Consider the following 71,621-nt stretch of genomic DNA (forward strand, 5'->3'; position numbering starts at 1 on the left):
TAATATGCGGATCAGTTAGGCTTGATCTTATCCTTTGTATAGCTGTATTTTGTAACGTAGCATCGATACCGGTTTCCAAACCATGATCTTGAGAGCAAACTTTTCCTTCACGGAGTGCGGCAATTTCTTTAGCCGACACTTGAAGAATTGGATCCTCCTCATTCTCGAGTTCACACATCAACATCATGTCACCTTCATATCCTTGCTGGGCCATGAACGCCTTCTTCTTTGGGGATTCTTGCACTTCCACTTGAAGTGCCCCATGATGCCACAATTTTGACACTTGATCTTGCGCTTGTCAAGCTTCTTCTTCTTCTTCGGAACGCCATCACCGGCGTCCTTCTGACTTTGTTCGTTTGGCACACGATCTTGGCAAGCGTAACTGCTAGAGCCCTCACCTTCTCTCGTTGAGTCCAGCGCCTGCCACTGAGCCCGTGTGAGCATGACAAGCTCATCGTTGCTCCCGTCCCCGAGACTGTACCGCATACGCTCGCCGTGAGCCTTGTAGCGTCCGACGAGATCATCAATGGACAGGGTCGCGAGATCGACGCACTGCTCGATCGTCGTGACAGTTTCCAGGTACCAAGGAGGAGCCTCGCGCAAGAACCGATGGACTACCGAGGCCTCCGTGAGGTTTTCTCTAAGTGCGCGGATCCGATTGACGAGAGTAGCAACCCGTGAAGCGAACGCGTCCACGGACTCATTGTCATCCATGACCAAAGTCTCATAGTTCTTTAAGAGAGTTTGAAGATTGGCTTGTTTGACATGGTTCTGTCCCTCAAACATGAGCTTCAAGGTATCCCACACCTCCTTCGCTGTTTCTTTGGCAATCACGTGTTGAAAGACATCCATCGGAATCACCGAATAAATCGCCGACTTCACCTGTCGATCCTTCCGATGCTCAGCTCCCTCCTTCTTGAAAGCGGCGCCTCCTGGATCAACTGCATCCCACAACACGTTGGCGCGCAGACCACACTCCATCAGGGCCTTTCAGACCCCGAAGTTCTCACGTTCAAATCATGGGTACGACGAACTCGTCGGAGCCGCAAATACTTTAGCCACACCGGTGTACTCCGCCAGCTTCTTGTCCTTCTCCTCGTCTGACATGATCTCCCGTTACTAGAAGATCAACCTTGCTCTAGATACCATTGATGGCCCATACCTAACGCCGAGTACTTTCCGACGAGAGGCAATGACCGACGACGAACGACGATGACGAACGAAGCTCGCTGATGAACTGGATGAGATACATTACGCCGAGATTCGTTGTATATATACGTCGCGATTCGTCAACCTGTACTTTTGGCCTAGCGTATTGGTTTTGCAGTCACACGTACCAAGCAAGCTAGCTCCCTGGAGGATGGATTCCTTAAGCTAGCTAGCCGACGCACGTATGAGAGCAATTCCTGCTGGACGTGCACGTATACTATATGAGCTCTTGCTGATCGAAACTATCCGGTCAAAGCAACGCGAGAAACAGGGCGTCGAGATGATTGCCACGGGAATCGTGTCGCTTCCGTTAATCACTTTGTATTGATCTGAACTCATCATAGGCAGGTTACACACATATAAATAGGACAAGCTAGCAATTAAAGCACTACTCGGATACCAGCTCTTGTCCTACTCGAATACGTGTATATCCATCAGTCGACAAACTCATACATGGATTCCTATTCCTACTTATCACATGCACATTCCGTGCACAGCTTGTGTTTAAGTCTAACAGTCGTGCCTCTAATGCGGGACTCACATGCTTGCCTCTAAACTTTGCTCAAAACACCACAATGTATAAAGATGCTGCAGCCTCTAAGCATTTACCCCAGATGTAATATAATATATTTCTTTCTCTCATAAACTCACCTAGATGAGCTCCGGGGCCACGGAAATGACAAGTAGAACCACTATATTATTTAAATCAAAGAAGAAGCTTGGAGGCAGCCTCTTAGCATGGAGGCGACTCCAACATTTTTTAGCTTAGAGGCTGGATGTGCAGTGTATGGTGCCTGCTTTAAAGTCTTAGAGGCGGTCTTTAGAGGCAGCAAAACACTACATTGTGGATGCCCTGAACTAGCTTCATGTTTTTTTTTTCTGTCTTGGGGATAAGCATCTCCTCTTGTTCTTCTCAGGTTGTTGCACTCGTGTGCCAACCTTGTGTGTACATACTCTTTCTACCTATCAATGAACAATACACAAGCTTTGCGTATTTGTGAAAAAAAAAGAAACGATGTATTCGTTAGTGGTGGACAAATTTAATCAACATGTTTTGTGATTCTGTATTTATGAAAATTTCTACCACTGTATCATAAAAATATACCGGGTGGCAACACGCATCGTGACGAATTAGTAAGCTTTAAAGGATCCTTTTCGTTTTGGAATGAGCGATGGCCTACACGGGTTAACTAGAGCGACATACAAAGATATGGATATAAGGTAACATGCGCGGGATGCGGTAGGTCATTGCATGCATGTGAATTTGAAGTGCGTGTCGACGCGCGGGATCTGGTAGGCGATGGGTAAAATCATCCAAAAATTCCTCGTTTAACCCCCTTTGGCATGTGTTCCTAACAAATTACGCGACATGAAATGAAATTTTCAGAAGGGGGGAGTCAGAGGATAAACTTTTTTTATCGATCTTAGTAACAGGTTTCTGTACATCCTGAGATGGCTCTATTCTATTCCATTTTGACAGCTAAAAGAAAGAAACTATCTCAATTGAGTTGCATATCGGTTGATATTTTAGCTTTTCAAGGACTGTTTTGTGAAACGGAAAATAGTAAGAGTAGATGGGGCACCCTAAGAAAAGAAAAAGAGTAGGTGGGGCGGCAGACAGATAGTCTGAAATTTCCCCTCAGTCCTACTCGTCCTCTCCCGACTCCAAACCCTAGCACCCAATTCGGCGGCCGCAGGCACAACACAAGCGACGATGGCGGCGGTGCTTGTGCGGGAGCTTGGCGAGATGGAGGAGCTCGTGGAGGAGATCCTCATCCGCCTCCCTAAGGACGAGCCTGGTAATCTTCTCCGCTCCTCCCTCGTCTGCAAGCCATGGCGCGGCCTCCTCGCCGGCGACGGCTTCCGTCGCCGCTACGGCGACTTCCACCAAACACCTCCCATGCTTGGCTTCTTCCAAAACTGGCCGGAACCCTGCGCCGAATTATGGCCTACCACGGATTTCCTCGCGCGTGACCTCGACCCCCAGCACCACTATTCCGTGGAAGATTGTCGCCACGGCCGGGTCCTCCTTCGGTACTTGGATGAGGATGCGAATATGGCAAGGCTGGTCGTCTGGGACCCCATCACGGGCAGACAAACGGTGTTTGGCAGCCTCGAAAACGAAATGTCGGCAACGGGAAGCTGGTCTGCCTCGGTGCTCTGTGCTGCGGACAACTGCCGCCACGGTGACTGCCAATCGGGTCCAGTCCGCGTTGTTTTCGTCATCCTTCACCAGGAAGAGCAGGTTGCTACGGCGTCCGTCTACTCATCGGAGACGGCTAGTTGGAGCTCTCCGGCCGTCACCGACATTGGTATGTTTGAGGATGAAGATGAAATCTGTTTCTGCACGCCTAGTGTACTCGCAGGAGACGCGCTCTATTTCCTCCTGTTCCGGGACCAGGATGTTGAAGATTGCAGTATTCTCGAATACAACTTTGGAACCTCTTGTCTGTCAGAGATTCATCATCCGGAAGAGATGGAGGATGCCAGCAACAGTCCTATCCTCATGGTGGGGGAAGACGGCAGGCTGGGGATTGCACACCTCTTCTTTTTCTGCCTCTCCATCTGGTGGAGGGAGGTGGATCCCGATGGAGGTGTGTCCTGGACACAACCGAGAGACATCGACCTCCAGACTATTCTTCCCGCTAGTGATTTCACAGTATCACCAGAGTTGGTTGGCTCCGTCGAGGGTACTGACATCATTTTTGTAACCACAAGTCTCGGCACCTACGAAATTGATCTCAAGTCACTAAGCTTGAAGATGCTCTCAAGCAAGCTGGATCAACATCCACATGTCAGATGGACCCTCTTTCCCTACGTCAGCTTCTACCATCCTCCAGGTATGTACCTTAATTAACATCTTTTTTTATATATAGTTGTGATTTGGGAATAGATGTTAATTACTTGTAATATATTTCAGTCGCAGGTGGCACAAATAAAAATAGTGAATGTGTAATCAGCAGACACTATGATGCTTTCTCAGCATACTGACTGCTTGTTCTTCCATGATTGTTTCTTTCTTCAGCGGCGGCTGGTGGTGTTCTGGCTGAAGCATCAAGTGATGAAGAACCTGGGCATGGCAATGAGGAAGCAGAAGTCTCAAGCATTGAAGAAGTTTAGATTGAAGAGTTGGCGTCTGGAATTGTGGCTGAAGCATCAAGTGAAGCTTGACATAGCAACGAGGAAGCAAAAGTCTCAAGCATTGAAATTCAGTTTGCTGTTTTGGTGCTTGTCTTTCGTTGGTTTTCAAAGTTAATTAGATGGGATACTGGTGTGAGTTTGATGGGTGATGCTAGACTTGTGTTATCATGTCTTGTTAATTCTCTATTTTTGTTAGCCATGCTATGGATGTTTTTGTTGTTCAATGTTCAAACCCTGATTCCATTTAAGCTGGGGAAAGTTGTCTTTTATGTAAAACAAATTGGCTGAAAGTTTTATGCATAATTATACATTTCTCTCCACACAAAGTAGCATATTTAAAATTTTAAATAGTGCTAGCAGCTGCATACTCTTGTGAATGGATCACACAGTAATGTTCTCCCTTTGTATCAAAATAATTGTAGTTGGAGAAAACTAGACTAGTTCTCTCCAAATACAATTATTTAGGAACGGAGGAAGTACTAATGAGCCTCCGAGCTATGATACCATTACAACTGATAGCCAACTTGTCTACTGATGTCGATGTCTTTCCAGCGCAATTTAATCAATAACGGAGTAGGCTGCTTCGTGAACACGATGAATATATACTAGTATGTTCAATGGTTTAAGTTTAAGCTGTTGTTGATTGATCACTTTTTTTGCCCTCTTATTTGTTTTGCATAAAGGATATATGTGTCGAAGAGAAATTCGGTCTTTTAGAGCGAGAAAGTTTGCTACCCTGAAATGCTGTAGACAATATATATGAACAAAATATATGTAATCATCATGGAAGCATAAAGAATGCCTCTACTGAATACCCATTCGTTCTTGCAGGAGTATCTTGCATGGGCTTCTGCGGAACCTATATTACCTTCTTACATCTTATGTGAAAAGCAGACGTAGAAGGGACCATGTTCAAAAACCTCAATCTGGCAAGAACAGATGCCGCCATTTCTTACTTTGTTTTATAAATTACCCCCTCTATAAATCTGATAAGACCAGATCCTATTCGGTTAACTCCCATATCCTATGTTCTCTTAGTTTAAGGGCTACTGAAGCTTGTTTGCATGTTGTGACTTACGGTACGCCTGTTCCTCTCCTAGCTTCTTGGCTCAGTCTAGTGGTTCTCCACTATTGCTGGTGTGCCCTATTTATACTATTGGTCAATGTTTAGATGGATGATACATCTGTTGTTGACTCAAATTTTGCACAAATGAGTAGGACTACCAGGCGGAAGGAATGGCGCCATGCCGCACCCATGTATGAGTCTATTGTTGGCTAAATTGCAACTTAATTTGTTGGTTCCTCGTGTGTATTTGTTGTTATTCAGTTTTACCAAGTAGTGTGAGAAGATTACAAACTGTCGAAAAAAGTACAAATTGCTAGGTCGATTACATTATTTACTCGGATGTTAACTCGGAGGTAAATTGCTAGCACGGCATATATAAGCTAATAAAAAATACATGTTTATTTAGTTAGAGCTACAAACAGACAATAGAAGCAAAACTATTAGCCGCATTTATTTGTGTGTTCAGTTTGTAGGAGGTGTAATATGTAGATTGAAATCTTCAACTTTCTCAAATAGTAGCCTAAGTGTGCACATAGATGAATATCCTCATCTCATACTTGTACTTAATATTAAAAATTGATAAACATCGAACAGAAGCAAAACCATTAGCCTGATATATCTGAGTCTTCACTTTGTAGAAGGTGTGAGCTCATATGTAGACTGAAATCCTCAACTTACTCAAATAGTATCCTAAATGTGCACATAAATGAATAACCACGCCTCATACTCGTACTTGATCTTAGAAAGAGATAAACATGAGATGGCCATAAAAATAGGTGTTCACAAAATATAATTTTTTTAGTTCTTTATATCTTGAGCAAAATCTGCTATTACCAATCAAACACACAAATGCAGATCTTTTGAATAGATCGAAGCATTAATCAAATATAATTACCACACAATCTTCTAATACCGCAAGCACTATTAAGAAAGTTTGCTCATGGACATTCATTGGTGCAATATTTGATAACCATTTTCGATGATAAAACTATTATGTTAGCCAAGCAACCTTTGTATGCTAACTATAAACTATCAGTACTCAGTCCACAAGTGATAAGCATCAAATTCGACATGTGTGCATGCCTTCTTCCTTGCAAAAGCATTGTATTTAAATGTATGTCCTACAAAATTTGAAAAATTGCAGTCTCTGAAACTGACCAAACAATACTTTCACAAAACACATAGGAAGTAGAGTCACATGTCACAGCGAGAAAGAAAATTGCATTTGGTCGAATAGGCGGGAAGAGGTTACCGGAGTTGAAATCGGGGTCGTGATCGCCACGATGTAGCGGAGGCGGTCCGCAAGGTGGAAGTGGTCGAGGCAAGGCGCTGCGGTTGGGGGTCTAGGAGACGACCGAGGTAATTAGGTTGGCGAATGTAGTGGAGGCGGTCGGCAAGGTGGAAACGGTCGAGGCAAGGCGTTGCAACCGGGGAGTCTCGGAGATGACCGAGGTAATTAAGGTTGACGAGGTAGGCAAAATCGGCGACGGTCGACGGAGTTGTGCGGGTAGTGAAGAACGGCGTGGTTGCTGAGTTTGTGCTGTTGAATCCCGTGGATAGGGGAGATGCATTGACACGAGAGCGTGATGGTGAGAACGGATGTGAGGATGCCATGATGCTATGTAGCCCATCCTGGAAATCCACGTTGGCGGCCGTAGGCTCCCGCGGTGGAGTGGGCAAAGTCGGGGCATGCGGTGTTTTGCAGCCATGGAAAGAGGCGGGCGTCGTTCGGCAACCAATGGGGATTCGATGTGTTTGATACATAGGAAGGGTGGTCCTCACCGAGAGAAGGAAGAAGAGAAGAAGACACTATTACACCAGATCGGTGCGTGAGGATGAAGCGATAGGGTGGGACCTGTGCAGTTCTGGAGTCCATGAGAAACATCTTGTCTAGTATAAACCAATTTGAAAAAATTAGTGCGTTATTGCAAAATAATGCCATCTCTAAAATACGTGATTGCAAAACATTACACATTGATTTATTTAGTGAGGCACTGCTCAGAAAGCTATAAGAACGTATTTTCAGTGGTCTGAAAACACTACAAAATCAGGAATAAACTGGGTGAAAAATACCAAACCAAAGGAAAAGGTAGACACACATGTCACTAATGTACACTGATTTATTTAGCGAGGCAATACTCTACATATTATAGCATGCTATTTTGTAAAGATCTAAATGCACTACAAAACTGCAAAGTGGACTACGTTAAAAATCCAAAATTAAATTAGAGAAAAAGTGGACAGATGTGTCGCTCATAGAATAGCTCATTGCTAGCAATCGAAATGCACCAAGCGACTTCTAGACTTTTTAATGGTTTCAACGTTAATTTTAGGGGTCTAATTATTTTTCACGAAAGTTGAGGAAAAATGATCAACATGTGCCAGTTGGAGGAGTAAGGACCCAAAGCACTTGAAACGCACCTGGTGGCTCCTAGCTTAGTAGCTTTTGATTGGGTGGGACTGCACAGTTTTCGAAGTCCATAAGAAACATCTAGTCTAGTATAAACCAATTTGCAAAACATTACACATTAATTTATTCACTGTGGCACTGCTTAGAAAGCTATATGATGCTTTTTCAGTGGTCTAAACACACTACAAAATTAGGGATAAACTGTGAAAAAATCAGAACCAGAGAAAAAGCTGGGCACATGTGTTGCAAATGTACACTGATTTATTTAGCAAGGCAATACCTTACACATTATAGTGTGCTATTTTTAATGATATAAAAGCACTACAAAACTGAAAGTGAACTACGTTAAAAAATATCCTAAATTAAATTAATTAGATAAAAAGTAGACACATGTGTCGCTCATAGAATAGCTCACGTAGCAATCAAACGCACCAAGCGACTTCTAGATTTTTTAATGATGTCAATGTTAATTTTTAGGGAGTAATTATAAAAGTAGAAAAATGGTCAACACGTATTAGTAGGAGGAGTAAGGACCGAAAGTACTTGAAACGCACATGGTGTGTGTGCGTGTTGCCTGTTGCGTGTGTGCGTGTGTGTGTGGGGGAGGGGGTTGGCAGCATGGGATTTAATCTACATATTTTTGCTAGAATTACACATGACATTCTCTCATTCATGTTTATCGTTCTAAACAACTCGATTGATGACCTCTTAAGGTGAGGTACACATACGCACCCCTTCGGCTGGTATGGGGTTGATGACTTGGTCTTGTCCTTGTTAGGTTTATTTCACTATGTGAAATGCTTGCCTATTGGCAAACTCATGCCTTTGGTTGGTACTACGTAAGCTTATCCTCTTGAGGATTTTCTTGAATAGGACATTTCTTAACATATATATGTGGCTCAGATCATTAGCATATTGGAAAAAGTTTGCTGGAATTAATTTAATCTAAAGGCTTAATCAATACTTAATTTAACGATGGGCTTTGACTTACGAGGTTTAACCTAAGGGAGGAGGGAGGGAGAGAGCAGAGTAGTTACTTTCTTGATGCATGTGAGCTAACACCTCGCAAAGAAACATATTCTTACTGAGGGGCTGTGTCGCCGCAGCTCGGCGATGCTCCCCACACCGGCGCAACGGTGCTCAGCGTGACCCGTTGCATCTACGATGATGCTCCATTGCGGTGTCATGCCAGCGTGGCGGTGTTCCAATGCAGCACCAATGATGCGCCATTGAAGCACGAACTCATGCATGACGGGGCTCCAACACAGCACCGGCGAGCTCCAACGATGCTTCAATGGAGCGCGAACATGGCGGTGCTGCAACGCAGCACCGCGGCTGTCACAGCTCGGTAATGCTTCACTGGAGCTGCAGCGCGCAACAACGCGATGCAGTGAATGGCGGCTGCTGCGGCGAGGTGGGTTGGAGCACCATGGTTGTTGCGAACCCGATGGCGTGCTCTTCTCAGCAAAAAGCTTGCCGTCACCGCGTTCGTCGCTGCAGCGCTGCGGTGCCACTTTGCACGATAACACACCTTCGTGGATCCGGAGGGAGAGGGCAGGAAGAGAGAAGAAGGCGCAACCATGGCATGAGGCGAGCGTCGAAGAAATAAATTGGGAAGGGAAATGCGAGGAAGAAAGAACGAGCTGAGGAGGCGTCTCACGCGAAAGAGATAAGGTTGAGTCGCATGGAGGAAAGATGTGGTCTACCCACGGTACGTGTCGCACGAGAAAGCGGCTTGCGAGGGAGAGAAATCATCCGGTTGATTTTAATACTTTTCCTTCTTACTAATATGTTCTACCAGATAAACATTTTTCGGTTTTGCAGTAGTAGGATAGCAATCCGTTTTTTTAGATAGAAAAAACACATGCAGGTATGACAATGTTTCACAAAACAAAAGCAACAGATTGATTCTTATTCCTCTTATGCATTTTATTTCATTTTAGTGTACATATTTTTGTTTTCAAATGTTTTCGGGCAAATCCTATTCGATATCTTATGTGTTGTTAGTTTACAACCATTATTTGATCTATGTTCTAGCTATTAGCTCCTTCAGAACCTTGCATAGTGATAGTGTTATCAGGTTTTGCCCCATACAAATGAGCTGATTATGGGCATGTTGCAGCAAATGTGATATTGGGATCCTAGTAACTAGAAGGAAAGCCGCGAATTGCTGCGCAGTTGTACCTTACCATTGTTGAAACAACTATTTCTACATAGCTCCATCGTACGTGCACACACGTATGGTTCCAAGGTGGCAAAAACCATAGGCATATAAACAAAGAACTTACAGTGTGTATATTATATGAAGCATACGAGACCATTTCATGTCAATAACCCTTGTAACTATCAAAAGCGATAAATATGTAATGCATGGGTATTAGCTAGCAAGGAACCCCAGAATACTAACACATAAATAGTCCGTAATATTGATCTTACGATCTCACGATATCAAATGCTCGCATATGCAAGAAAGCATTGCAAAACATTACACATTAATTTATTCACTGTGGCACTGCTTAGAAAGCTATATGATGCTTTTTTCAGTGGTCTAAACACACTACAAAATTAGGGATAAACTGTGAAAAAAATCAGAACCAGAGAAAAAGCTGGGCACATGTGTTGCAAATGTACACTGATTTATTTAGCAAGGCAATACCTTACACATTATAGTGTGCTATTTTTTAATGATATAAAAGCACTACAAAACTGAAAGTGAACTACGTTAAAAAATATCCTAAATTAAATTAATTAGATAAAAAAGTAGACACATGTGTCGCTCATAGAATAGCTCACGGCTAGCAATCGAAACGCACCAAGCGACTTCTAGACTTTTTAATGATGTCAATGTTAATTTTTAGGGGAGTAATTATAAAAGTAGAAAAATGGTCAACACGTATTAGTAGGAGGAGTAAGGACCGAAAGTACTTGAAACGCACATGGTGTGTGTGCGTGCTTGCCTGTTGCGTGTGTGCGTGTGTGTGTGGGGGGAGGGGGGGGGTTGGCAGCATGGGATTTAATCTACATATTTTTGCTAGAATTACACATGACATTCTCTCATTCATGTTTATCGTTCTAAACAACTCGATTGATGACCTCTTAAGGTGAGGTACACATACGCACCCCTTCGGCTGGTATGGGGTTGATGACTTGGTCTTGTCCTTGTTAGGTTTATTTCACTATGTGAAATGCTTGCCTATTGGCAAACTCATGCCTTTGGTTGGTACTACGTAAGCTTATCCTCTTGAGGATTTTCTTGAATAGGACATTTCTTAACATATATATGTGGCTCAGATCATTAGCATATTGGAAAAAAGTTTGCTGGAATTAATTTAATCTAAAGGCTTAATCAATACTTAATTTAACGATGGGCTTTGACTTACTGAGGTTTAACCTAAGGGGAGGAGGGAGGGAGAGAGACAGAGAGTAGTTACTTTCTTGATGCATGTGAGCTAACACCCTCGCAAAGAAACATATTCTTACTAGGGGGCTGTGTCAGCCGCAGCTCCGGCGATGCTCCGCCACACCGGCGCAACGGTGCTCAGCAGTGACCCGTTGCATCTACGATGATGCTCCATTGCAGTGTCATGCCAGCGTGGCGGTGTTCCAATGCAGCACCAATGATGCGCCATTGAAGCACGAACTCATGCATGACGGGGGCTCCAACGCAGCACCGGCGAGCTCCAACGATGCTTCAATGGAGCGCGAACATGGCGGTGCTGCAACGCAGCACCGACGGCCTGTCACAGCTCAGGTAATGCTTCACTGGAGCTGCAGCGCGCAACAACGACGATGCAGTGAATGGCGACTGCTGCGGCGAGGTGGGTTGGAGCACCATGGTTGTTGCGAACCCCGATGGCGTGTTCTTCTCAGCAAAAAGCTTGCCGTCACCGCGTTCGTCGCTGCAGCGCTGCGGTGCCACTTTGCAACAGTAACACACCTTCGTGGGATCCGGAGGGAGAGGGCAGGAAGAGAGAAGAAGGCGCAACCATGGCATGAGGCAGAGCGTCGAAGAAATAAATTGGGAAGGGGAAATGCGAGGAAGAAAGAACGAGCTGAGGAGGGCGTCTGTCACGCGAAAGAGATAAGGTTGGTCGCATGGAGGGGAAAGATGTGGTCTACCCACAGGTACGTGTCGCACGGAGAAAGCGGCTTGCGAGGGAGAGAAATCATCCGGTTGATTTAATACTTTTCCTTCTTACTAATATGTTCTACCAGATAAACATTTTTCGGTTTTTGCAGTAGTAGGATAGCAATCCGTTTTTTTTTAGATAGAAAAAAACACATGCAGGTATGACAATGTTTCACAAAACAAAAGCAACAGATTGATTCTTATTCCTCTTATGCATTTTAATTTCATTTTAGTGTACATATTTTTGTTTTCAAATGTTTTCTGGGCAAATCCTATTCGATATCTTATGTGTTGTTAGTTTACAACCATTATTTGATCTATGTTCTAGCTATTAGCTCCTTCAGAACCTTGCATAGTGATAGTGTTATCAGGTTTTTGCCCCATACAAATGAGCTGATTATGGGCATGTTGCAGCAAATGTGATATTGGGATCCTAGTAACTAGAAGGAAAGCCGCGAATTGCTGCGCAGTTGTACCTTACCATTGTTGAAACAACTATTTCTACATAGCTCCATCGTACGTGCACACACGTATGGTTCCAAGGTGGCAAAAACCATAGGCATATAAACAAAGAACTTACAGTGTGTATATTATATGAAGCATACGAGACCATTTCATGTCAATAACCCTTGTAACTATCAAAGAGCGATAAATATGTAATGCATGGGTATTAGCTAGCAAGGAACCCCAGAATACTAACACATAAATAGTCCATAATATTGATCTTACGATCTCACGATATCAAATGCTCGCATATGCAAGAAAGCAGATATCTCAGTAGTGCCAACCAAATAAAAAATAAAATGGTTCATTAAACTATATTTACTTTTTAATAAAACAAAGTAAAAGATAGATCAAGTACAAAATTATCCTATATAGTCAGGACTGGAGGGTAAGCAAGAAGCTAAGTACTTGTGATGTAATTTACATCAGACCTGCAGAATTGAAAAATATATCCTAAGACGTGCATATAACCATATGGCTTAGATACACGCTGTACTTAAGCCTGGTGGGCAATCTGAAGATGGCAATCAGAATTCTTGATGATTGAAGCTACCATTCAAAATAAAAATGGACAATCTGAAATTTCCTGTTTGTACTACTACATGTTTGTCAGCAAAGTGAGTGAACACCAGTAGCAGAGCCTGAGAAACATTTAGCAAAAAATCTTTTGTTCGCAAATTTGCCAGAATCCCATCAGTTCTTGTGACATGAAAGCGAAACATAGATGATATGATATCTATGAATAATAATAGATTAACTAATTAATTCGATAAATAATTCTATCCAACAAGCAAGTAAAAATAGGTTACCACTACATCCATTATTTGAGAAATGTCATGCAAATATACCACTTTTAGTATTCTCTCTGGGTTTCACTAAACATTAACAATTGGAATTTTAATAGCCATGAAATCTGGAGATTTTCAAACAAGGACAATGAGGTGACATTATCAGTATTAACTATTAAGTGAGATCTTTGTGGTTGCTAAAAAGCCTAAAATATTTTAGGAATCCTCAAATACAATCCCTTTGACAAGTTAACTAACAATTAATTTTGCAGGTGCGTTTCGCGATGGGTTATAGGGTAAAAACAGGAATCTGTAAGCCTTTGAATTATGTGAGTAGACTAAATATTCCCGTTTACTGCTATTACCCATGAACTCATAACAGACGGAGGTACTGATTAAAGGATGTTCGTTTAAGTTACTGATGGTGTATTCGACTATTCTTATAGATATACGTTAAGATTCTATTTGCAACAAGCTAGGTTCAAAATATCATCTCGATACTGATGAAATATATGTATAGGGATATTAACGCGTGCGTTTGTTTTCTGTTGAGATGTAATATGCGGATCAGTTAGGCTTGATCTTATCCTTTGTATAGCTGTATTTTGTAACGTAGCATCGATACCGGTTTCCAAACCATGATCTTGAGAGCAAACTTTTCCTTCACGGAGTGCGGCAATTTCTTTAGCCGACACTTGAAGAATTGGATCCTCCTCATTCTCGAGTTCACACATCAACATCATGTCACCTTCATATCCTTGCTGGGCCATGAACGCCTTCTTCTTTGGGGATTCTTGCACTTCCACTTGAAGTGCCCCATGATGCCACAATTTTGACACTTGATCTTGCGCTTGTCAAGCTTCTTCTTCTTCTTCGGAACGCCATCACCGGCGTCCTTCTGACTTTGTTCGTTTGGCACACGATCTTGGCAAGCGTAACTGCTAGAGCCCTCACCTTCTCTCGTTGAGTCCAGCGCCTGCCACTGAGCCCGTGTGAGCATGACAAGCTCATCGTTGCTCCCGTCCCCGAGACTGTACCGCATACGCTCGCCGTGAGCCTTGTAGCGTCCGACGAGATCATCAATGGACAGGGTCGCGAGATCGACGCACTGCTCGATCGTCGTGACAGTTTCCAGGTACCAAGGAGGAGCCTCGCGCAAGAACCGATGGACTACCGAGGCCTCCGTGAGGTTTTCTCTAAGTGCGCGGATCCGATTGACGAGAGTAGCAACCCGTGAAGCGAACGCGTCCACGGACTCATTGTCATCCATGACCAAAGTCTCATAGTTCTTTAAGAGAGTTTGAAGATTGGCTTGTTTGACATGGTTCTGTCCCTCAAACATGAGCTTCAAGGTATCCCACACCTCCTTCGCTGTTTCTTTGGCAATCACGTGTTGAAAGACATCCATCGGAATCACCGAATAAATCGCCGACTTCACCTGTCGATCCTTCCGATGCTCAGCTCCCTCCTTCTTGAAAGCGGCGCCTCCTGGATCAACTGCATCCCACAACACGTTGGCGCGCAGACCACACTCCATCAGGGCCTTTCAGACCCCGAAGTTCTCACGTTCAAATCATGGGTACGACGAACTCGTCGGAGCCGCAAATACTTTAGCCACACCGGTGTACTCCGCCAGCTTCTTGTCCTTCTCCTCGTCTGACATGATCTCCCGTTACTAGAAGATCAACCTTGCTCTAGATACCATTGATGGCCCATACCTAACGCCGAGTACTTTCCGACGAGAGGCAATGACCGACGACGAACGACGATGACGAACGAAGCTCGCTGATGAACTCGATGAGATACATTACGCCGAGATTCGTTGTATATATACGTCGCGATTCGTCAACCTGTACTTTTGGCCTAGCGTATTGGTTTTGCAGTCACACGTACCAAGCAAGCTAGCTCCCTGGAGGATGGATTCCTTAAGCTAGCTAGCCGACGCACGTATGAGAGCAATTCCTGCTGGACGTGCACGTATACTATATGAGCTCTTGCTGATCGAAACTATCCGGTCAAAGCAACGCGAGAAACAGGGCGTCGAGATGATTGCCACGGGAATCGTGTCGCTTCCGTTAATCACTTTGTATTGATCTGAACTCATCATAGGCAGGTTACACACATATAAATAGGACAAGCTAGCAATTAAAGCACTACTCGGATACCAGCTCTTGTCCTACTCGAATACGTGTATATCCATCAGTCGACAAACTCATACATGGATTCCTATTCCTACTTATCACATGCACATTCCGTGCACAGCTTGTGTTTAAGTCTAACAGTCGTGCCTCTAATGCGGGACTCACATGCTTGCCTCTAAACTTTGCTCAAAACACCACAATGTATAAAGATGCTGCAGCCTCTAAGCATTTACCCCAGATGTAATATAATATATTTCTTTCTCTCATAAACTCACCTAGATGAGCTCCGGGGCCACGGGAATGACAAGTAGAACCACTATATTATTTAAATCAAAGAAGAAGCTTGGAGGCAGCCTCTTAGCATGGAGGCGACTCCAACATTTTTTAGCTTAGAGGCTGAATGTGCAGTGTATGGTGCCTGCTTTAAAGTCTTAGAGGCGGTCTTTAGAGGCAGCAAAACACTACATTGTGGATGCCCTGAACTAGCTTCATTTTTTTTTTTCTGTCTTGGGGATAAGCATCTCCTCTTGTTCTTCTCAGGTTGTTGCACTCGTGTGCCAACCTTGTGTGTACATACTCTTTCTACCTATCAATGAACAATACACAAGCTTTGCGTATTTGTGAAAAAAAAAGAAACGATGTATTCGTTAGTGGTGGACAAATTTAATCAACATGTTTTGTGATTCTGTATTTATGAAAATTTCTACCACTGTATCATAAAAATATACCGGGTGGCAACACGCATCGTGACGAATTAGTAAGCTTTAAAGGATCCTTTTCGTTTTGGAATGAGCGATGGCCTACACGGGTTAACTAGAGCGACATACAAAGATATGGATATAAGGTAACATGCGCGGGATGCGGTAGGTCATTGCATGCATGTGAATTTGAAGTGCGTGTCGACGCGCGGGATCTGGTAGGCGATGGGTAAAATCATCCAAAAATTCCTCGTTTAACCCCCTTTGGCATGTGTTCCTAACAAATTACGCGACATGAAATGAAATTTTCAGAAGGGGGGAGTCAGAGGATAAACTTTTTTTATCGATCTTAGTAACAGGTTTCTGTACATCCTGAGATGGCTCTATTCTATTCCATTTTGACAGCTAAAAGAAAGAAACTATCTCAATTGAGTTGCATATCGGTTGATATTTTAGCTTTTCAAGGACTGTTTTGTGAAACGGAAAATAGTAAGAGTAGATGGGGCACCCTAAGAAAAGAAAAAGAGTAGGTGGGGCGGCAGACAGATAGTCTGAAATTTCCCCTCAGTCCTACTCGTCCTCTCCCGACTCCAAACCCTAGCACCCAATTCGGCGGCCGCAGGCACAACACAAGCGACGATGGCGGCGGTGCTTGTGCGGGAGCTTGGCGAGATGGAGGAGCTCGTGGAGGAGATCCTCATCCGCCTCCCTAAGGACGAGCCTGGTAATCTTCTCCGCTCCTCCCTCGTCTGCAAGCCATGGCGCGGCCTCCTCGCCGGCGACGGCTTCCGTCGCCGCTACGGCGACTTCCACCAAACACCTCCCATGCTTGGCTTCTTCCAAAACTGGCCGGAACCCTGCGCCGAATTATGGCCTACCACGGATTTCCTCGCGCGTGACCTCGACCCCCAGCACCACTATTCCGTGGAAGATTGTCGCCACGGCCGGGTCCTCCTTCGGTACTTGGATGAGGATGCGAATATGGCAAGGCTGGTCGTCTGGGACCCCATCACGGGCAGACAAACGGTGTTTGGCAGCCTCGAAAACGAAATGTCGGCAACGGGAAGCTGGTCTGCCTCGGTGCTCTGTGCTGCGGACAACTGCCGCCACGGTGACTGCCAATCGGGTCCAGTCCGCGTTGTTTTCGTCATCCTTCACCAGGAAGAGCAGGTTGCTACGGCGTCCGTCTACTCATCGGAGACGGCTAGTTGGAGCTCTCCGGCCGTCACCGACATTGGTATGTTTGAGGATGAAGATGAAATCTGTTTCTGCACGCCTAGTGTACTCGCAGGAGACGCGCTCTATTTCCTCCTGTTCCGGGACCAGGATGTTGAAGATTGCAGTATTCTCGAATACAACTTTGGAACCTCTTGTCTGTCAGAGATTCATCATCCGGAAGAGATGGAGGATGCCAGCAACAGTCCTATCCTCATGGTGGGGGAAGACGGCAGGCTGGGGATTGCACACCTCTTCTTTTTCTGCCTCTCCATCTGGTGGAGGGAGGTGGATCCCGATGGAGGTGTGTCCTGGACACAACCGAGAGACATCGACCTCCAGACTATTCTTCCCGCTAGTGATTTCACAGTATCACCAGAGTTGGTTGGCTCCGTCGAGGGTACTGACATCATTTTTGTAACCACAAGTCTCGGCACCTACGAAATTGATCTCAAGTCACTAAGCTTGAAGATGCTCTCAAGCAAGCTGGATCAACATCCACATGTCAGATGGACCCTCTTTCCCTACGTCAGCTTCTACCATCCTCCAGGTATGTACCTTAATTAACATCTTTTTTTATATATAGTTGTGATTTGGGAATAGATGTTAATTACTTGTAATATATTTCAGTCGCAGGTGGCACAAATAAAAATAGTGAATGTGTAATCAGCAGACACTATGATGCTTTCTCAGCATACTGACTGCTTGTTCTTCCATGATTGTTTCTTTCTTCAGCGGCGGCTGGTGGTGTTCTGGCTGAAGCATCAAGTGATGAAGAACCTGGGCATGGCAATGAGGAAGCAGAAGTCTCAAGCATTGAAGAAGTTTAGATTGAAGAGTTGGCGTCTGGAATTGTGGCTGAAGCATCAAGTGAAGCTTGACATAGCAACGAGGAAGCAAAAGTCTCAAGCATTGAAATTCAGTTTGCTGTTTTGGTGCTTGTCTTTCGTTGGTTTTCAAAGTTAATTAGATGGGATACTGGTGTGAGTTTGATGGGTGATGCTAGACTTGTGTTATCATGTCTTGTTAATTCTCTATTTTTGTTAGCCATGCTATGGATGTTTTTGTTGTTCAATGTTCAAACCCTGATTCCATTTAAGCTGGGGAAAGTTGTCTTTTATGTAAAACAAATTGGCTGAAAGTTTTATGCATAATTATACATTTCTCTCCACACAAAGTAGCATATTTAAAATTTTAAATAGTGCTAGCAGCTGCATACTCTTGTGAATGGATCACACAGTAATGTTCTCCCTTTGTATCAAAATAATTGTAGTTGGAGAAAACTAGACTAGTTCTCTCCAAATACAATTATTTAGGAACGGAGGAAGTACTAATGAGCCTCCGAGCTATGATACCATTACAACTGATAGCCAACTTGTCTACTGATGTCGATGTCTTTCCAGCGCAATTTAATCAATAACGGAGTAGGCTGCTTCGTGAACACGATGAATATATACTAGTATGTTCAATGGTTTAAGTTTAAGCTGTTGTTGATTGATCACTTTTTTTGCCCTCTTATTTGTTTTGCATAAAGGATATATGTGTCGAAGAGAAATTCGGTCTTTTAGAGCGAGAAAGTTTGCTACCCTGAAATGCTGTAGACAATATATATGAACAAAATATATGTAATCATCATGGAAGCATAAAGAATGCCTCTACTGAATACCCATTCGTTCTTGCAGGAGTATCTTGCATGGGCTTCTGCGGAACCTATATTACCTTCTTACATCTTATGTGAAAAGCAGACGTAGAAGGGACCATGTTCAAAAACCTCAATCTGGCAAGAACAGATGCCGCCATTTCTTACTTTGTTTTATAAATTACCCCCTCTATAAATCTGATAAGACCAGATCCTATTCGGTTAACTCCCATATCCTATGTTCTCTTAGTTTAAGGGCTACTGAAGCTTGTTTGCATGTTGTGACTTACGGTACGCCTGTTCCTCTCCTAGCTTCTTGGCTCAGTCTAGTGGTTCTCCACTATTGCTGGTGTGCCCTATTTATACTATTGGTCAATGTTTAGATGGATGATACATCTGTTGTTGACTCAAATTTTGCACAAATGAGTAGGACTACCAGGCGGAAGGAATGGCGCCATGCCGCACCCATGTATGAGTCTATTGTTGGCTAAATTGCAACTTAATTTGTTGGTTCCTCGTGTGTATTTGTTGTTATTCAGTTTTACCAAGTAGTGTGAGAAGATTACAAACTGTCGAAAAAAGTACAAATTGCTAGGTCGATTACATTATTTACTCGGATGTTAACTCGGAGGTAAATTGCTAGCACGGCATATATAAGCTAATAAAAAATACATGTTTATTTAGTTAGAGCTACAAACAGACAATAGAAGCAAAACTATTAGCCGCATTTATTTGTGTGTTCAGTTTGTAGGAGGTGTAATATGTAGATTGAAATCTTCAACTTTCTCAAATAGTAGCCTAAGTGTGCACATAGATGAATATCCTCATCTCATACTTGTACTTAATATTAAAAATTGATAAACATCGAACAGAAGCAAAACCATTAGCCTGATATATCTGAGTCTTCACTTTGTAGAAGGTGTGAGCTCATATGTAGACTGAAATCCTCAACTTACTCAAATAGTATCCTAAATGTGCACATAAATGAATAACCACGCCTCATACTCGTACTTGATCTTAGAAAGAGATAAACATGAGATGGCCATAAAAATAGGTGTTCACAAAATATAATTTTTTTAGTTCTTTATATCTTGAGCAAAATCTGCTATTACCAATCAAACACACAAATGCAGATCTTTTGAATAGATCGAAGCATTAATCAAATATAATTACCACACAATCTTCTAATACCGCAAGCACTATTAAGAAAGTTTGCTCATGGACATTCATTGGTGCAATATTTGATAACCATTTTCGATGATAAAACTATTATGTTAGCCAAGCAACCTTTGTATGCTAACTATAAACTATCAGTACTCAGTCCACAAGTGATAAGCATCAAATTCGACATGTGTGCATGCCTTCTTCCTTGCAAAAGCATTGTATTTAAATGTATGTCCTACAAAATTTGAAAAATTGCAGTCTCTGAAACTGACCAAACAATACTTTCACAAAACACATAGGAAGTAGAGTCACATGTCACAGCGAGAAAGAAAATTGCATTTGGTCGAATAGGCGGGAAGAGGTTACCGGAGTTGAAATCGGGGTCGTGATCGCCACGATGTAGCGGAGGCGGTCCGCAAGGTGGAAGTGGTCGAGGCAAGGCGCTGCGGTTGGGGGTCTAGGAGACGACCGAGGTAATTAGGTTGGCGAATGTAGTGGAGGCGGTCGGCAAGGTGGAAACGGTCGAGGCAAGGCGTTGCAACCGGGGAGTCTCGGAGATGACCGAGGTAATTAAGGTTGACGAGGTAGGCAAAATCGGCGACGGTCGACGGAGTTGTGCCGGGTAGTGAAGAACGACGTGGTTGCTGAGTTTGTGCTGTTGAATCCCGTGGATAGGGGGAGATGCATTGACACAGAGAGCGTGATGGTGAGAACGGATGTGAGGATGCCATGATGCTATGTAGCCCATCCCTGGAAATCCACGTTGGCGGCCGTAGGCTCCCCGCGGTGGAGTGGGCAAAGTCGGGGCATGCGGTGTTTTGCAGCCATGGAAAGAGGCGGGGCGTCGTTCGGCAACCAATGGGGATTCGATGTGTTTGATACATAGGGAAGGGTGGTCCTCACCGAGAGAAGGAAGAAGAGAAGAAGACACTATTACACCAGATCGGTGCGTGAGGATGAAGCGATAGGGTGGGACCTGTGCAGTTTCTGGAGTCCATGAGAAACATCTTGTCTAGTATAAACCAATTTGAAAAAAATTAGTGCGTTATTGCAAAATAATGCCATCTCTAAAATACGTGATTGCAAAACATTACACATTGATTTATTTAGTGAGGCACTGCTCAGAAAGCTATAAGAACGTATTTTCAGTGGTCTGAACACACTACAAAATCAGGAATAAACTGGGTGAAAAATACCAAACCAAAGGAAAAGGTAGACACACATGTCACTAATGTACACTGATTTATTTAGCGAGGCAATACTCTACATATTATAGCATGCTATTTTGTAAAGATCTAAATGCACTACAAAACTGCAAAGTGGACTACGTTAAAAAATCCAAAATTAAATTAGAGAAAAAAGTGGACAGATGTGTCGCTCATAGAATAGCTCATTGCTAGCAATCGAAATGCACCAAGCGACTTCTAGACTTTTTAATGGTTTCAACGTTAATTTTTAGGGGTCTAATTATTTTTCACGAAAGTTGAGGAAAAATGATCAACATGTGCCAGTTGGAGGAGTAAGGACCCAAAGCACTTGAAACGCACCTGGTGGCTCCTAGCTTAGTAGCTTTTGATTGGGTGGGACTGCACAGTTTTCGAAGTCCATAAGAAACATCTAGTCTAGTATAAACCAATTTGCAAAACATTACACATTAATTTATTCACTGTGGCACTGCTTAGAAAGCTATATGATGCTTTTTTCAGTGGTCTAAACACACTACAAAATTAGGGATAAACTGTGAAAAAAATCAGAACCAGAGAAAAAGCTGGGCACATGTGTTGCAAATGTACACTGATTTATTTAGCAAGGCAATACCTTACACATTATAGTGTGCTATTTTTTAATGATATAAAAGCACTACAAAACTGAAAGTGAACTACGTTAAAAAATATCCTAAATTAAATTAATTAGATAAAAAAGTAGACACATGTGTCGCTCATAGAATAGCTCACGGCTAGCAATCGAAACGCACCAAGCGACTTCTAGACTTTTTAATGATGTCAATGTTAATTTTTAGGGGAGTAATTATAAAAGTAGAAAAATGGTCAACACGTATTAGTAGGAGGAGTAAGGACCGAAAGTACTTGAAACGCACATGGTGTGTGTGCGTGTTGCCTGTTGCGTGTGTGCGTGTGTGTGTGGGGGGAGGGGGGGGGGGGGGTTGGCAGCATGGGATTTAATCTACATATTTTTGCTAGAATTACACATGACATTCTCTCATTCATGTTTATCGTTCTAAACAACTCGATTGATGACCTCTTAAGGTGAGGTACACATACGCACCCCTTCGGCTGGTATGGGGTTGATGACTTGGTCTTGTCCTTGTTAGGTTTATTTCACTATGTGAAATGCTTGCCTATTGGCAAACTCATGCCTTTGGTTGGTACTACGTAAGCTTATCCTCTTGAGGATTTTCTTGAATAGGACATTTCTTAACATATATATGTGGCTCAGATCATTAGCATATTGGAAAAAGTTTGCTGGAATTAATTTAATCTAAAGGCTTAATCAATACTTAATTTAACGATGGGCTTTGACTTACTGAGGTTTAACCTAAGGGGAGGAGGGAGGGAGAGAGACAGAGAGTAGTTACTTTCTTGATGCATGTGAGCTAACACCCTCGCAAAGAAACATATTCTTACTAGGGGGCTGTGTCAGCCGCAGCTCCGGCGATGCTCCGCCACACCGGCGCAACGGTGCTCAGCAGTGACCCGTTGCATCTACGATGATGCTCCATTGCAGTGTCATGCCAGCGTGGCGGTGTTCCAATGCAGCACCAATGATGCGCCATTGAAGCACGAACTCATGCATGACGGGGGCTCCAACGCAGCACCGGCGAGCTCCAACGATGCTTCAATGGAGCGCGAACATGGCGGTGCTGCAACGCAGCACCGACGGCCTGTCACAGCTCAGGTAATGCTTCACTGGAGCTGCAGCGCGCAACAACGACGATGCAGTGAATGGCGACTGCTGCGGCGAGGTGGGTTGGAGCACCATGGTTGTTGCGAACCCCGATGGCGTGCTCTTCTCAGCAAAAAGCTTGCCGTCACCGCGTTCGTCGCTGCAGCGCTGCGGTGCCACTTTGCAACAGTAACACACCTTCGTGGGATCCGGAGGGAGAGGGCAGGAAGAGAGAAGAAGGCGCAACCATGGCATGAGGCAGAGCGTCGAAGAAATAAATTGGGAAGGGGAAATGCGAGGAAGAAAGAACGAGCTGAGGAGGGCGTCTGTCACGCGAAAGAGATAAGGTTGGTCGCATGGAGGGGAAAGATGTGGTCTACCCACAGGTACGTGTCGCACGGAGAAAGCGGCTTGCGAGGGAGAGAAATCATCCGGTTGATTTTAATACTTTTCCTTCTTACTAATATGTTCTACCAGATAAACATTTTTCGGTTTTCGCAGTAGTAGGATAGCAATCCGTTTTTTTTAGATAGAAAAAAACACATGCAGGTATGACAATGTTTCACAAAACAAAAGCAACAGATTGATTCTTATTCCTCTTATGCATTTTATTTCATTTTAGTGTACATATTTTTGTTTTCAAATGTTTTCTGGGCAAATCCTATTCGATATCTTATGTGTTGTTAGTTTACAACCATTATTTGATCTATGTTCTAGCTATTAGCTCCTTCAGAACCTTGCATAGTGATAGTGTTATCAGGTTTTTGCCCCATACAAATGAGCTGATTATGGGCATGTTGCAGCAAATGTGATATTGGGATCCTAGTAACTAGAAGGAAAGCCGCGAATTGCTGCGCAGTTGTACCTTACCATTGTTGAAACAACTATTTCTACATAGCTCCATCGTACGTGCACACACGTATGGTTCCAAGGTGGCAAAAACCATAGGCATATAAACAAAGAACTTACAGTGTGTATATTATATGAAGCATACGAGACCATTTCATGTCAATAACCCTTGTAACTATCAAAGAGCGATAAATATGTAATATATGGGTATTAGCTAGCAAGGAACCCCAGAATACTAACACATAAATAGTCCGTAATATTGATCTTACGATCTCACGATATCAAATGCTCGCATATGCAAGAAAGCAGATATCTCAGTAGTGCCAACCAAATAAAAAATAAAATGGTTCATTAAACTATATTTACTTTTTAATAAAACAAAGTAAAAGATAGATCAAGTACAAAATTATCCTATATAGTCAGGACTGGAGGGTAAGCAAGAAGCTAAGTACTTGTGATGTAATTTACATCAGACCTGCAGAATTGAAAAATATATCCTAAGACGTGCATATAACCATATGGCTTAGATACACGCTGTACTTAAGCCTGGTGGGCAATCTGAAGATGGCAATCAGAATTCTTGATGATTGAAGCTACCATTCAAAATAAAAATGGACAATCTGAAATTTCCTGTTTGTACTACTACATGTTTGTCAGCAAAGTGAGTGAACACCAGTAGCAGAGCCTGAGAAACATTTAGCAAAAAATCTTTTGTTCGCAAATTTGCCAGAATCCCATCAGTTCTTGTGACATGAAAGCGAAACATAGATGATATGATATCTATGAATAATAATAGATTAACTAATTAATTCGATAAATAATTCTATCCAACAAGCAAGTAAAAATAGGTTACCACTACATCCATTATTTGAGAAATGTCATGCAAATATACCACTTTTAGTATTCTCTCTGGGTTTCACTAAACATTAACAATTGGAATTTTAATAGCCATGAAATCTGGAGATTTTCAAACAAGGACAATGAGGTGACATTATCAGTATTAACTATTAAGTGAGATCTTTGTGGTTGCTAAAAAGCCTAAAATATTTTAGGAATCCTCAAATACAATCCCTTTGACAAGTTAACTAACAATTAATTTTGCAGGTGCGTTTCGCGATGGGTTATAGGGTAAAAACAGGAATCTGTAAGCCTTTGAATTATGTGAGTAGACTAAATATTCCCGTTTACTGCTATTACCCATGAACTCATAACAGACGGAGGTACTGATTAAAGGATGTTCGTTTAAGTTACTGATGGTGTATTCGACTATTCTTATAGATATACGTTAAGATTCTATTTGCAACAAGCTAGGTTCAAAATATCATCTCGATACTGATGAAATATATGTATAGGGATATTAACGCGTGCGTTTGTTTTCTGTTGAGATGTAATATGCGGATCAGTTAGGCTTGATCTTATCCTTTGTATAGCTGTATTTTGTAACGTAGCATCGATACCGGTTTCCAAACCATGATCTTGAGAGCAAACTTTTCCTTCACGGAGTGCGGCAATTTCTTTAGCCGACACTTGAAGAATTGGATCCTCCTCATTCTCGAGTTCACACATCAACATCATGTCACCTTCATATCCTTGCTGGGCCATGAACGCCTTCTTCTTTGGGGATTCTTGCACTTCCACTTGAAGTGCCCCATGATGCCACAATTTTGACACTTGATCTTGCGCTTGTCAAGCTTCTTCTTCTTCTTCGGAACGCCATCACCGGCGTCCTTCTGACTTTGTTCGTTTGGCACACGATCTTGGCAAGCGTAACTGCTAGAGCCCTCACCTTCTCTCGTTGAGTCCAGCGCCTGCCACTGAGCCCGTGTGAGCATGACAAGCTCATCGTTGCTCCCGTCCCCGAGACTGTACCGCATACGCTCGCCGTGAGCCTTGTAGCGTCCGACGAGATCATCAATGGACAGGGTCGCGAGATCGACGCACTGCTCGATCGTCGTGACAGTTTCCAGGTACCAAGGAGGAGCCTCGCGCAAGAACCGATGGACTACCGAGGCCTCCGTGAGGTTTTCTCTAAGTGCGCGGATCCGATTGACGAGAGTAGCAACCCGTGAAGCGAACGCGTCCACGGACTCATTGTCATCCATGACCAAAGTCTCATAGTTCTTTAAGAGAGTTTGAAGATTGGCTTGTTTGACATGGTTCTGTCCCTCAAACATGAGCTTCAAGGTATCCCACACCTCCTTCGCTGTTTCTTTGGCAATCACGTGTTGAAAGACATCCATCGGAATCACCGAATAAATCGCCGACTTCACCTGTCGATCCTTCCGATGCTCAGCTCCCTCCTTCTTGAAAGCGGCGCCTCCTGGATCAACTGCATCCCACAACACGTTGGCGCGCAGACCACACTCCATCAGGGCCTTTCAGACCCCGAAGTTCTCACGTTCAAATCATGGGTACGACGAACTCGTCGGAGCCGCAAATACTTTAGCCACACCGGTGTACTCCGCCAGCTTCTTGTCCTTCTCCTCGTCTGACATGATCTCCCGTTACTAGAAGATCAACCTTGCTCTAGATACCATTGATGGCCCATACCTAACGCCGAGTACTTTCCGACGAGAGGCAATGACCGACGACGAACGACGATGACGAACGAAGCTCGCTGATGAACTGGATGAGATACATTACGCCGAGATTCGTTGTATATATACGTCGCGATTCGTCAACCTGTACTTTTGGCCTAGCGTATTGGTTTTGCAGTCACACGTACCAAGCAAGCTAGCTCCCTGGAGGATGGATTCCTTAAGCTAGCTAGCCGACGCACGTATGAGAGCAATTCCTGCTGGACGTGCACGTATACTATATGAGCTCTTGCTGATCGAAACTATCCGGTCAAAGCAACGCGAGAAACAGGGCGTCGAGATGATTGCCACGGGAATCGTGTCGCTTCCGTTAATCACTTTGTATTGATCTGAACTCATCATAGGCAGGTTACACACATATAAATAGGACAAGCTAGCAATTAAAGCACTACTCGGATACCAGCTCTTGTCCTACTCGAATACGTGTATATCCATCAGTCGACAAACTCATACATGGATTCCTATTCCTACTTATCACATGCACATTCCGTGCACAGCTTGTGTTTAAGTCTAACAGTCGTGCCTCTAATGCGGGACTCACATGCTTGCCTCTAAACTTTGCTCAAAACACCACAATGTATAAAGATGCTGCAGCCTCTAAGCATTTACCCCAGATGTAATATAATATATTTCTTTCTCTCATAAACTCACCTAGATGAGCTCCGGGGCCACGGAAATGACAAGTAGAACCACTATATTATTTAAATCAAAGAAGAAGCTTGGAGGCAGCCTCTTAGCATGGAGGCGACTCCAACATTTTTTAGCTTAGAGGCTGGATGTGCAGTGTATGGTGCCTGCTTTAAAGTCTTAGAGGCGGTCTTTAGAGGCAGCAAAACACTACATTGTGGATGCCCTGAACTAGCTTCATGTTTTTTTTTTCTGTCTTGGGGATAAGCATCTCCTCTTGTTCTTCTCAGGTTGTTGCACTCGTGTGCCAACCTTGTGTGTACATACTCTTTCTACCTATCAATGAACAATACACAAGCTTTGCGTATTTGTGAAAAAAAAAGAAACGATGTATTCGTTAGTGGTGGACAAATTTAATCAACATGTTTTGTGATTCTGTATTTATGAAAATTTCTACCACTGTATCATAAAAATATACCGGGTGGCAACACGCATCGTGACGAATTAGTAAGCTTTAAAGGATCCTTTTCGTTTTGGAATGAGCGATGGCCTACACGGGTTAACTAGAGCGACATACAAAGATATGGATATAAGGTAACATGCGCGGGATGCGGTAGGTCATTGCATGCATGTGAATTTGAAGTGCGTGTCGACGCGCGGGATCTGGTAGGCGATGGGTAAAATCATCCAAAAATTCCTCGTTTAACCCCCTTTGGCATGTGTTCCTAACAAATTACGCGACATGAAATGAAATTTTCAGAAGGGGGGAGTCAGAGGATAAACTTTTTTTATCGATCTTAGTAACAGGTTTCTGTACATCCTGAGATGGCTCTATTCTATTCCATTTTGACAGCTAAAAGAAAGAAACTATCTCAATTGAGTTGCATATCGGTTGATATTTTAGCTTTTCAAGGACTGTTTTGTGAAACGGAAAATAGTAAGAGTAGATGGGGCACCCTAAGAAAAGAAAAAGAGTAGGTGGGGCGGCAGACAGATAGTCTGAAATTTCCCCTCAGTCCTACTCGTCCTCTCCCGACTCCAAACCCTAGCACCCAATTCGGCGGCCGCAGGCACAACACAAGCGACGATGGCGGCGGTGCTTGTGCGGGAGCTTGGCGAGATGGAGGAGCTCGTGGAGGAGATCCTCATCCGCCTCCCTAAGGACGAGCCTGGTAATCTTCTCCGCTCCTCCCTCGTCTGCAAGCCATGGCGCGGCCTCCTCGCCGGCGACGGCTTCCGTCGCCGCTACGGCGACTTCCACCAAACACCTCCCATGCTTGGCTTCTTCCAAAACTGGCCGGAACCCTGCGCCGAATTATGGCCTACCACGGATTTCCTCGCGCGTGACCTCGACCCCCAGCACCACTATTCCGTGGAAGATTGTCGCCACGGCCGGGTCCTCCTTCGGTACTTGGATGAGGATGCGAATATGGCAAGGCTGGTCGTCTGGGACCCCATCACGGGCAGACAAACGGTGTTTGGCAGCCTCGAAAACGAAATGTCGGCAACGGGAAGCTGGTCTGCCTCGGTGCTCTGTGCTGCGGACAACTGCCGCCACGGTGACTGCCAATCGGGTCCAGTCCGCGTTGTTTTCGTCATCCTTCACCAGGAAGAGCAGGTTGCTACGGCGTCCGTCTACTCATCGGAGACGGCTAGTTGGAGCTCTCCGGCCGTCACCGACATTGGTATGTTTGAGGATGAAGATGAAATCTGTTTCTGCACGCCTAGTGTACTCGCAGGAGACGCGCTCTATTTCCTCCTGTTCCGGGACCAGGATGTTGAAGATTGCAGTATTCTCGAATACAACTTTGGAACCTCTTGTCTGTCAGAGATTCATCATCCGGAAGAGATGGAGGATGCCAGCAACAGTCCTATCCTCATGGTGGGGGAAGACGGCAGGCTGGGGATTGCACACCTCTTCTTTTTCTGCCTCTCCATCTGGTGGAGGGAGGTGGATCCCGATGGAGGTGTGTCCTGGACACAACCGAGAGACATCGACCTCCAGACTATTCTTCCCGCTAGTGATTTCACAGTATCACCAGAGTTGGTTGGCTCCGTCGAGGGTACTGACATCATTTTTGTAACCACAAGTCTCGGCACCTACGAAATTGATCTCAAGTCACTAAGCTTGAAGATGCTCTCAAGCAAGCTGGATCAACATCCACATGTCAGATGGACCCTCTTTCCCTACGTCAGCTTCTACCATCCTCCAGGTATGTACCTTAATTAACATCTTTTTTTATATATAGTTGTGATTTGGGAATAGATGTTAATTACTTGTAATATATTTCAGTCGCAGGTGGCACAAATAAAAATAGTGAATGTGTAATCAGCAGACACTATGATGCTTTCTCAGCATACTGACTGCTTGTTCTTCCATGATTGTTTCTTTCTTCAGCGGCGGCTGGTGGTGTTCTGGCTGAAGCATCAAGTGATGAAGAACCTGGGCATGGCAATGAGGAAGCAGAAGTCTCAAGCATTGAAGAAGTTTAGATTGAAGAGTTGGCGTCTGGAATTGTGGCTGAAGCATCAAGTGAAGCTTGACATAGCAACGAGGAAGCAAAAGTCTCAAGCATTGAAATTCAGTTTGCTGTTTTGGTGCTTGTCTTTCGTTGGTTTTCAAAGTTAATTAGATGGGATACTGGTGTGAGTTTGATGGGTGATGCTAGACTTGTGTTATCATGTCTTGTTAATTCTCTATTTTTGTTAGCCATGCTATGGATGTTTTTGTTGTTCAATGTTCAAACCCTGATTCCATTTAAGCTGGGGAAAGTTGTCTTTTATGTAAAACAAATTGGCTGAAAGTTTTATGCATAATTATACATTTCTCTCCACACAAAGTAGCATATTTAAAATTTTAAATAGTGCTAGCAGCTGCATACTCTTGTGAATGGATCACACAGTAATGTTCTCCCTTTGTATCAAAATAATTGTAGTTGGAGAAAACTAGACTAGTTCTCTCCAAATACAATTATTTAGGAACGGAGGAAGTACTAATGAGCCTCCGAGCTATGATACCATTACAACTGATAGCCAACTTGTCTACTGATGTCGATGTCTTTCCAGCGCAATTTAATCAATAACGGAGTAGGCTGCTTCGTGAACACGATGAATATATACTAGTATGTTCAATGGTTTAAGTTTAAGCTGTTGTTGATTGATCACTTTTTTTGCCCTCTTATTTGTTTTGCATAAAGGATATATGTGTCGAAGAGAAATTCGGTCTTTTAGAGCGAGAAAGTTTGCTACCCTGAAATGCTGTAGACAATATATATGAACAAAATATATGTAATCATCATGGAAGCATAAAGAATGCCTCTACTGAATACCCATTCGTTCTTGCAGGAGTATCTTGCATGGGCTTCTGCGGAACCTATATTACCTTCTTACATCTTATGTGAAAAGCAGACGTAGAAGGGACCATGTTCAAAAACCTCAATCTGGCAAGAACAGATGCCGCCATTTCTTACTTTGTTTTATAAATTACCCCCTCTATAAATCTGATAAGACCAGATCCTATTCGGTTAACTCCCATATCCTATGTTCTCTTAGTTTAAGGGCTACTGAAGCTTGTTTGCATGTTGTGACTTACGGTACGCCTGTTCCTCTCCTAGCTTCTTGGCTCAGTCTAGTGGTTCTCCACTATTGCTGGTGTGCCCTATTTATACTATTGGTCAATGTTTAGATGGATGATACATCTGTTGTTGACTCAAATTTTGCACAAATGAGTAGGACTACCAGGCGGAAGGAATGGCGCCATGCCGCACCCATGTATGAGTCTATTGTTGGCTAAATTGCAACTTAATTTGTTGGTTCCTCGTGTGTATTTGTTGTTATTCAGTTTTACCAAGTAGTGTGAGAAGATTACAAACTGTCGAAAAAAGTACAAATTGCTAGGTCGATTACATTATTTACTCGGATGTTAACTCGGAGGTAAATTGCTAGCACGGCATATATAAGCTAATAAAAAATACATGTTTATTTAGTTAGAGCTACAAACAGACAATAGAAGCAAAACTATTAGCCGCATTTATTTGTGTGTTCAGTTTGTAGGAGGTGTAATATGTAGATTGAAATCTTCAACTTTCTCAAATAGTAGCCTAAGTGTGCACATAGATGAATATCCTCATCTCATACTTGTACTTAATATTAAAAATTGATAAACATCGAACAGAAGCAAAACCATTAGCCTGATATATCTGAGTCTTCACTTTGTAGAAGGTGTGAGCTCATATGTAGACTGAAATCCTCAACTTACTCAAATAGTATCCTAAATGTGCACATAAATGAATAACCACGCCTCATACTCGTACTTGATCTTAGAAAGAGATAAACATGAGATGGCCATAAAAATAGGTGTTCACAAAATATAATTTTTTTAGTTCTTTATATCTTGAGCAAAATCTGCTATTACCAATCAAACACACAAATGCAGATCTTTTGAATAGATCGAAGCATTAATCAAATATAATTACCACACAATCTTCTAATACCGCAAGCACTATTAAGAAAGTTTGCTCATGGACATTCATTGGTGCAATATTTGATAACCATTTTCGATGATAAAACTATTATGTTAGCCAAGCAACCTTTGTATGCTAACTATAAACTATCAGTACTCAGTCCACAAGTGATAAGCATCAAATTCGACATGTGTGCATGCCTTCTTCCTTGCAAAAGCATTGTATTTAAATGTATGTCCTACAAAATTTGAAAAATTGCAGTCTCTGAAACTGACCAAACAATACTTTCACAAAACACATAGGAAGTAGAGTCACATGTCACAGCGAGAAAGAAAATTGCATTTGGTCGAATAGGCGGGAAGAGGTTACCGGAGTTGAAATCGGGGTCGTGATCGCCACGATGTAGCGGAGGCGGTCCGCAAGGTGGAAGTGGTCGAGGCAAGGCGCTGCGGTTGGGGGTCTAGGAGACGACCGAGGTAATTAGGTTGGCGAATGTAGTGGAGGCGGTCGGCAAGGTGGAAACGGTCGAGGCAAGGCGTTGCAACCGGGGAGTCTCGGAGATGACCGAGGTAATTAAGGTTGACGAGGTAGGCAAAATCGGCGACGGTCGACGGAGTTGTGCCGGGTAGTGAAGAACGACGTGGTTGCTGAGTTTGTGCTGTTGAATCCCGTGGATAGGGGGAGATGCATTGACACAGAGAGCGTGATGGTGAGAACGGATGTGAGGATGCCATGATGCTATGTAGCCCATCCCTGGAAATCCACGTTGGCGGCCGTAGGCTCCCCGCGGTGGAGTGGGCAAAGTCGGGGCATGCGGTGTTTTGCAGCCATGGAAAGAGGCGGGGCGTCGTTCGGCAACCAATGGGGATTCGATGTGTTTGATACATAGGGAAGGGTGGTCCTCACCGAGAGAAGGAAGAAGAGAAGAAGACACTATTACACCAGATCGGTGCGTGAGGATGAAGCGATAGGGTGGGACCTGTGCAGTTTCTGGAGTCCATGAGAAACATCTTGTCTAGTATAAACCAATTTGAAAAAAATTAGTGCGTTATTGCAAAATAATGCCATCTCTAAAATACGTGATTGCAAAACATTACACATTGATTTATTTAGTGAGGCACTGCTCAGAAAGCTATAAGAACGTATTTTCAGTGGTCTGAACACACTACAAAATCAGGAATAAACTGGGTGAAAAATACCAAACCAAAGGAAAAGGTAGACACACATGTCACTAATGTACACTGATTTATTTAGCGAGGCAATACTCTACATATTATAGCATGCTATTTTGTAAAGATCTAAATGCACTACAAAACTGCAAAGTGGACTACGTTAAAAAATCCAAAATTAAATTAGAGAAAAAAGTGGACAGATGTGTCGCTCATAGAATAGCTCATTGCTAGCAATCGAAATGCACCAAGCGACTTCTAGACTTTTTAATGGTTTCAACGTTAATTTTTAGGGGTCTAATTATTTTTCACGAAAGTTGAGGAAAAATGATCAACATGTGCCAGTTGGAGGAGTAAGGACCCAAAGCACTTGAAACGCACCTGGTGGCTCCTAGCTTAGTAGCTTTTGATTGGGTGGGACTGCACAGTTTTCGAAGTCCATAAGAAACATCTAGTCTAGTATAAACCAATTTGCAAAACATTACACATTAATTTATTCACTGTGGCACTGCTTAGAAAGCTATATGATGCTTTTTTCAGTGGTCTAAACACACTACAAAATTAGGGATAAACTGTGAAAAAAATCAGAACCAGAGAAAAAGCTGGGCACATGTGTTGCAAATGTACACTGATTTATTTAGCAAGGCAATACCTTACACATTATAGTGTGCTATTTTTTAATGATATAAAAGCACTACAAAACTGAAAGTGAACTACGTTAAAAAATATCCTAAATTAAATTAATTAGATAAAAAAGTAGACACATGTGTCGCTCATAGAATAGCTCACGGCTAGCAATCGAAACGCACCAAGCGACTTCTAGACTTTTTAATGATGTCAATGTTAATTTTTAGGGGAGTAATTATAAAAGTAGAAAAATGGTCAACACGTATTAGTAGGAGGAGTAAGGACCGAAAGTACTTGAAACGCACATGGTGTGTGTGCGTGTTGCCTGTTGCGTGTGTGCGTGTGTGTGTGGGGGGAGGGGGGGGGTTGGCAGCATGGGATTTAATCTACATATTTTTGCTAGAATTACACATGACATTCTCTCATTCATGTTTATCGTTCTAAACAACTCGATTGATGACCTCTTAAGGTGAGGTACACATACGCACCCCTTCGGCTGGTATGGGGTTGATGACTTGGTCTTGTCCTTGTTAGGTTTATTTCACTATGTGAAATGCTTGCCTATTGGCAAACTCATGCCTTTGGTTGGTACTACGTAAGCTTATCCTCTTGAGGATTTTCTTGAATAGGACATTTCTTAACATATATATGTGGCTCAGATCATTAGCATATTGGAAAAAGTTTGCTGGAATTAATTTAATCTAAAGGCTTAATCAATACTTAATTTAACGATGGGCTTTGACTTACTGAGGTTTAACCTAAGGGGAGGAGGGAGGGAGAGAGACAGAGAGTAGTTACTTTCTTGATGCATGTGAGCTAACACCCTCGCAAAGAAACATATTCTTACTAGGGGGCTGTGTCAGCCGCAGCTCCGGCGATGCTCCGCCACACCGGCGCAACGGTGCTCAGCAGTGACCCGTTGCATCTACGATGATGCTCCATTGCAGTGTCATGCCAGCGTGGCGGTGTTCCAATGCAGCACCAATGATGCGCCATTGAAGCACGAACTCATGCATGACGGGGGCTCCAACACAGCACCGGCGAGCTCCAACGATGCTTCAATGGAGCGCGAACATGGCGGTGCTGCAACGCAGCACCGACGGCCTGTCACAGCTCAGGTAATGCTTCACTGGAGCTGCAGCGCGCAACAACGACGATGCAGTGAATGGCGACTGCTGCGGCGAGGTGGGTTGGAGCACCATGGTTGTTGCGAACCCCGATGGCGTGCTCTTCTCAGCAAAAAGCTTGCCGTCACCGCGTTCGTCGCTGCAGCGCTGCGGTGCCACTTTGCAACAGTAACACACCTTCGTGGGATCCGGAGGGAGAGGGCAGGAAGAGAGAAGAAGGCGCAACCATGGCATGAGGCAGAGCGTCGAAGAAATAAATTGGGAAGGGGAAATGCGAGGAAGAAAGAACGAGCTGAGGAGGGCGTCTGTCACGCGAAAGAGATAAGGTTGGTCGCATGGAGGGGAAAGATGTGGTCTACCCACAGGTACGTGTCGCACGGAGAAAGCGGCTTGCGAGGGAGAGAAATCATCCGGTTGATTTTAATACTTTTCCTTCTTACTAATATGTTCTACCAGATAAACATTTTTCGGTTTTTGCAGTAGTAGGATAGCAATCCGTTTTTTTTTAGATAGAAAAAAACACATGCAGGTATGACAATGTTTCACAAAACAAAAGCAACAGATTGATTCTTATTCCTCTTATGCATTTTATTTCATTTTAGTGTACATATTTTTGTTTTCAAATGTTTTCTGGGCAAATCCTATTCGATATCTTATGTGTTGTTAGTTTACAACCATTATTTGATCTATGTTCTAGCTATTAGCTCCTTCAGAACCTTGCATAGTGATAGTGTTATCAGGTTTTTGCCCCATACAAATGAGCTGATTATGGGCATGTTGCAGCAAATGTGATATTGGGATCCTAGTAACTAGAAGGAAAGCCGCGAATTGCTGCGCAGTTGTACCTTACCATTGTTGAAACAACTATTTCTACATAGCTCCATCGTACGTGCACACACGTATGGTTCCAAGGTGGCAAAAACCATAGGCATATAAACAAAGAACTTACAGTGTGTATATTATATGAAGCATACGAGACCATTTCATGTCAATAACCCTTGTAACTATCAAAGAGCGATAAATATGTAATGCATGGGTATTAGCTAGCAAGGAACCCCAGAATACTAACACATAAATAGTCCGTAATATTGATCTTACGATCTCACGATATCAAATGCTCGCATATGCAAGAAAGCAGATATCTCAGTAGTGCCAACCAAATAAAAAATAAAATGGTTCATTAAACTATATTTACTTTTTAATAAAACAAAGTAAAAGATAGATCAAGTACAAAATTATCCTATATAGTCAGGACTGGAGGGTAAGCAAGAAGCTAAGTACTTGTGATGTAATTTACATCAGACCTGCAGAATTGAAAAATATATCCTAAGACGTGCATATAACCATATGGCTTAGATACACGCTGTACTTAAGCCTGGTGGGCAATCTGAAGATGGCAATCAGAATTCTTGATGATTGAAGCTACCATTCAAAATAAAAATGGACAATCTGAAATTTCCTGTTTGTACTACTACATGTTTGTCAGCAAAGTGAGTGAACACCAGTAGCAGAGCCTGAGAAACATTTAGCAAAAAATCTTTTGTTCGCAAATTTGCCAGAATCCCATCAGTTCTTGTGACATGAAAGCGAAACATAGATGATATGATATCTATGAATAATAATAGATTAACTAATTAATTCGATAAATAATTCTATCCAACAAGCAAGTAAAAATAGGTTACCACTACATCCATTATTTGAGAAATGTCATGCAAATATACCACTTTTAGTATTCTCTCTGGGTTTCACTAAACATTAACAATTGGAATTTTAATAGCCATGAAATCTGGAGATTTTCAAACAAGGACAATGAGGTGACATTATCAGTATTAACTATTAAGTGAGATCTTTGTGGTTGCTAAAAAGCCTAAAATATTTTAGGAATCCTCAAATACAATCCCTTTGACAAGTTAACTAACAATTAATTTTGCAGGTGCGTTTCGCGATGGGTTATAGGGTAAAAACAGGAATCTGTAAGCCTTTGAATTATGTGAGTAGACTAAATATTCCCGTTTACTGCTATTACCCATGAACTCATAACAGACGGAGGTACTGATTAAAGGATGTTCGTTTAAGTTACTGATGGTGTATTCGACTATTCTTATAGATATACGTTAAGATTCTATTTGCAACAAGCTAGGTTCAAAATATCATCTCGATACTGATGAAATATATGTATAGGGATATTAACGCGTGCGTTTGTTTTCTGTTGAGATGTAATATGCGGATCAGTTAGGCTTGATCTTATCCTTTGTATAGCTGTATTTTGTAACGTAGCATCGATACCGGTTTCCAAACCATGATCTTGAGAGCAAACTTTTCCTTCACGGAGTGCGGCAATTTCTTTAGCCGACACTTGAAGAATTGGATCCTCCTCATTCTCGAGTTCACACATCAACATCATGTCACCTTCATATCCTTGCTGGGCCATGAACGCCTTCTTCTTTGGGGATTCTTGCACTTCCACTTGAAGTGCCCCATGATGCCACAATTTTGACACTTGATCTTGCGCTTGTCAAGCTTCTTCTTCTTCTTCGGAACGCCATCACCGGCGTCCTTCTGACTTTGTTCGTTTGGCACACGATCTTGGCAAGCGTAACTGCTAGAGCCCTCACCTTCTCTCGTTGAGTCCAGCGCCTGCCACTGAGCCCGTGTGAGCATGACAAGCTCATCGTTGCTCCCGTCCCCGAGACTGTACCGCATACGCTCGCCGTGAGCCTTGTAGCGTCCGACGAGATCATCAATGGACAGGGTCGCGAGATCGACGCACTGCTCGATCGTCGTGACAGTTTCCAGGTACCAAGGAGGAGCCTCGCGCAAGAACCGATGGACTACCGAGGCCTCCGTGAGGTTTTCTCTAAGTGCGCGGATCCGATTGACGAGAGTAGCAACCCGTGAAGCGAACGCGTCCACGGACTCATTGTCATCCATGACCAAAGTCTCATAGTTCTTTAAGAGAGTTTGAAGATTGGCTTGTTTGACATGGTTCTGTCCCTCAAACATGAGCTTCAAGGTATCCCACACCTCCTTCGCTGTTTCTTTGGCAATCACGTGTTGAAAGACATCCATCGGAATCACCGAATAAATCGCCGACTTCACCTGTCGATCCTTCCGATGCTCAGCTCCCTCCTTCTTGAAAGCGGCGCCTCCTGGATCAACTGCATCCCACAACACGTTGGCGCGCAGACCACACTCCATCAGGGCCTTTCAGACCCCGAAGTTCTCACGTTCAAATCATGGGTACGACGAACTCGTCGGAGCCGCAAATACTTTAGCCACACCGGTGTACTCCGCCAGCTTCTTGTCCTTCTCCTCGTCTGACATGATCTCCCGTTACTAGAAGATCAACCTTGCTCTAGATACCATTGATGGCCCATACCTAACGCCGAGTACTTTCCGACGAGAGGCAATGACCGACGACGAACGACGATGACGAACGAAGCTCGCTGATGAACTCGATGAGATACATTACGCCGAGATTCGTTGTATATATACGTCGCGATTCGTCAACCTGTACTTTTGGCCTAGCGTATTGGTTTTGCAGTCACACGTACCAAGCAAGCTAGCTCCCTGGAGGATGGATTCCTTAAGCTAGCTAGCCGACGCACGTATGAGAGCAATTCCTGCTGGACGTGCACGTATACTATATGAGCTCTTGCTGATCGAAACTATCCGGTCAAAGCAACGCGAGAAACAGGGCGTCGAGATGATTGCCACGGGAATCGTGTCGCTTCCGTTAATCACTTTGTATTGATCTGAACTCATCATAGGCAGGTTACACACATATAAATAGGACAAGCTAGCAATTAAAGCACTACTCGGATACCAGCTCTTGTCCTACTCGAATACGTGTATATCCATCAGTCGACAAACTCATACATGGATTCCTATTCCTACTTATCACATGCACATTCCGTGCACAGCTTGTGTTTAAGTCTAACAGTCGTGCCTCTAATGCGGGACTCACATGCTTGCCTCTAAACTTTGCTCAAAACACCACAATGTATAAAGATGCTGCAGCCTCTAAGCATTTACCCCAGATGTAATATAATATATTTCTTTCTCTCATAAACTCACCTAGATGAGCTCCGGGGCCACGGGAATGACAAGTAGAACCACTATATTATTTAAATCAAAGAAGAAGCTTGGAGGCAGCCTCTTAGCATGGAGGCGACTCCAACATTTTTTAGCTTAGAGGCTGGATGTGCAGTGTATGGTGCCTGCTTTAAAGTCTTAGAGGCGGTCTTTAGAGGCAGCAAAACACTACATTGTGGATGCCCTGAACTAGCTTCATGTTTTTTTTTTCTGTCTTGGGGATAAGCATCTCCTCTTGTTCTTCTCAGGTTGTTGCACTCGTGTGCCAACCTTGTGTGTACATACTCTTTCTACCTATCAATGAACAATACACAAGCTTTGCGTATTTGTGAAAAAAAAAGAAACGATGTATTCGTTAGTGGTGGACAAATTTAATCAACATGTTTTGTGATTCTGTATTTATGAAAATTTCTACCACTGTATCATAAAAATATACCGGGTGGCAACACGCATCGTGACGAATTAGTAAGCTTTAAAGGATCCTTTTCGTTTTGGAATGAGCGATGGCCTACACGGGTTAACTAGAGCGACATACAAAGATATGGATATAAGGTAACATGCGCGGGATGCGGTAGGTCATTGCATGCATGTGAATTTGAAGTGCGTGTCGACGCGCGGGATCTGGTAGGCGATGGGTAAAATCATCCAAAAATTCCTCGTTTAACCCCCTTTGGCATGTGTTCCTAACAAATTACGCGACATGAAATGAAATTTTCAGAAGGGGGGAGTCAGAGGATAAACTTTTTTTATCGATCTTAGTAACAGGTTTCTGTACATCCTGAGATGGCTCTATTCTATTCCATTTTGACAGCTAAAAGAAAGAAACTATCTCAATTGAGTTGCATATCGGTTGATATTTTAGCTTTTCAAGGACTGTTTTGTGAAACGGAAAATAGTAAGAGTAGATGGGGCACCCTAAGAAAAGAAAAAGAGTAGGTGGGGCGGCAGACAGATAGTCTGAAATTTCCCCTCAGTCCTACTCGTCCTCTCCCGACTCCAAACCCTAGCACCCAATTCGGCGGCCGCAGGCACAACACAAGCGACGATGGCGGCGGTGCTTGTGCGGGAGCTTGGCGAGATGGAGGAGCTCGTGGAGGAGATCCTCATCCGCCTCCCTAAGGACGAGCCTGGTAATCTTCTCCGCTCCTCCCTCGTCTGCAAGCCATGGCGCGGCCTCCTCGCCGGCGACGGCTTCCGTCGCCGCTACGGCGACTTCCACCAAACACCTCCCATGCTTGGCTTCTTCCAAAACTGGCCGGAACCCTGCGCCGAATTATGGCCTACCACGGATTTCCTCGCGCGTGACCTCGACCCCCAGCACCACTATTCCGTGGAAGATTGTCGCCACGGCCGGGTCCTCCTTCGGTACTTGGATGAGGATGCGAATATGGCAAGGCTGGTCGTCTGGGACCCCATCACGGGCAGATAAACGGTGTTTGGCAGCCTCGAAAACGAAATGTCGGCAACGGGAAGCTGGTCTGCCTCGGTGCTCTGTGCTGCGGACAACTGCCGCCACGGTGACTGCCAATCGGGTCCAGTCCGCGTTGTTTTCGTCATCCTTCACCAGGAAGAGCAGGTTGCTACGGCGTCCGTCTACTCATCGGAGACGGCTAGTTGGAGCTCTCCGGCCGTCACCGACATTGGTATGTTTGAGGATGAAGATGAAATCTGTTTCTGCACGCCTAGTGTACTCGCAGGAGACGCGCTCTATTTCCTCCTGTTCCGGGACCAGGATGTTGAAGATTGCAGTATTCTCGAATACAACTTTGGAACCTCTTGTCTGTCAGAGATTCATCATCCGGAAGAGATGGAGGATGCCAGCAACAGTCCTATCCTCATGGTGGGGGAAGACGGCAGGCTGGGGATTGCACACCTCTTCTTTTTCTGCCTCTCCATCTGGTGGAGGGAGGTGGATCCCGATGGAGGTGTGTCCTGGACACAACCGAGAGACATCGACCTCCAGACTATTCTTCCCGCTAGTGATTTCACAGTATCACCAGAGTTGGTTGGCTCCGTCGAGGGTACTGACATCATTTTTGTAACCACAAGTCTCGGCACCTACGAAATTGATCTCAAGTCACTAAGCTTGAAGATGCTCTCAAGCAAGCTGGATCAACATCCACATGTCAGATGGACCCTCTTTCCCTACGTCAGCTTCTACCATCCTCCAGGTATGTACCTTAATTAACATCTTTTTTTATATATAGTTGTGATTTGGGAATAGATGTTAATTACTTGTAATATATTTCAGTCGCAGGTGGCACAAATAAAAATAGTGAATGTGTAATCAGCAGACACTATGATGCTTTCTCAGCATACTGACTGCTTGTTCTTCCATGATTGTTTCTTTCTTCAGCGGCGGCTGGTGGTGTTCTGGCTGAAGCATCAAGTGATGAAGAACCTGGGCATGGCAATGAGGAAGCAGAAGTCTCAAGCATTGAAGAAGTTTAGATTGAAGAGTTGGCGTCTGGAATTGTGGCTGAAGCATCAAGTGAAGCTTGACATAGCAACGAGGAAGCAAAAGTCTCAAGCATTGAAATTCAGTTTGCTGTTTTGGTGCTTGTCTTTCGTTGGTTTTCAAAGTTAATTAGATGGGATACTGGTGTGAGTTTGATGGGTGATGCTAGACTTGTGTTATCATGTCTTGTTAATTCTCTATTTTTGTTAGCCATGCTATGGATGTTTTTGTTGTTCAATGTTCAAACCCTGATTCCATTTAAGCTGGGGAAAGTTGTCTTTTATGTAAAACAAATTGGCTGAAAGTTTTATGCATAATTATACATTTCTCTCCACACAAAGTAGCATATTTAAAATTTTAAATAGTGCTAGCAGCTGCATACTCTTGTGAATGGATCACACAGTAATGTTCTCCCTTTGTATCAAAATAATTGTAGTTGGAGAAAACTAGACTAGTTCTCTCCAAATACAATTATTTAGGAACGGAGGAAGTACTAATGAGCCTCCGAGCTATGATACCATTACAACTGATAGCCAACTTGTCTACTGATGTCGATGTCTTTCCAGCGCAATTTAATCAATAACGGAGTAGGCTGCTTCGTGAACACGATGAATATATACTAGTATGTTCAATGGTTTAAGTTTAAGCTGTTGTTGATTGATCACTTTTTTTGCCCTCTTATTTGTTTTGCATAAAGGATATATGTGTCGAAGAGAAATTCGGTCTTTTAGAGCGAGAAAGTTTGCTACCCTGAAATGCTGTAGACAATATATATGAACAAAATATATGTAATCATCATGGAAGCATAAAGAATGCCTCTACTGAATACCCATTCGTTCTTGCAGGAGTATCTTGCATGGGCTTCTGCGGAACCTATATTACCTTCTTACATCTTATGTGAAAAGCAGACGTAGAAGGGACCATGTTCAAAAACCTCAATCTGGCAAGAACAGATGCCGCCATTTCTTACTTTGTTTTATAAATTACCCCCTCTATAAATCTGATAAGACCAGATCCTATTCGGTTAACTCCCATATCCTATGTTCTCTTAGTTTAAGGGCTACTGAAGCTTGTTTGCATGTTGTGACTTACGGTACGCCTGTTCCTCTCCTAGCTTCTTGGCTCAGTCTAGTGGTTCTCCACTATTGCTGGTGTGCCCTATTTATACTATTGGTCAATGTTTAGATGGATGATACATCTGTTGTTGACTCAAATTTTGCACAAATGAGTAGGACTACCAGGCGGAAGGAATGGCGCCATGCCGCACCCATGTATGAGTCTATTGTTGGCTAAATTGCAACTTAATTTGTTGGTTCCTCGTGTGTATTTGTTGTTATTCAGTTTTACCAAGTAGTGTGAGAAGATTACAAACTGTCGAAAAAAGTACAAATTGCTAGGTCGATTACATTATTTACTCGGATGTTAACTCGGAGGTAAATTGCTAGCACGGCATATATAAGCTAATAAAAAATACATGTTTATTTAGTTAGAGCTACAAACAGACAATAGAAGCAAAACTATTAGCCGCATTTATTTGTGTGTTCAGTTTGTAGGAGGTGTAATATGTAGATTGAAATCTTCAACTTTCTCAAATAGTAGCCTAAGTGTGCACATAGATGAATATCCTCATCTCATACTTGTACTTAATATTAAAAATTGATAAACATCGAACAGAAGCAAAACCATTAGCCTGATATATCTGAGTCTTCACTTTGTAGAAGGTGTGAGCTCATATGTAGACTGAAATCCTCAACTTACTCAAATAGTATCCTAAATGTGCACATAAATGAATAACCACGCCTCATACTCGTACTTGATCTTAGAAAGAGATAAACATGAGATGGCCATAAAAATAGGTGTTCACAAAATATAATTTTTTTAGTTCTTTATATCTTGAGCAAAATCTGCTATTACCAATCAAACACACAAATGCAGATCTTTTGAATAGATCGAAGCATTAATCAAATATAATTACCACACAATCTTCTAATACCGCAAGCACTATTAAGAAAGTTTGCTCATGGACATTCATTGGTGCAATATTTGATAACCATTTTCGATGATAAAACTATTATGTTAGCCAAGCAACCTTTGTATGCTAACTATAAACTATCAGTACTCAGTCCACAAGTGATAAGCATCAAATTCGACATGTGTGCATGCCTTCTTCCTTGCAAAAGCATTGTATTTAAATGTATGTCCTACAAAATTTGAAAAATTGCAGTCTCTGAAACTGACCAAACAATACTTTCACAAAACACATAGGAAGTAGAGTCACATGTCACAGCGAGAAAGAAAATTGCATTTGGTCGAATAGGCGGGAAGAGGTTACCGGAGTTGAAATCGGGGTCGTGATCGCCACGATGTAGCGGAGGCGGTCCGCAAGGTGGAAGTGGTCGAGGCAAGGCGCTGCGGTTGGGGGTCTAGGAGACGACCGAGGTAATTAGGTTGGCGAATGTAGTGGAGGCGGTCGGCAAGGTGGAAACGGTCGAGGCAAGGCGTTGCAACCGGGGAGTCTCGGAGATGACCGAGGTAATTAAGGTTGACGAGGTAGGCAAAATCGGCGACGGTCGACGGAGTTGTGCCGGGTAGTGAAGAACGACGTGGTTGCTGAGTTTGTGCTGTTGAATCCCGTGGATAGGGGGAGATGCATTGACACAGAGAGCGTGATGGTGAGAACGGATGTGAGGATGCCATGATGCTATGTAGCCCATCCCTGGAAATCCACGTTGGCGGCCGTAGGCTCCCCGCGGTGGAGTGGGCAAAGTCGGGGCATGCGGTGTTTTGCAGCCATGGAAAGAGGCGGGGCGTCGTTCGGCAACCAATGGGGATTCGATGTGTTTGATACATAGGGAAGGGTGGTCCTCACCGAGAGAAGGAAGAAGAGAAGAAGACACTATTACACCAGATCGGTGCGTGAGGATGAAGCGATAGGGTGGGACCTGTGCAGTTTCTGGAGTCCATGAGAAACATCTTGTCTAGTATAAACCAATTTGAAAAAAATTAGTGCGTTATTGCAAAATAATGCCATCTCTAAAATACGTGATTGCAAAACATTACACATTGATTTATTTAGTGAGGCACTGCTCAGAAAGCTATAAGAACGTATTTTCAGTGGTCTGAACACACTACAAAATCAGGAATAAACTGGGTGAAAAATACCAAACCAAAGGAAAAGGTAGACACACATGTCACTAATGTACACTGATTTATTTAGCGAGGCAATACTCTACATATTATAGCATGCTATTTTGTAAAGATCTAAATGCACTACAAAACTGCAAAGTGGACTACGTTAAAAAATCCAAAATTAAATTAGAGAAAAAAGTGGACAGATGTGTCGCTCATAGAATAGCTCATTGCTAGCAATCGAAATGCACCAAGCGACTTCTAGACTTTTTAATGGTTTCAACGTTAATTTTTAGGGGTCTAATTATTTTTCACGAAAGTTGAGGAAAAATGATCAACATGTGCCAGTTGGAGGAGTAAGGACCCAAAGCACTTGAAACGCACCTGGTGGCTCCTAGCTTAGTAGCTTTTGATTGGGTGGGACTGCACAGTTTTCGAAGTCCATAAGAAACATCTAGTCTAGTATAAACCAATTTGCAAAACATTACACATTAATTTATTCACTGTGGCACTGCTTAGAAAGCTATATGATGCTTTTTTCAGTGGTCTAAACACACTACAAAATTAGGGATAAACTGTGAAAAAAATCAGAACCAGAGAAAAAGCTGGGCACATGTGTTGCAAATGTACACTGATTTATTTAGCAAGGCAATACCTTACACATTATAGTGTGCTATTTTTTAATGATATAAAAGCACTACAAAACTGAAAGTGAACTACGTTAAAAAATATCCTAAATTAAATTAATTAGATAAAAAAGTAGACACATGTGTCGCTCATAGAATAGCTCACGGCTAGCAATCGAAACGCACCAAGCGACTTCTAGACTTTTTAATGATGTCAATGTTAATTTTTAGGGGAGTAATTATAAAAGTAGAAAAATGGTCAACACGTATTAGTAGGAGGAGTAAGGACCGAAAGTACTTGAAACGCACATGGTGTGTGTGCGTGTTGCCTGTTGCGTGTGTGCGTGTGTGTGTGGGGGGAGGGGGGGGGGTTGGCAGCATGGGATTTAATCTACATATTTTTGCTAGAATTACACATGACATTCTCTCATTCATGTTTATCGTTCTAAACAACTCGATTGATGACCTCTTAAGGTGAGGTACACATACGCACCCCTTCGGCTGGTATGGGGTTGATGACTTGGTCTTGTCCTTGTTAGGTTTATTTCACTATGTGAAATGCTTGCCTATTGGCAAACTCATGCCTTTGGTTGGTACTACGTAAGCTTATCCTCTTGAGGATTTTCTTGAATAGGACATTTCTTAACATATATATGTGGCTCAGATCATTAGCATATTGGAAAAAGTTTGCTGGAATTAATTTAATCTAAAGGCTTAATCAATACTTAATTTAACGATGGGCTTTGACTTACTGAGGTTTAACCTAAGGGGAGGAGGGAGGGAGAGAGACAGAGAGTAGTTACTTTCTTGATGCATGTGAGCTAACACCCTCGCAAAGAAACATATTCTTACTAGGGGGCTGTGTCAGCCGCAGCTCCGGCGATGCTCCGCCACACCGGCGCAACGGTGCTCAGCAGTGACCCGTTGCATCTACGATGATGCTCCATTGCAGTGTCATGCCAGCGTGGCGGTGTTCCAATGCAGCACCAATGATGCGCCATTGAAGCACGAACTCATGCATGACGGGGGCTCCAACGCAGCACCGGCGAGCTCCAACGATGCTTCAATGGAGCGCGAACATGGCGGTGCTGCAACGCAGCACCGACGGCCTGTCACAGCTCAGGTAATGCTTCACTGGAGCTGCAGCGCGCAACAACGACGATGCAGTGAATGGCGACTGCTGCGGCGAGGTGGGTTGGAGCACCATGGTTGTTGCGAACCCCGATGGCGTGTTCTTCTCAGCAAAAAGCTTGCCGTCACCGCGTTCGTCGCTGCAGCGCTGCGGTGCCACTTTGCAACAGTAACACACCTTCGTGGGATCCGGAGGGAGAGGGCAGGAAGAGAGAAGAAGGCGCAACCATGGCATGAGGCAGAGCGTCGAAGAAATAAATTGGGAAGGGGAAATGCGAGGAAGAAAGAACGAGCTGAGGAGGGCGTCTGTCACGCGAAAGAGATAAGGTTGGTCGCATGGAGGGGAAAGATGTGGTCTACCCACAGGTACGTGTCGCACGGAGAAAGCGGCTTGCGAGGGAGAGAAATCATCCGGTTGATTTTAATACTTTTCCTTCTTACTAATATGTTCTACCAGATAAACATTTTTCGGTTTTTGCAGTAGTAGGATAGCAATCCGTTTTTTTTTAGATAGAAAAAAACACATGCAGGTATGACAATGTTTCACAAAACAAAAGCAACAGATTGATTCTTATTCCTCTTATGCATTTTATTTCATTTTAGTGTACATATTTTTGTTTTCAAATGTTTTCTGGGCAAATCCTATTCGATATCTTATGTGTTGTTAGTTTACAACCATTATTTGATCTATGTTCTAGCTATTAGCTCCTTCAGAACCTTGCATAGTGATAGTGTTATCAGGTTTTTGCCCCATACAAATGAGCTGATTATGGGCATGTTGCAGCAAATGTGATATTGGGATCCTAGTAACTAGAAGGAAAGCCGCGAATTGCTGCGCAGTTGTACCTTACCATTGTTGAAACAACTATTTCTACATAGCTCCATCGTACGTGCACACACGTATGGTTCCAAGGTGGCAAAAACCATAGGCATATAAACAAAGAACTTACAGTGTGTATATTATATGAAGCATACGAGACCATTTCATGTCAATAACCCTTGTAACTATCAAAGAGCGATAAATATGTAATGCATGGGTATTAGCTAGCAAGGAACCCCAGAATACTAACACATAAATAGTCCGTAATATTGATCTTACGATCTCACGATATCAAATGCTCGCATATGCAAGAAAGCAGATATCTCAGTAGTGCCAACCAAATAAAAAATAAAATGGTTCATTAAACTATATTTACTTTTTAATAAAACAAAGTAAAAGATAGATCAAGTACAAAATTATCCTATATAGTCAGGACTGGAGGGTAAGCAAGAAGCTAAGTACTTGTGATGTAATTTACATCAGACCTGCAGAATTGAAAAATATATCCTAAGACGTGCATATAACCATATGGCTTAGATACACGCTGTACTTAAGCCTGGTGGGCAATCTGAAGATGGCAATCAGAATTCTTGATGATTGAAGCTACCATTCAAAATAAAAATGGACAATCTGAAATTTCCTGTTTGTACTACTACATGTTTGTCAGCAAAGTGAGTGAACACCAGTAGCAGAGCCTGAGAAACATTTAGCAAAAAATCTTTTGTTCGCAAATTTGCCAGAATCCCATCAGTTCTTGTGACATGAAAGCGAAACATAGATGATATGATATCTATGAATAATAATAGATTAACTAATTAATTCGATAAATAATTCTATCCAACAAGCAAGTAAAAATAGGTTACCACTACATCCATTATTTGAGAAATGTCATGCAAATATACCACTTTTAGTATTCTCTCTGGGTTTCACTAAACATTAACAATTGGAATTTTAATAGCCATGAAATCTGGAGATTTTCAAACAAGGACAATGAGGTGACATTATCAGTATTAACTATTAAGTGAGATCTTTGTGGTTGCTAAAAAGCCTAAAATATTTTAGGAATCCTCAAATACAATCCCTTTGACAAGTTAACTAACAATTAATTTTGCAGGTGCGTTTCGCGATGGGTTATAGGGTAAAAACAGGAATCTGTAAGCCTTTGAATTATGTGAGTAGACTAAATATTCCCGTTTACTGCTATTACCCATGAACTCATAACAGACGGAGGTACTGATTAAAGGATGTTCGTTTAAGTTACTGATGGTGTATTCGACTATTCTTATAGATATACGTTAAGATTCTATTTGCAACAAGCTAGGTTCAAAATATCATCTCGATACTGATGAAATATATGTATAGGGATATTAACGCGTGCGTTTGTTTTCTGTTGAGATGTAATATGCGGATCAGTTAGGCTTGATCTTATCCTTTGTATAGCTGTATTTTGTAACGTAGCATCGATACCGGTTTCCAAACCATGATCTTGAGAGCAAACTTTTCCTTCACGGAGTGCGGCAATTTCTTTAGCCGACACTTGAAGAATTGGATCCTCCTCATTCTCGAGTTCACACATCAACATCATGTCACCTTCATATCCTTGCTGGGCCATGAACGCCTTCTTCTTTGGGGATTCTTGCACTTCCACTTGAAGTGCCCCATGATGCCACAATTTTGACACTTGATCTTGCGCTTGTCAAGCTTCTTCTTCTTCTTCGGAACGCCATCACCGGCGTCCTTCTGACTTTGTTCGTTTGGCACACGATCTTGGCAAGCGTAACTGCTAGAGCCCTCACCTTCTCTCGTTGAGTCCAGCGCCTGCCACTGAGCCCGTGTGAGCATGACAAGCTCATCGTTGCTCCCGTCCCCGAGACTGTACCGCATACGCTCGCCGTGAGCCTTGTAGCGTCCGACGAGATCATCAATGGACAGGGTCGCGAGATCGACGCACTGCTCGATCGTCGTGACAGTTTCCAGGTACCAAGGAGGAGCCTCGCGCAAGAACCGATGGACTACCGAGGCCTCCGTGAGGTTTTCTCTAAGTGCGCGGATCCGATTGACGAGAGTAGCAACCCGTGAAGCGAACGCGTCCACGGACTCATTGTCATCCATGACCAAAGTCTCATAGTTCTTTAAGAGAGTTTGAAGATTGGCTTGTTTGACATGGTTCTGTCCCTCAAACATGAGCTTCAAGGTATCCCACACCTCCTTCGCTGTTTCTTTGGCAATCACGTGTTGAAAGACATCCATCGGAATCACCGAATAAATCGCCGACTTCACCTGTCGATCCTTCCGATGCTCAGCTCCCTCCTTCTTGAAAGCGGCGCCTCCTGGATCAACTGCATCCCACAACACGTTGGCGCGCAGACCACACTCCATCAGGGCCTTTCAGACCCCGAAGTTCTCACGTTCAAATCATGGGTACGACGAACTCGTCGGAGCCGCAAATACTTTAGCCACACCGGTGTACTCCGCCAGCTTCTTGTCCTTCTCCTCGTCTGACATGATCTCCCGTTACTAGAAGATCAACCTTGCTCTAGATACCATTGATGGCCCATACCTAACGCCGAGTACTTTCCGACGAGAGGCAATGACCGACGACGAACGACGATGACGAACGAAGCTCGCTGATGAACTCGATGAGATACATTACGCCGAGATTCGTTGTATATATACGTCGCGATTCGTCAACCTGTACTTTTGGCCTAGCGTATTGGTTTTGCAGTCACACGTACCAAGCAAGCTAGCTCCCTGGAGGATGGATTCCTTAAGCTAGCTAGCCGACGCACGTATGAGAGCAATTCCTGCTGGACGTGCACGTATACTATATGAGCTCTTGCTGATCGAAACTATCCGGTCAAAGCAACGCGAGAAACAGGGCGTCGAGATGATTGCCACGGGAATCGTGTCGCTTCCGTTAATCACTTTGTATTGATCTGAACTCATCATAGGCAGGTTACACACATATAAATAGGACAAGCTAGCAATTAAAGCACTACTCGGATACCAGCTCTTGTCCTACTCGAATACGTGTATATCCATCAGTCGACAAACTCATACATGGATTCCTATTCCTACTTATCACATGCACATTCCGTGCACAGCTTGTGTTTAAGTCTAACAGTCGTGCCTCTAATGCGGGACTCACATGCTTGCCTCTAAACTTTGCTCAAAACACCACAATGTATAAAGATGCTGCAGCCTCTAAGCATTTACCCCAGATGTAATATAATATATTTCTTTCTCTCATAAACTCACCTAGATGAGCTCCGGGGCCACGGAAATGACAAGTAGAACCACTATATTATTTAAATCAAAGAAGAAGCTTGGAGGCAGCCTCTTAGCATGGAGGCGACTCCAACATTTTTTAGCTTAGAGGCTGGATGTGCAGTGTATGGTGCCTGCTTTAAAGTCTTAGAGGCGGTCTTTAGAGGCAGCAAAACACTACATTGTGGATGCCCTGAACTAGCTTCATGTTTTTTTTTTCTGTCTTGGGGATAAGCATCTCCTCTTGTTCTTCTCAGGTTGTTGCACTCGTGTGCCAACCTTGTGTGTACATACTCTTTCTACCTATCAATGAACAATACACAAGCTTTGCGTATTTGTAAAAAAAAAAGAAACGATGTATTCGTTAGTGGTGGACAAATTTAATCAACATGTTTTGTGATTCTGTATTTATGAAAATTTCTACCACTGTATCATAAAAATATACCGGGTGGCAACACGCATCGTGACGAATTAGTAAGCTTTAAAGGATCCTTTTCGTTTTGGAATGAGCGATGGCCTACACGGGTTAACTAGAGCGACATACAAAGATATGGATATAAGGTAACATGCGCGGGATGCGGTAGGTCATTGCATGCATGTGAATTTGAAGTGCGTGTCGACGCGCGGGATCTGGTAGGCGATGGGTAAAATCATCCAAAAATTCCTCGTTTAACCCCCTTTGGCATGTGTTCCTAACAAATTACGCGACATGAAATGAAATTTTCAGAAGGGGGGAGTCAGAGGATAAACTTTTTTTATCGATCTTAGTAACAGGTTTCTGTACATCCTGAGATGGCTCTATTCTATTCCATTTTGACAGCTAAAAGAAAGAAACTATCTCAATTGAGTTGCATATCGGTTGATATTTTAGCTTTTCAAGGACTGTTTTGTGAAACGGAAAATAGTAAGAGTAGATGGGGCACCCTAAGAAAAGAAAAAGAGTAGGTGGGGCGGCAGACAGATAGTCTGAAATTTCCCCTCAGTCCTACTCGTCCTCTCCCGACTCCAAACCCTAGCACCCAATTCGGCGGCCGCAGGCACAACACAAGCGACGATGGCGGCGGTGCTTGTGCGGGAGCTTGGCGAGATGGAGGAGCTCGTGGAGGAGATCCTCATCCGCCTCCCTAAGGACGAGCCTGGTAATCTTCTCCGCTCCTCCCTCGTCTGCAAGCCATGGCGCGGCCTCCTCGCCGGCGACGGCTTCCGTCGCCGCTACGGCGACTTCCACCAAACACCTCCCATGCTTGGCTTCTTCCAAAACTGGCCGGAACCCTGCGCCGAATTATGGCCTACCACGGATTTCCTCGCGCGTGACCTCGACCCCCAGCACCACTATTCCGTGGAAGATTGTCGCCACGGCCGGGTCCTCCTTCGGTACTTGGATGAGGATGCGAATATGGCAAGGCTGGTCGTCTGGGACCCCATCACGGGCAGACAAACGGTGTTTGGCAGCCTCGAAAACGAAATGTCGGCAACGGGAAGCTGGTCTGCCTCGGTGCTCTGTGCTGCGGACAACTGCCGCCACGGTGACTGCCAATCGGGTCCAGTCCGCGTTGTTTTCGTCATCCTTCACCAGGAAGAGCAGGTTGCTACGGCGTCCGTCTACTCATCGGAGACGGCTAGTTGGAGCTCTCCGGCCGTCACCGACATTGGTATGTTTGAGGATGAAGATGAAATCTGTTTCTGCACGCCTAGTGTACTCGCAGGAGACGCGCTCTATTTCCTCCTGTTCCGGGACCAGGATGTTGAAGATTGCAGTATTCTCGAATACAACTTTGGAACCTCTTGTCTGTCAGAGATTCATCATCCGGAAGAGATGGAGGATGCCAGCAACAGTCCTATCCTCATGGTGGGGGAAGACGGCAGGCTGGGGATTGCACACCTCTTCTTTTTCTGCCTCTCCATCTGGTGGAGGGAGGTGGATCCCGATGGAGGTGTGTCCTGGACACAACCGAGAGACATCGACCTCCAGACTATTCTTCCCGCTAGTGATTTCACAGTATCACCAGAGTTGGTTGGCTCCGTCGAGGGTACTGACATCATTTTTGTAACCACAAGTCTCGGCACCTACGAAATTGATCTCAAGTCACTAAGCTTGAAGATGCTCTCAAGCAAGCTGGATCAACATCCACATGTCAGATGGACCCTCTTTCCCTACGTCAGCTTCTACCATCCTCCAGGTATGTACCTTAATTAACATCTTTTTTTATATATAGTTGTGATTTGGGAATAGATGTTAATTACTTGTAATATATTTCAGTCGCAGGTGGCACAAATAAAAATAGTGAATGTGTAATCAGCAGACACTATGATGCTTTCTCAGCATACTGACTGCTTGTTCTTCCATGATTGTTTCTTTCTTCAGCGGCGGCTGGTGGTGTTCTGGCTGAAGCATCAAGTGATGAAGAACCTGGGCATGGCAATGAGGAAGCAGAAGTCTCAAGCATTGAAGAAGTTTAGATTGAAGAGTTGGCGTCTGGAATTGTGGCTGAAGCATCAAGTGAAGCTTGACATAGCAACGAGGAAGCAAAAGTCTCAAGCATTGAAATTCAGTTTGCTGTTTTGGTGCTTGTCTTTCGTTGGTTTTCAAAGTTAATTAGATGGGATACTGGTGTGAGTTTGATGGGTGATGCTAGACTTGTGTTATCATGTCTTGTTAATTCTCTATTTTTGTTAGCCATGCTATGGATGTTTTTGTTGTTCAATGTTCAAACCCTGATTCCATTTAAGCTGGGGAAAGTTGTCTTTTATGTAAAACAAATTGGCTGAAAGTTTTATGCATAATTATACATTTCTCTCCACACAAAGTAGCATATTTAAAATTTTAAATAGTGCTAGCAGCTGCATACTCTTGTGAATGGATCACACAGTAATGTTCTCCCTTTGTATCAAAATAATTGTAGTTGGAGAAAACTAGACTAGTTCTCTCCAAATACAATTATTTAGGAACGGAGGAAGTACTAATGAGCCTCCGAGCTATGATACCATTACAACTGATAGCCAACTTGTCTACTGATGTCGATGTCTTTCCAGCGCAATTTAATCAATAACGGAGTAGGCTGCTTCGTGAACACGATGAATATATACTAGTATGTTCAATGGTTTAAGTTTAAGCTGTTGTTGATTGATCACTTTTTTTGCCCTCTTATTTGTTTTGCATAAAGGATATATGTGTCGAAGAGAAATTCGGTCTTTTAGAGCGAGAAAGTTTGCTACCCTGAAATGCTGTAGACAATATATATGAACAAAATATATGTAATCATCATGGAAGCATAAAGAATGCCTCTACTGAATACCCATTCGTTCTTGCAGGAGTATCTTGCATGGGCTTCTGCGGAACCTATATTACCTTCTTACATCTTATGTGAAAAGCAGACGTAGAAGGGACCATGTTCAAAAACCTCAATCTGGCAAGAACAGATGCCGCCATTTCTTACTTTGTTTTATAAATTACCCCCTCTATAAATCTGATAAGACCAGATCCTATTCGGTTAACTCCCATATCCTATGTTCTCTTAGTTTAAGGGCTACTGAAGCTTGTTTGCATGTTGTGACTTACGGTACGCCTGTTCCTCTCCTAGCTTCTTGGCTCAGTCTAGTGGTTCTCCACTATTGCTGGTGTGCCCTATTTATACTATTGGTCAATGTTTAGATGGATGATACATCTGTTGTTGACTCAAATTTTGCACAAATGAGTAGGACTACCAGGCGGAAGGAATGGCGCCATGCCGCACCCATGTATGAGTCTATTGTTGGCTAAATTGCAACTTAATTTGTTGGTTCCTCGTGTGTATTTGTTGTTATTCAGTTTTACCAAGTAGTGTGAGAAGATTACAAACTGTCGAAAAAAGTACAAATTGCTAGGTCGATTACATTATTTACTCGGATGTTAACTCGGAGGTAAATTGCTAGCACGGCATATATAAGCTAATAAAAAATACATGTTTATTTAGTTAGAGCTACAAACAGACAATAGAAGCAAAACTATTAGCCGCATTTATTTGTGTGTTCAGTTTGTAGGAGGTGTAATATGTAGATTGAAATCTTCAACTTTCTCAAATAGTAGCCTAAGTGTGCACATAGATGAATATCCTCATCTCATACTTGTACTTAATATTAAAAATTGATAAACATCGAACAGAAGCAAAACCATTAGCCTGATATATCTGAGTCTTCACTTTGTAGAAGGTGTGAGCTCATATGTAGACTGAAATCCTCAACTTACTCAAATAGTATCCTAAATGTGCACATAAATGAATAACCACGCCTCATACTCGTACTTGATCTTAGAAAGAGATAAACATGAGATGGCCATAAAAATAGGTGTTCACAAAATATAATTTTTTTAGTTCTTTATATCTTGAGCAAAATCTGCTATTACCAATCAAACACACAAATGCAGATCTTTTGAATAGATCGAAGCATTAATCAAATATAATTACCACACAATCTTCTAATACCGCAAGCACTATTAAGAAAGTTTGCTCATGGACATTCATTGGTGCAATATTTGATAACCATTTTCGATGATAAAACTATTATGTTAGCCAAGCAACCTTTGTATGCTAACTATAAACTATCAGTACTCAGTCCACAAGTGATAAGCATCAAATTCGACATGTGTGCATGCCTTCTTCCTTGCAAAAGCATTGTATTTAAATGTATGTCCTACAAAATTTGAAAAATTGCAGTCTCTGAAACTGACCAAACAATACTTTCACAAAACACATAGGAAGTAGAGTCACATGTCACAGCGAGAAAGAAAATTGCATTTGGTCGAATAGGCGGGAAGAGGTTACCGGAGTTGAAATCGGGGTCGTGATCGCCACGATGTAGCGGAGGCGGTCCGCAAGGTGGAAGTGGTCGAGGCAAGGCGCTGCGGTTGGGGGTCTAGGAGACGACCGAGGTAATTAGGTTGGCGAATGTAGTGGAGGCGGTCGGCAAGGTGGAAACGGTCGAGGCAAGGCGTTGCAACCGGGGAGTCTCGGAGATGACCGAGGTAATTAAGGTTGACGAGGTAGGCAAAATCGGCGACGGTCGACGGAGTTGTGCCGGGTAGTGAAGAACGACGTGGTTGCTGAGTTTGTGCTGTTGAATCCCGTGGATAGGGGGAGATGCATTGACACAGAGAGCGTGATGGTGAGAACGGATGTGAGGATGCCATGATGCTATGTAGCCCATCCCTGGAAATCCACGTTGGCGGCCGTAGGCTCCCCGCGGTGGAGTGGGCAAAGTCGGGGCATGCGGTGTTTTGCAGCCATGGAAAGAGGCGGGGCGTCGTTCGGCAACCAATGGGGATTCGATGTGTTTGATACATAGGGAAGGGTGGTCCTCACCGAGAGAAGGAAGAAGAGAAGAAGACACTATTACACCAGATCGGTGCGTGAGGATGAAGCGATAGGGTGGGACCTGTGCAGTTTCTGGAGTCCATGAGAAACATCTTGTCTAGTATAAACCAATTTGAAAAAAATTAGTGCGTTATTGCAAAATAATGCCATCTCTAAAATACGTGATTGCAAAACATTACACATTGATTTATTTAGTGAGGCACTGCTCAGAAAGCTATAAGAACGTATTTTCAGTGGTCTGAACACACTACAAAATCAGGAATAAACTGGGTGAAAAATACCAAACCAAAGGAAAAGGTAGACACACATGTCACTAATGTACACTGATTTATTTAGCGAGGCAATACTCTACATATTATAGCATGCTATTTTGTAAAGATCTAAATGCACTACAAAACTGCAAAGTGGACTACGTTAAAAAATCCAAAATTAAATTAGAGAAAAAAGTGGACAGATGTGTCGCTCATAGAATAGCTCATTGCTAGCAATCGAAATGCACCAAGCGACTTCTAGACTTTTTAATGGTTTCAACGTTAATTTTTAGGGGTCTAATTATTTTTCACGAAAGTTGAGGAAAAATGATCAACATGTGCCAGTTGGAGGAGTAAGGACCCAAAGCACTTGAAACGCACCTGGTGGCTCCTAGCTTAGTAGCTTTTGATTGGGTGGGACTGCACAGTTTTCGAAGTCCATAAGAAACATCTAGTCTAGTATAAACCAATTTGCAAAACATTACACATTAATTTATTCACTGTGGCACTGCTTAGAAAGCTATATGATGCTTTTTTCAGTGGTCTAAACACACTACAAAATTAGGGATAAACTGTGAAAAAAATCAGAACCAGAGAAAAAGCTGGGCACATGTGTTGCAAATGTACACTGATTTATTTAGCAAGGCAATACCTTACACATTATAGTGTGCTATTTTTTAATGATATAAAAGCACTACAAAACTGAAAGTGAACTACGTTAAAAAATATCCTAAATTAAATTAATTAGATAAAAAAGTAGACACATGTGTCGCTCATAGAATAGCTCACGGCTAGCAATCGAAACGCACCAAGCGACTTCTAGACTTTTTAATGATGTCAATGTTAATTTTTAGGGGAGTAATTATAAAAGTAGAAAAATGGTCAACACGTATTAGTAGGAGGAGTAAGGACCGAAAGTACTTGAAACGCACATGGTGTGTGTGCGTGTTGCCTGTTGCGTGTGTGCGTGTGTGTGTGGGGGGAGGGGGGGGTTGGCAGCATGGGATTTAATCTACATATTTTTGCTAGAATTACACATGACATTCTCTCATTCATGTTTATCGTTCTAAACAACTCGATTGATGACCTCTTAAGGTGAGGTACACATACGCACCCCTTCGGCTGGTATGGGGTTGATGACTTGGTCTTGTCCTTGTTAGGTTTATTTCACTATGTGAAATGCTTGCCTATTGGCAAACTCATGCCTTTGGTTGGTACTACGTAAGCTTATCCTCTTGAGGATTTTCTTGAATAGGACATTTCTTAACATATATATGTGGCTCAGATCATTAGCATATTGGAAAAAGTTTGCTGGAATTAATTTAATCTAAAGGCTTAATCAATACTTAATTTAACGATGGGCTTTGACTTACTGAGGTTTAACCTAAGGGGAGGAGGGAGGGAGAGAGACAGAGAGTAGTTACTTTCTTGATGCATGTGAGCTAACACCCTCGCAAAGAAACATATTCTTACTAGGGGGCTGTGTCAGCCGCAGCTCCGGCGATGCTCCGCCACACCGGCGCAACGGTGCTCAGCAGTGACCCGTTGCATCTACGATGATGCTCCATTGCAGTGTCATGCCAGCGTGGCGGTGTTCCAATGCAGCACCAATGATGCGCCATTGAAGCACGAACTCATGCATGACGGGGGCTCCAACGCAGCACCGGCGAGCTCCAACGATGCTTCAATGGAGCGCGAACATGGCGGTGCTGCAACGCAGCACCGACGGCCTGTCACAGCTCAGGTAATGCTTCACTGGAGCTGCAGCGCGCAACAACGACGATGCAGTGAATGGCGACTGCTGCGGCGAGGTGGGTTGGAGCACCATGGTTGTTGCGAACCCCGATGGCGTGCTCTTCTCAGCAAAAAGCTTGCCGTCACCGCGTTCGTCGCTGCAGCGCTGCGGTGCCACTTTGCAACAGTAACACACCTTCGTGGGATCCGGAGGGAGAGGGCAGGAAGAGAGAAGAAGGCGCAACCATGGCATGAGGCAGAGCGTCGAAGAAATAAATTGGGAAGGGGAAATGCGAGGAAGAAAGAACGAGCTGAGGAGGGCGTCTGTCACGCGAAAGAGATGAGGTTGGTCGCATGGAGGGGAAAGATGTGGTCTACCCACAGGTACGTGTCGCACGGAGAAAGCGGCTTGCGAGGGAGAGAAATCATCCGGTTGATTTTAATACTTTTCCTTCTTACTAATATGTTCTACCAGATAAACATTTTTCGGTTTTCGCAGTAGTAGGATAGCAATCCGTTTTTTTTAGATAGAAAAAAACACATGCAGGTATGACAATGTTTCACAAAACAAAAGCAACAGATTGATTCTTATTCCTCTTATGCATTTTATTTCATTTTAGTGTACATATTTTTGTTTTCAAATGTTTTCTGGGCAAATCCTATTCGATATCTTATGTGTTGTTAGTTTACAACCATTATTTGATCTATGTTCTAGCTATTAGCTCCTTCAGAACCTTGCATAGTGATAGTGTTATCAGGTTTTTGCCCCATACAAATGAGCTGATTATGGGCATGTTGCAGCAAATGTGATATTGGGATCCTAGTAACTAGAAGGAAAGCCGCGAATTGCTGCGCAGTTGTACCTTACCATTGTTGAAACAACTATTTCTACATAGCTCCATCGTACGTGCACACACGTATGGTTCCAAGGTGGCAAAAACCATAGGCATATAAACAAAGAACTTACAGTGTGTATATTATATGAAGCATACGAGACCATTTCATGTCAATAACCCTTGTAACTATCAAAGAGCGATAAATATGTAATGCATGGGTATTAGCTAGCAAGGAACCCCAGAATACTAACACATAAATAGTCCGTAATATTGATCTTACGATCTCACGATATCAAATGCTCGCATATGCAAGAAAGCAGATATCTCAGTAGTGCCAACCAAATAAAAAATAAAATGGTTCATTAAACTATATTTACTTTTTAATAAAACAAAGTAAAAGATAGATCAAGTACAAAATTATCCTATATAGTCAGGACTGGAGGGTAAGCAAGAAGCTAAGTACTTGTGATGTAATTTACATCAGACCTGCAGAATTGAAAAATATATCCTAAGACGTGCATATAACCATATGGCTTAGATACACGCTGTACTTAAGCCTGGTGGGCAATCTGAAGATGGCAATCAGAATTCTTGATGATTGAAGCTACCATTCAAAATAAAAATGGACAATCTGAAATTTCCTGTTTGTACTACTACATGTTTGTCAGCAAAGTGAGTGAACACCAGTAGCAGAGCCTGAGAAACATTTAGCAAAAAATCTTTTGTTCGCAAATTTGCCAGAATCCCATCAGTTCTTGTGACATGAAAGCGAAACATAGATGATATGATATCTATGAATAATAATAGATTAACTAATTAATTCGATAAATAATTCTATCCAACAAGCAAGTAAAAATAGGTTACCACTACATCCATTATTTGAGAAATGTCATGCAAATATACCACTTTTAGTATTCTCTCTGGGTTTCACTAAACATTAACAATTGGAATTTTAATAGCCATGAAATCTGGAGATTTTCAAACAAGGACAATGAGGTGACATTATCAGTATTAACTATTAAGTGAGATCTTTGTGGTTGCTAAAAAGCCTAAAATATTTTAGGAATCCTCAAATACAATCCCTTTGACAAGTTAACTAACAATTAATTTTGCAGGTGCGTTTCGCGATGGGTTATAGGGTAAAAACAGGAATCTGTAAGCCTTTGAATTATGTGAGTAGACTAAATATTCCCGTTTACTGCTATTACCCATGAACTCATAACAGACGGAGGTACTGATTAAAGGATGTTCGTTTAAGTTACTGATGGTGTATTCGACTATTCTTATAGATATACGTTAAGATTCTATTTGCAACAAGCTAGGTTCAAAATATCATCTCGATACTGATGAAATATATGTATAGGGATATTAACGCGTGCGTTTGTTTTCTGTTGAGATGTAATATGCGGATCAGTTAGGCTTGATCTTATCCTTTGTATAGCTGTATTTTGTAACGTAGCATCGATACCGGTTTCCAAACCATGATCTTGAGAGCAAACTTTTCCTTCACGGAGTGCGGCAATTTCTTTAGCCGACACTTGAAGAATTGGATCCTCCTCATTCTCGAGTTCACACATCAACATCATGTCACCTTCATATCCTTGCTGGGCCATGAACGCCTTCTTCTTTGGGGATTCTTGCACTTCCACTTGAAGTGCCCCATGATGCCACAATTTTGACACTTGATCTTGCGCTTGTCAAGCTTCTTCTTCTTCTTCGGAACGCCATCACCGGCGTCCTTCTGACTTTGTTCGTTTGGCACACGATCTTGGCAAGCGTAACTGCTAGAGCCCTCACCTTCTCTCGTTGAGTCCAGCGCCTGCCACTGAGCCCGTGTGAGCATGACAAGCTCATCGTTGCTCCCGTCCCCGAGACTGTACCGCATACGCTCGCCGTGAGCCTTGTAGCGTCCGACGAGATCATCAATGGACAGGGTCGCGAGATCGACGCACTGCTCGATCGTCGTGACAGTTTCCAGGTACCAAGGAGGAGCCTCGCGCAAGAACCGATGGACTACCGAGGCCTCCGTGAGGTTTTCTCTAAGTGCGCGGATCCGATTGACGAGAGTAGCAACCCGTGAAGCGAACGCGTCCACGGACTCATTGTCATCCATGACCAAAGTCTCATAGTTCTTTAAGAGAGTTTGAAGATTGGCTTGTTTGACATGGTTCTGTCCCTCAAACATGAGCTTCAAGGTATCCCACACCTCCTTCGCTGTTTCTTTGGCAATCACGTGTTGAAAGACATCCATCGGAATCACCGAATAAATCGCCGACTTCACCTGTCGATCCTTCCGATGCTCAGCTCCCTCCTTCTTGAAAGCGGCGCCTCCTGGATCAACTGCATCCCACAACACGTTGGCGCGCAGACCACACTCCATCAGGGCCTTTCAGACCCCGAAGTTCTCACGTTCAAATCATGGGTACGACGAACTCGTCGGAGCCGCAAATACTTTAGCCACACCGGTGTACTCCGCCAGCTTCTTGTCCTTCTCCTCGTCTGACATGATCTCCCGTTACTAGAAGATCAACCTTGCTCTAGATACCATTGATGGCCCATACCTAACGCCGAGTACTTTCCGACGAGAGGCAATGACCGACGACGAACGACGATGACGAACGAAGCTCGCTGATGAACTCGATGAGATACATTACGCCGAGATTCGTTGTATATATACGTCGCGATTCGTCAACCTGTACTTTTGGCCTAGCGTATTGGTTTTGCAGTCACACGTACCAAGCAAGCTAGCTCCCTGGAGGATGGATTCCTTAAGCTAGCTAGCCGACGCACGTATGAGAGCAATTCCTGCTGGACGTGCACGTATACTATATGAGCTCTTGCTGATCGAAACTATCCGGTCAAAGCAACGCGAGAAACAGGGCGTCGAGATGATTGCCACGGGAATCGTGTCGCTTCCGTTAATCACTTTGTATTGATCTGAACTCATCATAGGCAGGTTACACACATATAAATAGGACAAGCTAGCAATTAAAGCACTACTCGGATACCAGCTCTTGTCCTACTCGAATACGTGTATATCCATCAGTCGACAAACTCATACATGGATTCCTATTCCTACTTATCACATGCACATTCCGTGCACAGCTTGTGTTTAAGTCTAACAGTCGTGCCTCTAATGCGGGACTCACATGCTTGCCTCTAAACTTTGCTCAAAACACCACAATGTATAAAGATGCTGCAGCCTCTAAGCATTTACCCCAGATGTAATATAATATATTTCTTTCTCTCATAAACTCACCTAGATGAGCTCCGGGGCCACGGAAATGACAAGTAGAACCACTATATTATTTAAATCAAAGAAGAAGCTTGGAGGCAGCCTCTTAGCATGGAGGCGACTCCAACATTTTTTAGCTTAGAGGCTGGATGTGCAGTGTATGGTGCCTGCTTTAAAGTCTTAGAGGCGGTCTTTAGAGGCAGCAAAACACTACATTGTGGATGCCCTGAACTAGCTTCATGTTTTTTTTTTCTGTCTTGGGGATAAGCATCTCCTCTTGTTCTTCTCAGGTTGTTGCACTCGTGTGCCAACCTTGTGTGTACATACTCTTTCTACCTATCAATGAACAATACACAAGCTTTGCGTATTTGTGAAAAAAAAAGAAACGATGTATTCGTTAGTGGTGGACAAATTTAATCAACATGTTTTGTGATTCTGTATTTATGAAAATTTCTACCACTGTATCATAAAAATATACCGGGTGGCAACACGCATCGTGACGAATTAGTAAGCTTTAAAGGATCCTTTTCGTTTTGGAATGAGCGATGGCCTACACGGGTTAACTAGAGCGACATACAAAGATATGGATATAAGGTAACATGCGCGGGATGCGGTAGGTCATTGCATGCATGTGAATTTGAAGTGCGTGTCGACGCGCGGGATCTGGTAGGCGATGGGTAAAATCATCCAAAAATTCCTCGTTTAACCCCCTTTGGCATGTGTTCCTAACAAATTACGCGACATGAAATGAAATTTTCAGAAGGGGGGAGTCAGAGGATAAACTTTTTTTATCGATCTTAGTAACAGGTTTCTGTACATCCTGAGATGGCTCTATTCTATTCCATTTTGACAGCTAAAAGAAAGAAACTATCTCAATTGAGTTGCATATCGGTTGATATTTTAGCTTTTCAAGGACTGTTTTGTGAAACGGAAAATAGTAAGAGTAGATGGGGCACCCTAAGAAAAGAAAAAGAGTAGGTGGGGCGGCAGACAGATAGTCTGAAATTTCCCCTCAGTCCTACTCGTCCTCTCCCGACTCCAAACCCTAGCACCCAATTCGGCGGCCGCAGGCACAACACAAGCGACGATGGCGGCGGTGCTTGTGCGGGAGCTTGGCGAGATGGAGGAGCTCGTGGAGGAGATCCTCATCCGCCTCCCTAAGGACGAGCCTGGTAATCTTCTCCGCTCCTCCCTCGTCTGCAAGCCATGGCGCGGCCTCCTCGCCGGCGACGGCTTCCGTCGCCGCTACGGCGACTTCCACCAAACACCTCCCATGCTTGGCTTCTTCCAAAACTGGCCGGAACCCTGCGCCGAATTATGGCCTACCACGGATTTCCTCGCGCGTGACCTCGACCCCCAGCACCACTATTCCGTGGAAGATTGTCGCCACGGCCGGGTCCTCCTTCGGTACTTGGATGAGGATGCGAATATGGCAAGGCTGGTCGTCTGGGACCCCATCACGGGCAGACAAACGGTGTTTGGCAGCCTCGAAAACGAAATGTCGGCAACGGGAAGCTGGTCTGCCTCGGTGCTCTGTGCTGCGGACAACTGCCGCCACGGTGACTGCCAATCGGGTCCAGTCCGCGTTGTTTTCGTCATCCTTCACCAGGAAGAGCAGGTTGCTACGGCGTCCGTCTACTCATCGGAGACGGCTAGTTGGAGCTCTCCGGCCGTCACCGACATTGGTATGTTTGAGGATGAAGATGAAATCTGTTTCTGCACGCCTAGTGTACTCGCAGGAGACGCGCTCTATTTCCTCCTGTTCCGGGACCAGGATGTTGAAGATTGCAGTATTCTCGAATACAACTTTGGAACCTCTTGTCTGTCAGAGATTCATCATCCGGAAGAGATGGAGGATGCCAGCAACAGTCCTATCCTCATGGTGGGGGAAGACGGCAGGCTGGGGATTGCACACCTCTTCTTTTTCTGCCTCTCCATCTGGTGGAGGGAGGTGGATCCCGATGGAGGTGTGTCCTGGACACAACCGAGAGACATCGACCTCCAGACTATTCTTCCCGCTAGTGATTTCACAGTATCACCAGAGTTGGTTGGCTCCGTCGAGGGTACTGACATCATTTTTGTAACCACAAGTCTCGGCACCTACGAAATTGATCTCAAGTCACTAAGCTTGAAGATGCTCTCAAGCAAGCTGGATCAACATCCACATGTCAGATGGACCCTCTTTCCCTACGTCAGCTTCTACCATCCTCCAGGTATGTACCTTAATTAACATCTTTTTTTATATACAGTTGTGATTTGGGAATAGATGTTAATTACTTGTAATATATTTCAGTCGCAGGTGGCACAAATAAAAATAGTGAATGTGTAATCAGCAGACACTATGATGCTTTCTCAGCATACTGACTGCTTGTTCTTCCATGATTGTTTCTTTCTTCAGCGGCGGCTGGTGGTGTTCTGGCTGAAGCATCAAGTGATGAAGAACCTGGGCATGGCAATGAGGAAGCAGAAGTCTCAAGCATTGAAGAAGTTTAGATTGAAGAGTTGGCGTCTGGAATTGTGGCTGAAGCATCAAGTGAAGCTTGACATAGCAACGAGGAAGCAAAAGTCTCAAGCATTGAAATTCAGTTTGCTGTTTTGGTGCTTGTCTTTCGTTGGTTTTCAAAGTTAATTAGATGGGATACTGGTGTGAGTTTGATGGTGATGCTAGACTTGTGTTATCATGTCTTGTTAATTCTCTATTTTTGTTAGCCATGCTATGGATGTTTTTGTTGTTCAATGTTCAAACCCTGATTCCATTTAAGCAGGGGAAAGTTGTCTTTTATGTAAAACAAATTGGCTGAAAGTTTTATGCATAATTATACATTTCTCTCCACACAAAGTAGCATATTTAAAATTTTAAATAGTGGTAGCAGCTGCATACTCTTGTGAGTGGATCACACAGTAATGTACTCCCTTTGTATGAAAATAATTGTAGTTGGGGAGAACTACACTAGTTCTCTCCAACTACAATTATTTAGGAACGGAGGAAGTACTAATGAGCCTCCGAGCTATGATACCATTACAACTGATAGCCAACTTGTCTACTGATGTTGATGTCTTTCCAGCGCAATTTAATCAATAATGGAGTAGGCTGCTCCGTGAACACGATGAATATATACTAGTATGTTCAATGGTTTAAGTTTAAGCTGTTGTTGATTGATCACTTTTTTTTGCCCTCTTATTTGTTTTGCATAAAGAATATATGTGTCGAAGAGAAATTCGGTCTTTTAGAGCGAGATAGGTTGCTACCCTGAAATGCTGTAGATAATATATATGAACAACATATATGTAATCATCATGGAAGCATAAAGAATGCCTCTACTGAATACCCATTCGTTCTTGCAGGAGTATCTTACATGGGCTTCTGCGGAACCTATATTACCTTCTTACATCTTATGTGAAAAGCAGACGTAAGAGGGACCATGTTCAAAAACCTCAATCTGGTAAGAACAGATGCCGCCATTTCTTACTTTGTTTTATAAATTACCCCCTCTATAAATCTCATAAGACCAGATCCTATTCGGTTAACTCCCATATCCTATGTTCTCTTAGTTTAAGGGCTACTGAAGCTTGTTTGCATGTTGTGACTTACGCTACGCCTGCTCCTCTGCTAGCTTCTTGGCTCAGTCTAGTGGTTCTCTACTATTGCTGGTGTGCCCTATTTATACTATTGGTCAATGTTTAGATGGATGATACATCTGTTGTTGACTCAAATTTTGCACAAATGAGTAGGACTACCAGGCTGAAGGAATGGCGCCATGCCGTGCCCATGTATGAGTCTATTGTTGGCTAAATTGCAACTTAATTTGTTGGTTCCTCGTGTGTATTTGTTGTTATTCAGTTTTACTAAGTAGTGTGAGAAGATTACAAACTGTCGAAAAAAGTACAAATTGCTAGGTCGATTAAATGTTCACTCGGATGTTAACTCGATAGAGCAACGTCTGATGGGATTTATCTTGAGGATCAATATAAGAAAAACACAATGACACTAGACATAGATAGAAGCATAAGATGATTGTTCTAAAAATCTGAACAATAAATCAGAAGGATGAGACAATAGTATAATTGGGTAAATTGCTAGCTCGGCATATATAAGCTAATAAAAAATACATGTTTATTTAGTTAGAGCTACAAACAGACAATAGAAGCAAAACTATTAGCCACATTTATTTGTGTGTTCACTTTGTAGGAGGTGTAATATGTAGATTGAAATCTTCAACTTTCTCAAATAGTAGCCTAAGTGTGCACATAAATGAATATCCTCATCTCATACTTGTACTTAATATTAAAAATTGATAAACATCAAACAGAAGCAAAACCATTAGCCGGATATATTTGAGTCTTCACTTTTTAGAAGGTGTGAGCTCATATGTAGACTGAAATCCTCAACTTACTCAAATAGTATCCTAAATGTGCACATAAATGAATAACCTCGCCTCATACGTGTACTTGATCTTAGAAAGAGATAAACATGAGATGGCCAAAAAAAGAGGTGCTCACAAAATATATTTTTTTAGTTCTTTATATCTTCAGCAAAATCTGCTATTACCAATCGAACACACAAATCCAAATCTTTTGAATAGATCGAAGCATTAATCAAATATAATTATCACACAATCCTCTAATACCGCAAACACTATTAAGAAAGTTTGCTCATGGACATTCATTGGTGCAATATTTGATAGCCATTTTTGATGATAAAACTATTATGTTAGCCAAGCAACCTTTGTATGCTAACTATAAACTATCAGTACTCAGTCCACAAGTGATAAGCATCGAATTCAACATGTGTGCATGCCTTCTTCCCTGCAAAAGCATTGTATTTAAATGTATGTCCTACAAAATCTGAAAAATTGCAGTCTCTGAAACTGACCAAACAATACTTTCACAAAACACATAGGAAGTAGAGTCATAGGTCACAGCGAGAAAGACAATTGCATTTGGTCGAATAGACGGGAAGAGGTTACCGGAGTTGAAATCGGGGCCATGATCGCCACGATGTAGCGGAGGCGGTCCGCAAGGTGGAAGTTGTCGAGGCAAGGCGCTGCGGTTGGGGGCCTAGGAGACGACCGAGGTAATTAGGTTGGCGAATGTAGTGGAGGCGGTCGGCAAGGTGGAAACGGTCGAGGCAAGGCGTTGCAACCGGGGAGTCTCGGAGATGACCGAAGTAATTAAGGTTGACGAGGTAGGCAAAATCGGCGACGGTCGACGGAGTTGTGCCGGGTAGTGAAGAGCGACATGGTTGCTGAGTTTGTGGTCTTGAATCCCGTGGATAGGGGGAGATGCATTGACACAGAGAGTGTGATGGTGAGAACGGATGTGAGGATGCCATGATGCTATGTAGCCCATCCCTGGAAATCCACGTTGGCGGCCGCAGGCTCCCATAGCCACCTAGGGTAGGCACGGTGGAGTGGCAAAGTCGGGGCATGCAGTGATTTGCAGCCATGGGAAGAGGCGTGGCGTCGTCCGGCAACCAATGGGGATTCGATATGTTTGATGCATGGGGAAGGGTGGTCCTCACCGAGAGAAGGAAGAAGAGAAGAAGACACTATTACACCAGATCGATGCGTGAGGATGAAGCTATAGGATGGGACCTGTGCAGTTTCTGGAGTCCATGAGAAACATCTAGTCTAGTATAAACCAATTTGAAAAAAATTAGTGCGTTATTGCAAAATAATGCCATCTCTAAAATACGTGATTGCAAAACATTACACATTGATTTATATAGTGAGGCACTGCTAAGAAAGCTATAAGAACGTCTTTTCAGTGGTCTGAACACTCTACAAAATCAGGAATAAACTGTGTGAAAAATACCGAACCAAAGGAAAAGCTAGACACACATGTCACTAATGTACACTGATTTATTTAGCGAGGCAATACTCTACACATCATAGCATGCTATTTTGTAAAGATCTAAACGACACTACAAAACTGCAAGTGGACTACCCTAAAAAATCCAAAATTAAATTAGAGAAAAAGGTGGACAGATGTGTCGCTCATAGAATAGCTCATGGCTAGCAATCGAAATGCACCAAGCGACTTCTAGACTTTTTAATGGTTTCAACGTTAATTTTTAGGGGTCTAATTATCTTCCACAAAAGTTGAGGAAAAATTATCAACATGTGCCAGTTAAAGGAGTAAGGACCCAAAGCACTTGAAACGCACCTGGTGGCTCCTAGCTTAGTAGCTTTTGATTGGGTGGGACTGCACAGTTTTTGAAGTCCATAAGAAACATCTTGTCTAGTATAAACCAATTTGAAAAAGAAAATAGTGCGCTATAGAAAATAGTGCCACCTCTAAAACACACGATTTGCAAAACATTACACATTAATTTATTCACTGTGGCACTGCTTAGAAAGCTATATGATGCTTTTTTTCAGTGGTCTAAACACACTACAAAATTAGGGATAAACTGTGAAAAAAATCAGAACCAGAGAAAAAGCTGGACACATGTGGTTGCAAATGTACACTGATTTATTTAGCAAGGCAATACCTTACACATTATAGCGTGCTATTCTTTAATGATCTAAAAGCACTACAAAACTGAAAGTGAACTACGTTAAAAAAATCCAAAATTAAATTAATTAGACAAAAAAGTAGACACATGTGTCGCTCATAGAATAGCTCACGGCTAGCAATCGAAACGCACCAAGCGACTTGTAGACCTTTTAATGGTTTCAACTTTAATTTTTAGGGGAGTAATTATAAAAGTAGAAAAATGATCAACACGTATTAGTAGGAGGAGTAAGAACCGAAAGTACTTGAAATGCACATGGTGTGTGTGCGTGTGCGTGTGCGTGTGCGTGTGGGGGGGAGGGGGGGGGGTTGGCAGCATGGGATTTAATCTACATATTTATGCTAGAATTACACATGACATTCTCTCGTTCATGTTTATCATTCTAAACAACTGGATTGATGGCCTCTTAAGGTGAGGTACACATACACACCCCTTCGGCTGGTATGGGGTTGATGACTTGGTCTTATCCTTGTTAGGTTTATTTCACTATGTGAAATGCTTGCCTATTGGCAAACTCATGCCTTCGGTTGGTACTGCATAAGCTTATCCTCTTGAGGATTTTCTTGAATAGGACATTTCTTAACATATATATGTGGCTCAGATCATTAGCATATTGGAAAAAGTTTGCTGGATTTAATTTAATCTAAAGGCTTAATCAATACTTAATTTAACGATGGGCTTTGACTTACTGAGGTTTAACCTAAGAGGAGGGAGGAAGGGAGAGAGAGAGTAGTTACTTTCTTGATGCATGTGAGCTAACACCCTCGCAAAGAAACATATTCTTACTAGGGGGCTGTGTCGGCCGCAGCTCCAGCGATGCTCCGCCACACCGGCGCAACGGTGCTCAGCAGTGACCCGTCGCATCTACGGTGATGCTCCATTGCAGTGCCATGCCAGCGTGGCGGTGTTCCAATGCAGCACCGATGATGCGCCATTGAAGCACGAACTCATGCATGGCGGGGCTCCAACGCAGCACCGGCGAGCTCCAACGATGCTTCAATGGAGCGCGAACATGGCAGTGCTGCAACCACCGGCGAGCTGCAACGCAGCACCAATGGCCTGTCGCAACTCAGGTAATGCTTCACTAGAGCTGCAGCGCGCAACAACGACGATGCAGCGAATGGCGAGAACTGTGGCGAGGTGGGTTGGAGCACCATGGTTGTTGCGAACCCCGATGGTGTGCTCTTCTCAGCAAAAAGCTTGTCGTCACCGCGTTCGCCGCTGCAGCACTGCGGTGCCACTTTGCAACAGTAACACTCCTTCGCGGGATCCGGAGGGAGAGGGCAGGAAGAGAGAAGCAGGCGCAACTATGGCATGAGGCAGAGCGACGAAGAAATAAATTGGGAAGGGGAAAAGCGAGGAAGAAAGAACTAGCCGAGGAGGGCGTATGTCACGCGAAAGAGATAAGGTTGGCCGCATGGAGGGGAAATATGTGGTCTACCCACAGGTACGTGTCGCATGGAGAAAGCGGCTTGCGAGGGAGAGAAATCATCCGGTTGATTTTAATACTTTTCCTTCTTACTAATATGTTCTACCGGATAAACATTTTTCGGTTTTTGCAGTAGTAGGATAGCAATCCGTTTTTTTTAAATAGAAAAAAACACATGCACGTATGACAATGTTTCACAAAACAAAAGCAATAGATTGATTCTTATTCCTCTTATGCATTTTATTTCATTTTAGTGTACATATTTTTGTTTTCAAATGTTTTCTGGGCAAATCCTATTCGATATCTTTTGTGTTGTTAGTTTACAACCATTATCTGATCTATGTTTTAGCTATTAGCTCCTTCAGAACCTTGCATAGTGATAGTGTTATCAGGTTTTTGCCCCATACAAATGAGCTGATTATGGGCATGTTGCAGCAAATGTGATATTGGGATCCTAGTAACTAGAAGCAAAGGCGCGAGTTGCTGCGCAGTTGTACCTTACCATTGTTGAAACAACTATTTCTACATAACTCCATCATACGTGCACACGTATGGTTCCAAGGTGGCAAAAACCATAGGCATATAAACAAAGAACTTACAGTGTGTATATTATATGACGCATACGAGACCATTTCATGTCAATAACCCTTGTAACTATCAAAGAGAGATAAATATGTAATGCATGGGTATTAGCTAGCAAGGAACCCCAGAATACTAACACATAAATAGTCCGTAATATTGATCTTACGATCTCACGATATCAAATGCTTGCCTATGCAAGAAAGCAGATATCTCAGTAGTGCAAACCAAATATAAAATAAAATGGTTCATTAAACTATATTTACTTTTTAATAAAACAAAGTAAAAGATAGATCAAGTACAAAATTATCCTATATAGTCAGGACTGGAGGGTAAGCAAGAAGCTAAGTACTTGTGATGTAATTTACATCAGACCTGCAAAATTGAAAAATATATCCTAAGACGTGCATATAACCATATGGCTTAGGTACACGCTGTACTTAAGCCTGTTGGGCAATCTGAAGATGGTAATCAGGATTCTTGATCATTGAAGCTACCAGGCAAAATAAAAATGGACAATCTGAAATTTCCTGTTTGTACTACTACATGTTTGTCAGCAAAGAGAGTGAACACCAGTAGTAGAGCCTGAGAAACATTTAGTAAAAAATCTCTTGTTCGCAAATTTGCCAGAATCCCATCAGTTCTTGTGACATGGAAGCGAAACATAGATGATATATGCTATCTATGAATAATAATAGATTAACTAATTAATTCGATAAATAATTCTATCCAACAAGCAAGTAAAAATAGGTTACCACTACATCCATTATTTGAGAAATGTCATGCAAATATACCACTTTTAGTATTCTCTATGGGCTTCACTAAACATTAACAATTGGAATTTTAATAGCCATGAAATCTGGAGATTTTCAAACAAGGACAATGAGGTGACATTATCAGTATTAACTATTAAGTGAGATCTTTGTGGTTGCTAAAAAGCCTAAAATATTTTAGGAATCCTTAAATACGAATCCCTTTGACAAGTTAACTAACAATTAATTTTGCAGGTGCGTTTCGCGATGGGTTACAGAAGCATGCGGATAATCAGGGTAAAAACAGGAATATGTAAGCCTTTGAATTATGTGAGTAGACTAAATATTCCCGTTTACTGCTATTACTCATGAACTCATAACAGACTGAGGTACTGCTTAAAGGATGTTCGTTTAAGTTACTGATGGTGTATTCGACTATTATTATAGATATACATTAAGATTCTATTTGCAACAAGCTGGGTTTGAAATATCATCTGGATACTGTTGAAATATATGTATAGGGATATTAACGCGTGCGTTTGTTTTCTGTTGAGATGTAATATGCGGTTCAGTTAGGCTTGGTCTTATCCTTTGTATTGCTGTATTTTGTAACGTGGAGATCAAGTCTAACTCCCCTATCCCAACCATGTAATCTTGTGTTGGCCTTGAGCCTATATATACACGTAACGCCGTCCCTGCAGGTATGCATATGCATGCTTCCATCCTTTTTTACATGGTAATCAGAGCTTCTATCTCTTCCACAAACACATCTAGCCATATCAACCTCATCTGCTCCCGCCGCCATCTCTCTCGCTCATGTTCAGATCACTGAAAAGCTAACGAGGGAGAACTACCTGCCCCGGAAGGCTCAGGTCCTGCCACCAGTTCGAGGTGCCCTCCTCATGGGGTTCCTTGATGGATCACGGGCAGCACCACCGGAGGAAATC

At 43.1% G+C, this 71,621-nt stretch overlaps 6 protein-coding genes across 6 annotated transcripts; all 6 read left to right on the plus strand.

Annotated features, from left to right (window-relative positions):
- The first annotated feature begins 2,806 nt into the window (after nt 1-2,806).
- On the plus strand, nt 2,807-4,593 carry LOC123414397. The gene is made up of 2 exons (XM_045106656.1): nt 2,807-4,049; nt 4,235-4,593. The coding sequence occupies exons 1-2, from the start codon at nt 2,924-2,926 to the stop codon at nt 4,327-4,329; spliced, it is 1,221 nt and encodes a 406-aa protein (XP_044962591.1). The 5' UTR covers nt 2,807-2,923; the 3' UTR covers nt 4,330-4,593.
- Nucleotides 4,594-16,608: 12,015 nt separating this feature from the next.
- Nucleotides 16,609-18,395, plus strand: LOC123414413. Its single transcript, XM_045106657.1, has 2 exons — nt 16,609-17,851; nt 18,037-18,395. The coding sequence occupies exons 1-2, from the start codon at nt 16,726-16,728 to the stop codon at nt 18,129-18,131; spliced, it is 1,221 nt and encodes a 406-aa protein (XP_044962592.1). The 5' UTR covers nt 16,609-16,725; the 3' UTR covers nt 18,132-18,395.
- Nucleotides 18,396-28,051: 9,656 nt separating this feature from the next.
- On the plus strand, nt 28,052-29,838 carry LOC123414429. The gene is made up of 2 exons (XM_045106658.1): nt 28,052-29,294; nt 29,480-29,838. The coding sequence occupies exons 1-2, from the start codon at nt 28,169-28,171 to the stop codon at nt 29,572-29,574; spliced, it is 1,221 nt and encodes a 406-aa protein (XP_044962593.1). The 5' UTR covers nt 28,052-28,168; the 3' UTR covers nt 29,575-29,838.
- A 10,157-nt stretch (nt 29,839-39,995) lies between these two features.
- Nucleotides 39,996-41,277, plus strand: LOC123414445. The gene is made up of 2 exons (XM_045106659.1): nt 39,996-40,733; nt 40,919-41,277. Exons 1-2 carry the CDS (start codon nt 40,019-40,021, stop codon nt 41,011-41,013), a joined length of 810 nt encoding a protein of 269 aa, XP_044962594.1. The 5' UTR covers nt 39,996-40,018; the 3' UTR covers nt 41,014-41,277.
- A 9,653-nt stretch (nt 41,278-50,930) lies between these two features.
- LOC123414461 lies at nt 50,931-52,717 on the plus strand. Its single transcript, XM_045106660.1, has 2 exons — nt 50,931-52,173; nt 52,359-52,717. The coding sequence occupies exons 1-2, from the start codon at nt 51,048-51,050 to the stop codon at nt 52,451-52,453; spliced, it is 1,221 nt and encodes a 406-aa protein (XP_044962595.1). The 5' UTR covers nt 50,931-51,047; the 3' UTR covers nt 52,454-52,717.
- Nucleotides 52,718-62,367: 9,650 nt separating this feature from the next.
- Nucleotides 62,368-64,016, plus strand: LOC123414477. Its single transcript, XM_045106661.1, has 2 exons — nt 62,368-63,610; nt 63,796-64,016. The coding sequence occupies exons 1-2, from the start codon at nt 62,485-62,487 to the stop codon at nt 63,888-63,890; spliced, it is 1,221 nt and encodes a 406-aa protein (XP_044962596.1). The 5' UTR covers nt 62,368-62,484; the 3' UTR covers nt 63,891-64,016.
- The last annotated feature ends 7,605 nt before the right edge of the window (nt 64,017-71,621 follow it).

The sequence above is a fragment of the Hordeum vulgare genome, chromosome 1H, assembly GCF_904849725.1.
Source record: "Hordeum vulgare subsp. vulgare chromosome 1H, MorexV3_pseudomolecules_assembly, whole genome shotgun sequence".
Lineage (NCBI taxonomy): Eukaryota > Viridiplantae > Streptophyta > Magnoliopsida > Poales > Poaceae > Hordeum > Hordeum vulgare.

Excerpts from the sequence above, each read along its gene's own strand:
- LOC123414413 (XM_045106657.1), top strand. The coding sequence starts at position 16,726 with ATGGCGGCGGTGCTTGTGCGGGAGCTTGGCGAGATGGAGGAGCTCGTG. Across the intron at positions 17,852-18,036 it reads CAGCTTCTACCATCCTCCAG|CGGCGGCTGGTGGTGTTCTG; the intron begins GTATGTACCTTA and ends TTCTTTCTTCAG.
- LOC123414445 (XM_045106659.1), top strand. The coding sequence starts at position 40,019 with ATGTCGGCAACGGGAAGCTGGTCTGCCTCGGTGCTCTGTGCTGCGGAC. Across the intron at positions 40,734-40,918 it reads CAGCTTCTACCATCCTCCAG|CGGCGGCTGGTGGTGTTCTG; the intron begins GTATGTACCTTA and ends TTCTTTCTTCAG.
- LOC123414397 (XM_045106656.1), top strand. The coding sequence starts at position 2,924 with ATGGCGGCGGTGCTTGTGCGGGAGCTTGGCGAGATGGAGGAGCTCGTG. Across the intron at positions 4,050-4,234 it reads CAGCTTCTACCATCCTCCAG|CGGCGGCTGGTGGTGTTCTG; the intron begins GTATGTACCTTA and ends TTCTTTCTTCAG.
- LOC123414461 (XM_045106660.1), top strand. The coding sequence starts at position 51,048 with ATGGCGGCGGTGCTTGTGCGGGAGCTTGGCGAGATGGAGGAGCTCGTG. Across the intron at positions 52,174-52,358 it reads CAGCTTCTACCATCCTCCAG|CGGCGGCTGGTGGTGTTCTG; the intron begins GTATGTACCTTA and ends TTCTTTCTTCAG.
- LOC123414477 (XM_045106661.1), top strand. The coding sequence starts at position 62,485 with ATGGCGGCGGTGCTTGTGCGGGAGCTTGGCGAGATGGAGGAGCTCGTG. Across the intron at positions 63,611-63,795 it reads CAGCTTCTACCATCCTCCAG|CGGCGGCTGGTGGTGTTCTG; the intron begins GTATGTACCTTA and ends TTCTTTCTTCAG.
- LOC123414429 (XM_045106658.1), top strand. The coding sequence starts at position 28,169 with ATGGCGGCGGTGCTTGTGCGGGAGCTTGGCGAGATGGAGGAGCTCGTG. Across the intron at positions 29,295-29,479 it reads CAGCTTCTACCATCCTCCAG|CGGCGGCTGGTGGTGTTCTG; the intron begins GTATGTACCTTA and ends TTCTTTCTTCAG.